General features: G+C 41.8%; 1 protein-coding gene across 1 annotated transcript; it reads left to right on the top strand.

Annotated features, from left to right (window-relative positions):
- The first annotated feature begins 12,668 nt into the window (after positions 1-12,668).
- BARX2 (BARX homeobox 2) lies at positions 12,669-60,081 on the top strand. Its single transcript, XM_066607233.1, has 4 exons — positions 12,669-13,133; positions 53,295-53,601; positions 54,806-54,890; positions 56,480-60,081. Exons 1-4 carry the CDS (start codon positions 12,947-12,949, stop codon positions 56,777-56,779), a joined length of 879 nt encoding a protein of 292 aa, XP_066463330.1. The 5' UTR covers positions 12,669-12,946; the 3' UTR covers positions 56,780-60,081.
- Positions 60,082-72,089: the final 12,008 nt, after the last annotated feature.

Below are 72,089 nucleotides of genomic sequence, written 5' to 3'. Positions count from 1 at the left end.
ATGGGACATTCCGAAGAGGCCCCCAACAACAGAGCGGTGAGTAATATACAGTAAGAATACCTCGCTGGACGTCTTCCGACATCGGAGCTGTACAACCTTCAAATAAAATGCCTTTAGACGTTAGACAGTGGATTGGAAAGGGTTAAGCGTTACCAGTTTTGTGTGCAGGACACAAGACGGATTTGTGCTACTATCTCTCACACAAGATTGTCTACAGTAATAGCAGAACTAGGTCAGCATGGGTTTTCATCATCTGACAGTGCGGGAACGGAGAGGCCGATATGTATAAAAATTACATTCCCAGGCTCAGCGAGACATATTCTATAAGTGCCATAACTTAGTTTATGGTACTTATATTTGGTCACTGGTTCCCTTTAAATAAGGACACCACGATTACTCAATAGTGACCACCAATGGTCACTGGCTCTTCTCTACGGTTGACCAAGAGATTGCTACTAAGACCTAGTTCACATCACCATTATTGGAACAGAACAATGAAAGTGGTAGCGGTGGCAGACAAGGTCATATGCCAAGCACTAGGACCACCCTGATGGACTCCAATGACTATAAAGGGCTTTCTTCCATGGTGTCCAGCATTTTACTTGAAAAAGATTGCGCTGTGCATTATATTGTTTTTTCCTGGTAAGTTTAATGCAATCTTCAGATGAAAGTTTTAACAGAACCTCCGATTCAGGTAGTGAAAGAAGCCTTCCATTATTTTTCTTAGTTTGCCTGAATTTGTGGTTGCCATGTTGAATACAATAAAATCTGTTTGTTTGTTTTAAATACAGGGACCGCAATTGCAGAATAATCACAATGAAAACAAATGAAACTTCAGATGGTTTTATGTCAACCCTACAGTTGACCCTAAGACTTGTGATTGTAGTCACCGCTGCTGGTATAGTTATGTTAGAGATCTGGCTGCCCATTGTACATGAGGGCACAGGTCAGACTTCCCACGGTCTTCGTGAATAATGATTATTATAACCGCTATTATGAAAATGCAGATAAGAAATTCTTAATATCTTGATCACCTAACATCCTCCCCATACACAAGCAGAGTGATTCCCACTGACTGCAATAAAATATTCTGCAGATTACTCAGAACCAATACAACCTGCAAGACTTCAGGGAATGGCCGATTGTTTACTTAATGATGCATGTGTTTCACCCAAAGGTTAAGAAATTGACAAAGTAAGAAGACCCCACATCTAGAGCAGGGCCAACTACTCTTGCTGCCAGCTGGTGAGCTCAATCAACCTGTTCATTAAAGTTGTTAAACCAAACAATAACTCTCATTTTCCTCTATTCCCAGAGCACAAACAATGTGACTGGCAGATACAATATGGGCTGTGAACATAAACACAACATGCAAAATATGACTAATGAGAGGTGATGAGAAGAGCTCTGCAACACAAGCTCAATGAGTAGCCCCAGCCCCTGGATAGATGCCCAGCAAACAACCCCAGCCCCTGACCACAGAGTATCAGCCATATCATATGGCAGTAAGCAGCTGGTTAAGCGCTGCACTTTTAATCGATTTATTGCTGATCAGGAAAATAATTATGAAATTTTACATTCCTAATAGACTTAGTGTGGTTTCAGACAAGCATATGTTATCTTTGTATTTGGTCTGTAATGCAGAGTTAATATAAATGTATTCGTCTATTCATGTGGCCGTATTTTTCACAGCCGTTTTTTAAAAACGCAGCATGACCTTTTTTTCGTGTTTCTTCCTCCATATTGCTAAATTTTCTATTGGGCAGATATGGATCAGTATTTAGCCAATAGAAAATAAAAACAATATGGAGGCAAATACAGATGAAATACTGATGAGATACGTTGGAAATTGGCCATTGAATCTTGTAATTAGCTTTTCAGCCATTTATGATCACACAGGCATCTAGATTCCTAACCAGACTATTGAATATTGGTCTGATTCAGCTATTTACACAGAGATATGCCTGCTACACACAAGTGTATTTGTAAATATCTGCAATACTGATACATAATATGAACACATGGTGAAACAGGATGCGATAGTATTCCATCCATATTTGTATCCATATTTGTATTCATTGGGATTATTTCCTAGGGCAGAAAAGAAAGGTTTATATATCACATCAGTTGGCCATTTATGAGGCTCCTCCATAGTAAATCTATAATGTAGCAAAACAACGGCACCAAAATATAAATGTATCACCTGGCTGATGTATCCTTCCAGGGGTAACAACCAACTACAGTACAGAGTTGTGCACTAGGTAGGACTACTGTATATGTCACTATAAGCAGCGTTTGCATTTACTGGTGATGCGGGCAGGCAATATATTTGATTTATATGGCAGAAGAACAGATCAGGATCAATAGTAAATGTTTTATTGCTGATTTTCATTAGCCAATAACTAGGATTGCTATGAAACAAGAATATTGTAACTACAATTGTCCAATGTAAACGAACCTTAAAAAGGCTGCTTTCACATCTGTGTTAGGGCTTATTCACACGAGCGTAGGCGTATTTACGTTCGCATGTCCGCGGCATATAATCGCTGGAAAGGATGTTTTCTGGTAATTGCAGCCAGAGCTAGTTAGCATATTCTCACCTGTTCATACTTTCAGAACTATCTTTTTGGCCACCATATATGCGTCAGTACGTATTTCGGGTCACGTATGTTCTATTTTCCGCAGGTTGCCATTTTTACGTGCTATATAATCACCCGTGTGAATGAATACATTAGAAACCAATGCCTCATATGGTCGCGTATATACGGTGGGGCGTAAAAACGTGCCATATATGCGCTCGTGTGAATAAGCCCTTAGGGCTCTGTTCAGGCTTTCCTTTGAAGCAGAAACCTGACAGAATGGAAGGAACCGGATGCATTTCCATTTGCTTTCCCTTTTTTTGAAATCCCATTGAAATCAATGTGGGGGAAAAAACAGATGCACTTTTTTCAGTTTTATTTCAGTTTCTCTCCTTCAGGGCTTAGTCACACAGGCGCATCCAGGCGCCCATGCACCCGTCTTCCTGCATGAAGAAGAGGGCCGCACTGCAGGTGCGGACGACTCTCCGCAGCACTGGAAGAAAGAACACATGACTGCCAACGAAGCCGGTCATGTGTTCTTTCTCCGCACCTGCAGTGCGGCCGTCTTATCCAGCAGGAAGACGGGCGCATCGATGCGCCTGTGTGACTAAGCCCTCAAAAATAGAGCAGAGAGACAGAAACCCTGACCTGAGCCCTTTTTTGTTCTGTATTCAGAGAAAATTTCTCTACTGTTGATTTTGCTCAAAATAAGGAATCAAATTCTGACACTTACTTTTAGAAGAATTTATAAATAATAAAGCCCAGGAGACACAAGACAATCACTGAGAACACTGAACCAGAGGAAAGTGAAAAACCTACCACTTTCTTTGTAGCAGTTTCAGTAAATTTATACAAAAAAAGTCCATGGATCACAGCAGATTTATTCCTGTCGCTTCACACTGTTGGTTGCAAATACAATCAAAACCGGAAAGGATCTTTTATTATTAGTATCATTAGTATAATTAACATTATTGTCAGTATTAATCCTATATTAGAAATTATTATTGTGCGTTAAATGTTTAACTCAGTTAATACCTGTACCGAGTGATAAAACCGACACCGGTCAAGGCAGAGCAAACAAAGCAATGCAAAAATTACATTTGGGTGTTGTTTGTGTGTGTGTCCAGGTCTAGAAACTTTGCGACAATGCGAACATGTACTTAGTACGGCTGCTTTCTGCAGCATCATGAATATGTTTTTGTTTAGATTGAAAGCTTCCAGACTTTTGTGTAGTGTGGTACAACCCCAGTGGTAGAAATGATGACAGGTATAGTAAGTACCCTATCCATTATCTACAGGCGTCTCACCCCCTGCGCAAGTTCAGTGTATTTATTGATTTTCTCAGTGTATGTATTTGAATATTGTGAGTATTTGGAATGAATATATCTATGATGTATGTGGCTTTGTTATGTTTATCAATTATTATTGTATTTAATACCGTTATTATATATTATCATTCGTTCTGCTGTGATGCAACCTGTTTTACATCAGTCCAGTAAAAAACAAGAGCGGCTCATTCTGCATTTCATCAGTACATATACTATATATGAGTCCCACAGAAATAACCAGGGATAGTCCCGATTTGCTATTTTTTTTTAAAGAGAATTCCCCCTTGACAGACAAGATCATTACTGTAAAAATGATTTTCCAGTAAAATGCTTGATGAGTCTACAACTGGTTTTAGAGCCTGAGGAGTCGGTACCTACCTGCACACATCTGAATTTCAGGCTCCATTTGAAGTTAGTGGCACAGATCCATGTTTTGGGGGCTCCATTACAGCTACCGAAAGCAGCATTGTGACAGAACCATTCACTTGCATTAGTGAAACAGACATCACTTTGCTGCCCATTTGACAAGATTTATGTTAGTTTTCGTTATATTTGTAGTATAGAATAGTGTAGTTTACTTTATTCTATATTCCAAAAAAGGGGAAAATGGAAACCCCATCAAACAAACACCAAAGTGGTGTCTATTTAACTAATCCAAGTGAATGGTTCCGTGCATTTCCATTTCAGGGTTCTGTCACAATGCTTTTTTTGGTAAATGTAACAGAACTCTGAGATGGAATTTTTTACTATGCTGTGGGAATGCTTCCTAAATCCTCAATGAAATAGTGCAGCATGCTGTGCTATTTTATATGATAAAATGCCAGGCAGCATGATGGAAGTCCAACAGTTTCAATTGTAGGTGATGTTCATGTCAGCTAGAGTGAGCCGCATAGGGAAAATAATAGCGCAAATGTGAAAAGGATCCGTCCCAGAGTTCGAGCTGAGTTAACGCTATTTCACCTAGGAAAATACCAGAGGAAAGAACAGATGCTGGATGGATCTGCCATACAGACTGTAAGGGCTTATTCACACAAGCGCATACACGGCACGTTTTTACGCCCGGCGGTATATACGCGACCATCTGAGGCATTAGTGTGCAATTTATTCGTATATTATACGGCACGTAAAAACGGCAACCCACTGAAAATAGAACATATGTGACCGAAATACACGCCAACGCATATACGTTGGCCAAAAAGATCGTTCTGAAAGTACGAAAAGGCAAGAATACACTAACTAGCTCGGGCTGTGATCGCTGAAAAATGTCCTTTCCGGCGATTATTTGCCGCAGACGTGCAAACGTAAATATGCCTACACTCGTGTGAATAAGCCCTTAGATGTGGCTTAATCTTCTGCTGCAGAATTTCATTCCATAACCTGCAGTGTCTATATAAAGAGTTTGATGTGAAATTGTTGGCAGATTCAAGCCATTTTAAATTGCACATCAAAATTTGCACGGAGGCTGCAGATTTTAGTGTGTAATTTTGCACGTCTTGAGGTGCATATTGTGGAAATATTTTGCTCATATGAAGAACCCTTGGTGTTCTGTTATGGTGTCATTTCATTTTTCCAGCAAAGGACATAGTCTGAGGCAGAGGCTCTAAACTAAGTAGGAGAGGAGAACAGAGCAGGTGAAAATGGTGATAACACAACTCTATTTTTGGAGAAGAGAGCCGGAATTAAAACAATGCAGAATAGTCGTTCATATCAATTCACCCTCAGGTTTCTGGGTTTTTTTAACGTAGGAAGTAGTGCAGATTGCAAGGCAATGGTTCTGTTAAAAATCGGAAACCTAACAGAATGGAAAGAAAACTGAAAGCTTTCCTAAACTTTTGCTTAATGCTTTTAAAATCACAATTGAAATCAATGGGGGGAAATTAGAACGTTTCGGTCCGTTTTAATTCCGTCTCTCTCTTCCAAAAACAGGAGACGGAAAGGTTGAACGCAGCCATCAGTTTAGGACCAGCTGCAACCGTGCAGAGCAAGAAAGCAAAAGAAAACTGACCTCATCGGAGCCGACAGAGGAGGGAGAAGAGACCGCAGGGCAGCGGAGAACACACGGGAGCCGCAGCGACCAGCACAGCGCAGCGCCCCTCTACATGCTCGGTCCCAGGGATCGTTATCGATGTCCGCTGCAAGGATCCCATATCACCGGGTGATCCATCACTGCACACAGGACCCCGGGATCCAGAGGGACCCTCTATACCCCATAATTAATGTCCATGGAGATATAAGGACCTGCGGGGAGAATCTGCGGTGGCTCCGGTGATTCTATACGGATCACCATACCGGACAGCTAGAACCGGTGCAATCTATATCTTCTGCATACAGCGCTTGTCCTGGGACCACTGTGGCTGGCAGGGTTAGCATAGAATAGAGATGAGAAGGGGGTATTCTGGAGGGGTACAGATCTACACATCAGATGGCAGAAGAACGGAGAAGATGGCAGATGGCAGAACCCAACGGAGAAAAAAGCTACAAGTGTGATCTGTAATAACAGGCTAATAATGGATGTAATGTATAATGGTGATGAGGGGATAGAGGAACCTGCAATAACTACAATCCTCATCATCCTTATTTACCAGGATGAGACATGCAGGAACTGACAGCAGTGCTGTCCGGATACATTGTTACCATCAGTGCAGACTCGATATGTGACTTGTACTATATAATGACCCTTCTTCCCAGTCTGCTCATAGAAAATAGACGGCAGAAAAAGACCATCTAGCCTCCCCTTATAGTATTTCCTTCTTAGGAAATATATATATCTTTCCTGACTATCATATATATATATATATATATATCCCAAGAGTGAAAACCTCAAATTAATTGTTGATTTTCCAACCACATCTGCTGGAAGTTGGTTCCAAGTATCTACTAGTTATTGAGAAAAACAATATTTCTTGCTGTTGCTTCTGATTTTTCCCACTAATCTCACATTGTGCCCCCTTGTTCTAGTGTTTATCTTCCTTAGGGCTTCTACAGACGAACATATGCACAAATATGCTCGCCACAATGGAGCGAATTTGCGCAAAAACTAGGTTTGGAGATGACACTAAGCAAGCGCTATGTGCGTGCCAGCGTATAGTAATTTTTATGCTCGAAATGCCAGTTCACATGCATGCGTGATATTTCCTTTCCGTGGAATAGAATGGCTATTTAAAGCCAAATTAGGGCCAGCTGTCTTTTTTCCCTCTGCGTTTCTTGCAGGGTGACACCCCCTTACCTTTTTTAACTGCGATAGACTTCTATAGCAGCTTTCTGCATGACATGCAGAAGAATAGGGCAATGAAATCAATGGCTTCGCTTCATCAAATCCTACTGGCATGATTTTCTCACACACAAAAACCTACGCAAACACGTTCATCTGTTTAAGCCCTTATTAAATACACTTCCCTCCTGAACCTTTTTTATACCTTTAATATATATGAAAGTTTCCACCATTCCCCTTCTTTCCTCCAGGCTATACAGATTAAAGACCCTTTTACATTGAACGATAATCGTTCATATTCTCACTGGAATATGGGAATCTGAATGATAATTGTTCAGTTTACATTCCAGTAGCGACTGGACGATAATCAATGATTTGGTCATCGTTCAGTTTCTGCAGACATGAAAACCAAACAACAATTGGCCTTTGTTCTTTATAGATGACCGACGGCCTGTTTACACAGAATGATGCAGCAGCGGACCAACAATGATTTTTAGGTCCGCATGAAGGATCCAATCAGCGATTTATCGCTGATTCTTCTCTTATTCCATGTGTTTACACTGCACAATTATCACAAAAACTGCTCAATCTAATAAGCAATTTACACAATAATTGTGCTGTATAAAAGGAGCTTCAGACCACTCTCACTCGTGCGTTCAGTTAAACGCTACTCAAAACGACGACACTTTACCATGATTTCAAACAGTACTTTTGAGTGCATGGTAAAACGTTTGACAGCGTTTTTTAACGCACCTCATCATTTTGATGGGTGATGGGGTGCTTAAAAAAACGCAAACCCCAGAAAAATAGAACAGACAGCTCTCGAAAATCACAGCATTAGAAATGCTGGTCTGCGAGTCCCCATTGAAATCAATGGCGGGGTTGTACTGTGGTTAGCATGGCACTCTCGATGCCACACTAATCATGGTAAAAAGCGGCGAGTTTGAGAGCAGCCAAAGTCTTTCCCAATAAGTTTTGTTCTTGAGATCTTCTACCATTCTTGTGGTCTATCTTTGGACTTGTTCTACTTTATCAATGCCTTTCTGTAGATGAGGTCTCCAGAACTGAACACAGTATTCTAGATGTGGTCTGACTAAAGGTCTATAAAGCAAGATCACAATCTCCCTCTTTCTGCTGGTTATACCTCTAGCTATGCAGCCAGACATCCTGCTTGATTCTCTGCTGTCTTAGCGCACTGTGGAATCATTTTGAGGCTGTCAGAAATCAGAATCCCTAAACGTGCATAAGTATTGTATAAGTATCCCGCACTCCACATTGATTTCCGTGTTACGGCATGGATTCGTTTTCCTCTTTCCCCTTCGTTGATTTTGATAACAATATGTAGCATTTTTACTGTAATTTAAATTAAGTGAAAAATCTGCTGCTTCCTGAGACCCAAAGGCTGACAATTTACCTGCTGCCCAACACTGCATCTCCCTTTGAACTTCAATTAAAAAAACAAGAACAATGGTGATACCATTGTTCATACTAACAGAGTTTACAACAGAAGTCATGATGCTATCGCAATGTAAATGACCCCGAATGCCTCTCTTGATTTTACACTTTTTATTGCCATAAAAAGCTAACATGCAACAATATAAATCATTGGAATTTTTCAGGATTTGTTAGGATGTGCTTCAAAAGAAATTCAATAAAGTTAACAGCTAGGACATGAAGACAGCAGTGCATCCTCACCTGGCATCTGGTCACTTTCTCATATTCATACACTACAATGAGCGCAGAATAGATGAATACTATCGTCAGTGATGGATCAGCCAACTGATAATATTCATAGGGAATCCAACATGAAGAACTGTATGCCTCTATATGAAATTGTAGGTATATACAGGCAGAGTATGACCCTATAGAAATCTCTAAATATTTTGTTACTGTTCTGTACAACTCCTACTGCCTGCATGATGGGTTTGGTCACTGTCACGTAGTGCAGATTTGGTCAAAAGCAGGAGCAGATCACAAAACAAGAAAAATGTTTAGTACCGTGTTAGACAGTAGAGCAAAGTGTGGTTGTCCTCAATAAGAGAAACCAAGTAATCTTGTAGATATGATACCTTTTAATGGCTAATTAAAGTACATGATATTATAGCGAGCTTTCAAACCTACTCTGAGCTCACTATAACATCATGTATTTTTGTAAGCCATTAAAACAAGAAGACATGTAATTTTAAAAAAATACTCTTTCTGTATATATCCTCCCCTGATTGGATGCAACATATGAACTAAACCTGCACTATATGAAATAGATCCTAAGGCCAGCTTTGCACGAGCACATGCGTATTTGTGCGAAGGAACAAACATTGCTGTTTTGCATGTGCATCAGCGTATTTTACAGTACTTTATCCACGGGCAAGGCAGCACATTTGTGCACGCAAAAAATGCACCAATGCTCCAAGCCATGATGTGTTCTTTTACCTGTGCAATTACGCAGTGTTTCATGCATCTCCTATCGTATTGCATGCACATTTGTGCATCCCCATTCTGCAGGAAAATGGAACAAGATGATTTTTGCACAACCAAAATGCGCAATAAAATATGCACATGTGAACAAACCCACTGAAATCAATAGGTTCTAGTGTCTGCGTATGGCACGCATAAATATTGAAGCTGGCCTAAGAACGCATTCACATGTCACTGATTTGCTGCAGATTTTGGTGCAGATCTAAAGCAGATTTTACCGTTCAATCCGAATTCAATTGAAATGGTGAAATCTGCTGCAGAACTGCACCAAAATCTGTGACAAAATCTGCAGCGAATTGCACTTTTAGGCTCTGTGCAAACAATACATTACATGCCCATCTAGAAGCCATATTTCTAGTGCCAAGGACAAGATCAGACCAGTAAATCTGTAGTGAAGCTCTCAAATATAATAGTCTTATTTCATATGTATAATAAATAGGTTGCAGGGCAGATCAGCTTGTGGTTGCTAAATGGGACTGTCACTATCAAGATGCCAGGGAGGCTGTGTTTCAAGCAACAAGGATCCATTTTTGTTCCCATTCCCCACAAAGTATATACAGTATACATATTCTTCTATCCACATATGTACAGTATATAAAGATTTGTAGTTCAGTGGCCTGATTCAGTTTGCCCTACTTATACTCCAATGTACTTTTCCCTAGCTGCTTCATTTCTTCTATGTCCCACTAGTTACTAATACTTTATAATTAAACCAGTGGCACTATTCCCCCACACCTTAACACCAGCAAACACCCAAACACACACATGCTTACACAAGTAAGTACATCCTGGCAGACCTCCTTCCTAGCTACAAGGTAGCCCAGCCTGCAGCAAGAATCAGGTGAGAGATACTTTCAGGGTGTTACAGTATCCTGAGTGTTTATCCACATGTATCTGCACTCTGTACAGGTGAAAACACTCAGAATACTGTATGTGATGGCTACGGAGGTAGATACACTCAGGATAATGTACCAGGGCTGTGGTCCATCTGACTTCTGCACAGGTGGATACATACAGTGTACTGTATCTGAGCTCTGTACCTATGTCAGGGTTGCCAACCTAAATATTTTGTTTTCTGGACAACTTATGCAAAAGTCACAGACAACAAATATGTTTTACAGACAGATTTGAAAATGATAAAGAATGATTGAGATTATAAGTGATACATGTCTATGGGCCTGTTGTAACAGAGCTCTGTACTGGTTGATACACTCTGGATACTGGATCTGATCTTTGTACAGATGGATACACTGAGTGTACAGTATCTGAGCTCTGTAGGTACAGTAGGTGGATACATTTAAAGGGATATTCAGGAGACTGGGCAAAATTTTCAAAATTTCCCTAGCATTTCCACTTATTGCCATTATTCCAAACGTCCATCTAAATCATAAAATTGAACTCCTGTACCTTCCTTTTGTCGACCTGCACCACTGCTGCTTTCCAGCCAGCTTCAGATTTTCACATTATTATTTAAAATGGCCATTAGGGAGTGCAAAAACTACATCTCCCACAATGCTTGATTGCCAGTTACTGATGAGTTCACATTCGCAACTGTACAAACTGTGTCGTTATTACAGAACTTGAAGGCACTGAGCATGCCTGACCAGTAAGACAGTGCAGAACACAGGTCATAACCTCTGGATGTCAATGGAGAACTAAGTGTTGGTGGGGACCACCACAGCTTTGTGAAGCAAATTATTATATTATATCGCAGAATTACATGTTATCGCCTTATGAAGCATATAACTTTCACTTTGAATTGTAGGAATACCCCTTTAAGCTACAGTATATGAGCTCTTTACTGGCAGATATATTCAGCCTATTTGCGCTCTGTATTGGTGGAAGCACAAAGAAAGATACTGTTTGATGCCTGTTTAGATGAATACACTGAGAACACTGTATCTGAGCTCTAGGTGGATATACTCAGGATACTGTATCTAAGGCCTTATTCGCATCAACGTTTTATCGTGGCTACTTTGCCTCGATAAAACATCAGCCGAAAATTGCAGCAATCTGAAGCCTTGGATTCCAATGCATTGGTTCAGATGGGCGATTTTCCAGCACGTAAAATCGTCCGGGTGGAAAAGATAGCACACATTCTGTTGATTCCGGCCGGCAGCTTTTACGCACAGCTGGAAAAGATAGGTATGGCCCTATCTTTTGGCCGTGATCAGCTGGCAGCTCCCATAGAAGCCTATGGTAGCTGCCGGCAAATGGAGGGGGAGCAACCTTAGCAGCAGCTAGCACTGCTAAACTACCTGCCACTCCCTTTTCCAGAAGCATCCCTAGGCTTCTATGGGAGCTTCTATTGCTGCGATCAGCCGGCAAAGGGAGGGTGGGGGGAAACTAAACTCATCGCTAAACCCGGATGTGTGAATGAGTGAGAAGACACAAAATTTATCTGGGACTTGGTTGTGGCTTTCTCTCATTCATGCAGCCAGAAATCACAATGCCTGGGTGAAAAAAGCCTAAGCTGTAGGTGGACATACTCAGGATGCAGTATCTAAGCTGTCGGTGGATACACTCAGTATGATGTATCTAAGCTTTAGGGGATACACTCAGGATGATGCATCTAAGCTATAGGTGGATACACTCAGGATATTATATGTAAGCTGTAGATGGATACACTCAGGATATTCTTTCTGAGCTGCAGGTGGATACACCCACTCTATATCTAGGTTGTAGATGGATACACTCAGGATACTGTATTTAAGCTGTAGGTGGATACACTCAGGATACTGTATCTAAGCTGCAGGTAGATACACTCAGATACTATATAGCAGTGTCTTTTAGAGGAGTACACTCTGTGTAAAAAAGCTATCATAGGTCTCCCTTATTACCTGGGAGCTGAGCTGTGTAGACACCTGTCCACCTCACATGTACGGTGAAGATATCATAAGGAGAGCCATTAGTAACTCATCTGCGAGGGGTTTGGAGTGATGAGGGGTAAGAACAAGAAGAGAGACAGCAACTAGAGAGCAACGGAGAAGCACATGGGCATAAGAGACACCCACTAATACAGGAGGTGTGACGGCTACATATAGACTCTGCATAGACTTATACAGGGGACTGACATACACACAAGCAGGAGGGAGTGATATGCAAAATGTGGAGCGAGCCTCAGTGACATCCAGTGAGAGGCAGTGACAGAGGTGGCAGGCAGATCGCTCCCTCCCAGCACACTCTCAGCATGCACAGCGCCGCGCTCTGATTGACAGCTGCTCTCTCCCAAAAAGGGATTGAAATGAAGTTTATATAACAGAGGAGCCGAGGAGACCCCGCACAGGACAGCAGCGCCCACCGGACACCCCGGGACCACCAGATTCCCCGAGGAGTCATTAGCCGGGCAAGACATGCACTGCCAAGCCGAGCTCAGGCTCACCTCCCCCGGACAGCTGAAAGCTGCCAGAAGGCGATACAAGTCCTTCATGATCGACGAGATCCTCTCTAAGGAGACGTGCGATTACTTTGAGAAGCTGTCGCTTTACTCGGTGTGTCCGTCCCTGCTGGTGCGACCCAAACCCCTGCACTCCTGCTCCGGTAAGAGCCGCCGGTGTACTCCCCTGCCCATATACAGAACCATGTGACCCTGCAGCACATGGAATCGTGCTCTCAGGTCGATCGATCTATTTATCGTAGGTTATTCGAGTTGATGCTGTGCCTCCTGTTGAGATAGTTATATTATTCTACCCGTGGATGATCTATTGTCTATATTAGTATTGGCTATGATTGCTATGCTGAGTTACCTTCGTTATTATTATTATCCTTATTAACTTATGAAGAAGAAGAGAATTGTTTTTCGCTTTATGTAAAAGTTCCCAACATTTGAAAGTTCATAACACGTGAAGAGTAATAAGATACAAATATAGATAAAAAGGGATTCTGGTAATTGTGAAGAGGCTTTATCATAAGTAACAGTCCCAAGTTCTTTCATCCTCTGTTTACTCCTAGTGTTGACACTTTTACTTACTGCCTCCCCTTTATACCCATAGAGCTGATACTTTGGCCTGCAGTTTTCACTCACCCTTAGAGCTGGCACTGCTTCTTGTAACCTCCATTCACCCCTAGAGCTGACATTTCTCTATGCAGCCTTCAACCTCACCAGCTGACACTTTATCCTGCAGCATCAACTCACCCCTAAAGCTAACACTTTGTCCTGCACTCTTCACTCAACCCTAAAAGCTGACACTTCTCTCTGCAGCTTCTGCTCAGCGCTAGAGCTTTCAATTTTTCTCCCTACAGCCTATGCTCACCTCTAGAGCTGACACTTCTGCCTGCATCCTCTGCTCACCCCTTGAGCTGACGCTTCACTGGCAGCTTCTGCCCACTTCACATCTAACTCCCTGCTTCTTCTTTTCACCCCCAGTTCTACACTTCTCCCTGCATCCTCTGCCCCTAGATCGACATTTTCCCGCATCTTCGGCACAGTAATGCATGGAGCAGAGGTCATGCAGGAGGTGTTAGCAGTGATTGGAGAGAATAGGGAGCACTTGGTTCTTACTGAGGAGAGAGCGTTGGAAAATAAAAATCATCAGAACACAATTGAGCTTTTGTTTGAATCTGCAACATTTGTGAGTTGTCACTTGTCTCCTGATGTAATAATGCAGCAGCCTGTCAAGAAGAGGCAGCCTCTGACCACCAGCCACGTAGACTGGATCAGGGTTCTCTGCCTCTACCCTGTACACTGGAGCAGGGTTCTCTGACTCTACCCTATACACTTCCGCAGGGTTCTCTGCCTCTATACTGTACACTGGAGCAGGGTTCTCTGCCCCTGCCCTATACACTGGAGCAGGGTTCTCTGCCTTTACCCTGTACACTGCCGCAGGGTTCTCTGCCTCTATCCTGTACACTGCCGCAGGGCTCTCTGCCTCTACCCTGTACACTGGAGCAGGGTTCTCTGCCTCTACCATGTACACTGCCGCAGGGTTTTCTGCCTGTCATGTAGGTAGAGAGATAGAAGAAACTTATGCAGTGATCTTGGTGCCTCTTAAACTATTCCTAGAATGATATAATGTGTAGTCTCCTATATATTGGCAGTAATAATGAATGAGCGGCTCCTTTGGATCTCTTTGTATAGATCCTATGTAACAGCTTATAGAACGCTGTAAATGACACATTCAGGTCGATCGACCCATGGCAGTAAATCAACCAACCAGTGAAGCTGAATTCTGCCGCTTTGTTGTTACCGAATCATTTGTTTTGTAAATATTGCTTTGGGACGATGAAATTGTGAGAAATAAACCATTAGCGATTCATTGCGATCACCAGCACGATTATTTAGTGATCTGGATTGTGAGGAAGCTTTTGTCAGTGATTCTAGTTCATTCATTGGGATTGATTCAGTTAACAATCGTTCAGTACAGAAAATCTATTATAATATAAAGACACAATATTAGAGCCGCTGAACAGAGATTGTACGAGCGACCAGATCCACCAGCTACCGAAGAGATGAAAGAAATCTCTGCATGCTATGCGCCCCCTAATATTACTGTAGAAGCGTCTCTTTCAGTAAATTGTCGGGTATCTTATTATATATGAGGCTGAGGTTACTCGGTTTCTTTGTACAATTGCTGTCATCAGCTTTTAGCTCTGTAGTTTCAGGACTCGGCAGTTTGGGGCATTTATTTTTGTGTCATTTTTAAATCTTTAATGTAGCTGATTGTATTGCAGACATGATTTATCTAATTGTCGGCTTGCATCGTTTCTCATTCAGTGTGTTAATTGTCATTGTGTTTCAGGACCCATAAATCGCAGCATAGTTTTGGATCCTGTACAAACAGATGTGTTTTTGTGCCAGTTTATAGTGCAATTAAATGAATGGGATCAGACAGTGAACTGGTGTATTAATGCATTTGCACAGGTCTGTATCGCATAGAGATGCATGGAATCTAACAAGGATTCTTTTGCTATATACAGTTTTTATTTACAATATATGTATCCAAAAAACATAAATACTAACCCAAATCTGTGACAAGACAATTCAAATACAGGAGGCACTTTCTATAGGAGCTGACCATCTCTAGTAGTGATCAGCAAGTTATGCTGCTCCTCAAGACCATATTCACTGGTTGTAATTCTTACAACAAGGACAATATTGCAGATATTTCGTGAACAGCACCCATCAGCAGGGTATAAGCACTAGCTCTTCAAATGTCTTGCTTACTTTCTTTAGTTTCTCCACTTTAACATGTCTGTATTTGGCCTACTTTACACACTTTATTGAATTGCAAGCATTTATCACAGGGTTCTTTTTTTACAAGCATTCTTCCTGGAGTTTTTTATTTTGTAACATTTGAAACACTTTTTTCTGTCATTTTTCAAGTTTTACAAAGAAGCCTATGGAGAAAACACCATAAAATATCCCCTTAAAAAGCATGCTGCATTCATGAAGATATTTCAATAATTTTCTATAGAGTTTAAAATAACATCTGGACACATTTTTTGACAAAAAGTAAAATTCTGTTAAAATTGCTAACAAAAACACAGCAAAACACAATACGTAATGCTGTGTGTGAATCCAGCCTTTTTGTTTGGTGTGGCTCACATGGAAGAAAGGGACCTTTTACACATGCAGAATATTTCTGCAAGATGCACATAAAGGCAAAGAAAATTCTGCACCAAAACTCACATGTATACATGCGAGTTATGAAGCAGAAATCTGCAGCTGCATCTTTGCGTGCGCCATTAGTTGCGTCTTGCAGAAATATTCACACAGGACGGAATAAAAAGCGCAAAGGCAGATTTTTTCAACTAGTGCAAATTATGTCGCATTTTTAACTACAGAATGCATTCTGCTGAACGTCTTGCGAAATTTATTGTATTTTTCCACAGACGGTAATTGTAGAATTACATCTTCTGTAAGTTAGAAATCAGCAAAAAAGAATTCCTTAAGGCGTCCTTAATTAAGCAGCGGAAAGCTTTTCCATTGTGGAATTTAATTTTGCAGTTTTGAAGTAAAGATGTGCAGATTTTAACAGGTTCTGAATTCAAGCTCCATAGGGATAACATTGTGGTGCATAGAAGTTCCCCTGGACTAATTCCATCCTGTGTAAAAGATACCAAAGGTTGGTGATCGCTTCTCTGGACCCATGTTTATTTTTTTTAAGATGCACAATAATGTGGCAATAAGTCATTACTAATGAGATGAAGTATTAATGGGGGATAGGAGAGAGTTTACCTTCTGTTCAGGACAGCAGTGATGTATTTATTTATGACCCCTGTTAGTTATGGGTGATTTATTGTAACAACAAAGGAGAAAAGTCGGTTCCTTAAATCGCTTCCTTTATTACAAAAATGTCATAAAACTATAAAAGGTAGGTACCATGTGACACGAAGTCTATGCACAGGTGCATTTTGAAAGACAATTCTTTCTTGATCACAGTGCTGTAATCAAAAAGAAGTGTCCTTCGAAACGCATGTGTGCGTAGACTTCGTGTCACACGGTACCTACCATTTTTTAATTTTTATGAATTTTTTTGTAATAAAAGAAAAATAAAATAAGTGTTTTTAAGGAGCCGGCTGTTCTCCTTTGTTGTTTCTATTCAAGCTGTTTGACTCACGGTCAGCCTCAGCACCTCAAAACTTTCAAGTTAAACCAGGGTGATTATTACCTACAAACCAGATGAAAAAAACCTTGTGAGGTGTGTTTTGGAATTTGTTTGTACTTTAACAGTTTCAGTCATAGAACCTGTTGTAGACCATCAGCTGTCCTCTGCAACTCATCTAAGAATCCACAATATGACTCCCACCCATCTTCTCCCAACATTACTTTTGACCTGCACCCTATAGATTATATTATTAGTTTATGTTGGCAGTTCTGCTGTATGATGGAGCTTCCCTTCTGCATCCTGATTATGACTCTAAGGCCACATACTAGTGTTTCTTGGCACTTGTTTTCTGTAGGATGCAAAATTAGTTCAGTCAAGAGTCAAATAAAAAAATCAACATGGCCTCTGTTCAAACAGGAAACATAATCCATCCACATTTTCATTGACTGCTATGGGGTTTAAGACTATTTCAGATAACAGTGAAGCATTTACATTTTAGACATTAAATAATGGCTCTATGGGTGTACTCACACGTGGCATAATTTTATACAATCGACTGTTTTGCGTGTCTGACGTGTCTGGCACGTAGACGTTCACAAAACATCCGCATCTATATCCGCATCAAAATATTTGTGGAAGATATTAAGATTTTGTGGTGGGTTTGTCTGTGACAAAAAAAAAATTATGCCACGTGTCACTCCAGCCTTACACGCCATAAACTGAGGGCCAAGTGCATTTTACGAAACTATTGTAAAGCAAACCAATTGAAAGATTTTAGTCTGAACAGGACATGTGTTGCTATTTTGGATCTTTAAACAGAATTTAGCTAAAAAAAAAATCCTAAAACAGCTTAAAATTGATCCAATTTTACATGGGTCACCCAAAAAGATGCAACAGGAAAGCATTTCCCCCTAATAAAAAAAGCTGGCAGCATGAATACACCTTGATGTCTATCTTTGTTGCTGTACAGCTGTTCAGTAATCCTCTTCTCTACAGTTACACATCACAGAATATGATGCCAACTCATACATTGTCAATAATAATAGTATTTTTAGGTCTTTCTTGGTGGAATTCCTAATAATGTTTCTTCATTGTGATATAAAATTAACCAAAATAGCAAAACCGAACATAAATGAAATGATGATGTATCATATAATAAGACTGCGGTCAGGTTTTAGGTTAGATCACTGTCTCCATTCAATAACTCAGCATTTGTTTTTCATTTCTAAGGATAAAACAAACTGTAGCCAATTATGTATCAGCAAAAGAGTAGCAAAAAAGAGAACAAACGCTACATCCGATGCTATAGTACAGTATGTGTCACTTGTCCAGTCATTTTGCATCGTTCAATAAAAAATGTAGAACTCTCTAGAAGCCTCTGTAGTGAGTTTAACCTTAGTTATATTAAAAGTTCATTAGTCTGAATATTTGTAATATACATACGGTAAATAATGATGGGATGTTTTTTAAGCTTCAAGTTTATATATCCAATTATTTAATTGCAATGTAAGAAAACTCAGTAATTAAACTTTTCTTCAGTCACACAATTTTTTTTAGTATGTTCACATTATTTTTTCTTTATATTTATTACATTTCAAAACAAAACAAAAAAGTTCTATTAATTTCTGTGAAGGAGAGAACTTTCTTTTTTTTCCCCATATCATTAATTTTTTCTCACCAATTATTTTTTGTCGATAATTAAAATAGGCTTAAAAAAAACTCTGGCGGACCTTTCACATATGCTGATTTGTCCTGAAAGATGCACCTAAGGGCTCCTTCACATGAGGAACCTAAACATTTTGTGCGCAAAAAAATGGTGGCTGACTGTGCAAAAAAATTGCGTGAATGGACGATTTTCCTAGATTAAGTCCCGAGCTTCATTAGCGTGAAGATCGCCCATTCACACGATCTGGAGCGGCGTATTGCAGAAAACAATGCATTGCTGTTCGGAATTCCCTCGGTCAGTAGAAATCCTTCTAATGTGTAAAATACAGGCACCTGTCTTCTTTTCTGAGCATTGGATGCAGCTAAACTCCCCCTCTCCCTTTTTTTCCAGTTCTCATCAGAGTCTATGGACACACTTGCGTTTTGCGCACCAATGATAGGTAAAGACCTAAATTTTACACACCTAAAAATCGCTCATCTGAATGAATATATTGGAATCCATTTCTTCGATTTTTTGACGCGACTAAATTAGCTGCGTTTATATGATCGTGTGAATAAGCCCTAAGTATCTGATGATTTGCCACTGTCAGGTCATAGAGGCAGTTGTAAACTATCACCTTTATTTCTAGCAGTGAAGCTTTCTTATTATAAAAACCTTGATCTTTTACTTTTTCAATGAAAAGCAGAGTTAGTTACAACATTAAAGGACTTTTCCAAGAAAATATTATTGATTACTTATCCTCAGGATAGGATATCAATAGTTGATTGGCCGGGGCCCACCACTCAAGACCTCAGAAGATTGGGTGCCGCTGACAGCACCAGTATACACTTGGGTTCGAGTGGGAGCCACTGCTCTGACCCCAGGTAGTTGCTGGCACTTGTGACTGCAGCTACAACACTCATTGAGATCAATGGGAGAGAAGCCGATGGGAAAACACATGAAAAGAACGCCTCAGTTAAAGCATGCTGTGTTTTGGGAACAAAAATTGCACTGACCCAGAAAATGCACCAAAACTTAGAAAACTGCCACAAAATGCATTGCTTGTTGTGTTTTTAACATTTCCTCTCTGACATACAACTAATTTCTGGCTGCATCGCTTTTGCCTAAAAAGCATTAAAAATTGCCAGGAAAAATGCAGCAAAAAATGCTTCAGTATTCCTAGGGCAAAGCCAGGAGTGAAGCCCGCTGAGAGAAAGCCTAATGCTGCCTTCAAACTGTTTCTCTGTGGTGTTTTGGGGGGTTCTAAAAATGGCATGAATTGCAGGTGTTTTTAATCATATATTTTTATATGTTTTATTCATTAGTTTTTCCACTATTTCCATAGTTTTTCCAAAGCCTTTGGCAAGTTTCACCTGCTGTGATTTGAAAAAAAAATCACTGACCCAAAAACTGCATGTATTGTTTGTATAGTGTTCTACATATTTTCTGTTAAGTTACATTAACATCGGACAACAGCAGTTTTTGAAAAGAAAAAAAAAACGCAGGAAAAAAATGCCAGGAAAAACACTGCAAAATACATTTTGGGAAAAAAAAGACGCAGTTTTTTGTGTGAAATTCCTTACTGGTTTTGCCTTACTGAGGGTAGTTTCACACGGGTGATCGGGGCAAAATCACAGTAAAATCGCGTCTTTGTTCACACGTTTTTTTGTGTCAGCACTGCTTTTCCTTGCAAAAACATCACTGCCGCTTGCGATTTTCTCACATGTTCTTTTCCATGCGCTTTTGCCACAATTTTCTCGCAAGAAAGTCAATAGGAGTTTCTTATTTTAAAAATGCATCGTATTAAAATCGCAAGTTCGTGCGTTGCAATGCGATAGAAGAGAGGCTCCATAGGGAAATATAGGAGATACAAAAAAAAATAAATCGCAAAACGCAGAAATATAGGATATGCTGTGACTTTTTTTCACTCCACATTGCATGAGAGAAAACACTCGAATGTGAAGGAAACCATTAAAAAGCATGGGTTTCAGAATTCTGCGTTTTCATGCTCTCTCGCATTTTGTGATTTTATTGCCCGTGTGAAATCGGCCTTACACTAATGCAAAATACTGAGCTTGATATTGCGGAGACTCGATAGTGTAAGGATTCTTTGACACAGCAAATATATTATTAAAACGATTGCTAGTTGCCCACTTAAGCGAGTGTTTTAGCGATCACACGTCATTGCATTCGTATGGTACAATAATCATGTTTTCTTGTAATAGCGATCATTTGTGTGATTGCCGCGTGCTGCTTCCATGATGACGGGCAGATGCCTATTTACATGAGTGGGTATACTGCTGCCAAATGATAAGCTTTACATCAGCATAAATGGAACATATGTTCGCTCTAACGATCATTGGGTGATTATCAGTCTGCGGAAAAGGTCCTTTGCAGCTAATAACAGCCAATTCTTGCTATATTTGCTACTTAATATTCTGGGGCTTCAGTGTCTTATGGGCCCAGACTGTAGTATTTGCTATCTCTTCATTGCCATATATCCGGTTACACGTTGGGGACTTGTTTCTAGAAACTGTTTTATTGTCATATTTGTTTTTTATTGCTTACCCACTGTACACAGAATCACTGCAGGTCTGTGGATGTGTACCATAGATTGGAATCCACCCAATAAAACGCATCATTTATCTCATTTGTTAGTTATGTGACATAAGTGCAATGATAATAATTACTATCCGAAAATAAAACCCGTTCTGTAAGGCGACAAAACCTGTACCTGTAAACCTATAGAACAGACATCAAGCAGACCTATATAAAATATACCAACCTGTAAGATAAACTTATTGCTACTCGTCTGATTCATTTTTATAGTGTACAGTAAAAAGTTATTAATTTAACTCTTAATTGTTTTACGGCAATTCATTTTGTATCAGTATTTAATTAACTAGAGGGAAGTTAATTTGCTGAATGTAATTATAGCACAATTGAAATTAAACGCGCTACTTTTCCATAAAACATTAATTGGATTTTCCGAACGGATACAAATTCATACAAACTGGTCTATTCAATTAGTCTGCATATCCTAAAAATAAATGGGACCTTTCTAATAATCCTTCCATGTTTGTTCATGTTTAAAAAACAACAACAACAACAAACTTGTATCAATAATTGTGAGTGTAAACACGGCCTGAATACATTCAACAGAAGAGACTGGTGATTAGTCTGGATCGGAAATCAATAAATCCATGCTTCAGGACTCAGCCAAACAGAAATTCCTGTTGCTACATTTTCTTTGAAGTCCCAAGGCAAAAAAAATTGAGTTTCCATAAGAGCATTAGGAAGCGAGCGGGCTAAAAAAAGACAAGATCTCCTTTATTTTTAGCTGTAGGAGATGGAAGCTTGGGAAGGGATGATTCTGGCTGGAGCTGAATCTTCCTAATAATCCTTCACATTCAGAAGGGGATCCTGGACTCTCTCCATTCTTAATTGTACACGTACGATTCTTATAGCTGACAAACTCAGGGCCGGCGTGGTATGGCCGCCATGACACGATCTACACAAGCTCAGCAAAATGCGCTCAAAGTGGAACACAACATCTGTGCATTCTGAGTATCAGACGATAAATTTAGAACAGCTTAATATCTGCATCGTTGTCACCTGTTCCTCTTCTTCGGGGCCGTCCCTTGTTTTGGCTCTATGGGCTACTTTACACACACATTTTTTGTCAGCATTTAAAAAAGATTATTAAAAAAACGGCTACGCATTCCATGCGCTTTTCCATGGCATTTTATTGGCCTTTTTATTTTCTATCATTTTAAAACTGTGTTTTTTTTAAGTCTTATAGAGAAGTCTTTGGGGAAAGTGCCATAGATACGCCATAAAAAAAAGATCGCCATATACCTCCCAAATTACCACAAAAATGGTATAAACAAAAACACTGTGTATGTAGACTTTATTAAAACATTAGATTTTTTACTAGAGGCAGGCAATTGAGAGCACATAATATACAACATGTTGCTTTGATTCTTCTCCAAGGATACAAATGAAGTAGGTATACATTGATTAATGTTCATATCCTTTTTTCGGTCTACAGCATTCTCAATTACTCTCCAGGGTTTTATAAGTTTCTTTATCTTTATAAACTGCCCTATCAGTAGATCATTTGGTGGTTAACATTCATGTTAATTCTGGCTTCCAACATGTAACCCTTGCAATCCAATTTTGGATTCAGGGCTTCCTAGGGGACTTTCTCTTTCTGCCATTATACAATGGCGCCATCTGCTGGCTAGAGCCAGTACTGCGGTATGGGACATGCTAGAGAGGCCCCGATAACAGAGCAGCCTGTAATATACAGTAAGAATACCCTGCCGGACATCTTCTGACATCGCAGCTGTACAGCCTTCAATCAGAATGTCTTCAGACGTCAGACAGTGGATTGGAAAGGGTTAACTTTTGTAAACTAACTTCTAACTATAATTATGTTTGAAGATTTTTAATTAATTTGCTATAGACTGTAAAATAACACATAAATGCTATATTTTTGAAGAGAAAATGCTGTTAAAAATCCAACAAATGTGCTGTGCAGGAATCCAGCCTAAGGCCTTATTAACTCATTAACCCTTTCCAATCCACTGTCTGACGTCTGAAGACATTCTGATTGAAGGCTGTACAGCTCCAATATCAGAAGACGTCCGGCAGAGTATTCTTACTGTATATTACTGGCTGCTCTGTTGTAGGGAGCCTCTCCAGCATGTCCCATACCGCAGTACTGGCTCTAGCCAGCAGATGGCACAATTGTATAATGGCAGAATGAGAAAGCTCCCTAGGAAACCCTGAATCTAAAATTGGATTGCAAAGGGTTAAAAGATAGGTCTTGCCCTGTCTTTTGCCAAAATACACAGGAAGCTCCCCTATACTTCTATGGAAGTAGGAAAAAAAGGATGGGGAGGGAGTTACTCAGCGTACAACGCTGGGGAAAGAAGACAGCTGGCTCTATTTAAGCATTCATTGTCATTCTGAGGATTTCTGCCGATCCCTGGTGTGCAACGCTTCAGCGTATTTTTTGCCTATACACAGCAGCTCCCAATATGAATGGCATGAAATACGCTAATTAAGATCGGGACTTGAGCGCGGCAGATCTCCATTCATACAATTATACGGTGTGTACGTGCAAATGTAAAAACACATAGGGTCGTGTGAAAGAGTCCTAAGGTGTTTTCTGCTGCAGGAAATGTCCTTAGTTGTCAGCTTGTACTAACTGCTCAAACACATATATAACTGAAAACAAATAACAAGTGACACCAGCGCCTCCAGGGGTGTGAGCTGCTGGTTGCATTCAACTTCTGTAAAACTGTATATAGAAAGCTAAACACACCAGTAAAATCCCACAGCTCTCTGTGCATCCACTAGACACCTAGGCAGCCCTCATACAGAGCGAGCAGATGTAAATGCTGACTGCAAAGGGTACAATTACCTCCTATTAGAAGCCCAGGGGTGCACAACCTCAGGTCTCCGGGAACCCCAACAGGTCATGTTATCAGGATATCCTATGGTAAGAACACCTGTGGCAATGTTTGAGGCACCGACAATAATTACATCACCTGTGCAATACTGAGGAAATCCTGAAAACCTGGCCTGTAAGGGAGCCCTCAATAAAATTGGACAATAGGAGAGGGAGAACGCAGAATTATGAAACCAATGATTTTCAATGGTTTCATTCACATTTGTGATGTTTTCACCCATTGGATGCGGAGTGGGAAAAAAACGCAGAATGTTCTATCTTTCTGCATTTTTTCTTCAAGTCTCCCATATTTCCCGATCGAGCATCCTATCAGTCAGAAGGTAGACATCTGTCAGATAATAAAAATCCCTAGGGAATGCTTATCCTTTTACGACGCCTTGTTACTCAAAGCTCAAAGTTCTGGTAGATGGGTCACACTCCGGCCGGTAGTGTTCCCTGTCCCCATGTGTCAAATTGCGCTCTGTTACAGTTAAAATTTATATCTACTAGGTCTGTCGAGGATTGAGGTATCAGTGGTTTGGGTAAGGTGTCTAGTGGATACGTAGCGTGAAGGGCGGCTGTTTCTGTTGTTTTTCATTTTTTTTATATGTGCTTTTTCAGGCATCGCATGCAGCCAACAGCTCACCCCCTGGAGGTGCTCGTGTTATATAGTGTCTGTTTCTGTTGTTTTTAGTTATATAATTGCATTACAAATAATAAGAGGGGATCTCCTGTATATTTAGGGAATGGAGAACTGTGCGTTCAGTAGTCCAGGAAGGGGGATGTAGTGTTCTGTGGCTCTCCGTATGACAGCTGCTTGTCTATGCCGCCCGCAATCTGTATACAAGAAAAGTGAAAGCCGGAGGAGCGTATATAAAGTTTTTGAAGAAGTTTTACGTAGAGTTTGGAAAAAAAATGTTAACAATAAGGGCGACCTCCCACAAGCATGCATTGCGCAGAAAATAGAATCCATTGTTTTCAATGAGTTCATTCTCATTTTCGCGTTTGCACGGGCATTTGGTGTGCAAAAAAAAAAAAAAAAATCCAACATACTGTAAGTCGGTGCGCACCCAATCCCCACGTGATCGCACAATTTTGTGTGGAAACTGATAAAACCGGGACTAATTAGGCTGCACATTTTTTTAAATCATGGCACAAGTGTGTCCCATTTAAACGGTCCCTGGCAGTGCAAAATGTACAGGAAAATGTGCAGAAGCATGTGCAATAGTGCGACATTCATGTCTTTGCTTGCGTTTTTTTGCATACGCATGTGTGAGGCCGCCCTAATGGCCCACATGCACCTGCTGAAGAAACAGCCGCATTCAGAAGCACTGAATAGATTTTTCTGTCGCAGAGCTTTTGCAACGGAAATTAATTCTGCGCAGCCTCTCTTCTATGGGGCGTTATTTACAGCAGGCGCTGCTTTGGGCATTCTGTATGAAGTAAACAGTAAATCAGAAGCGGCGCTCCAATGGTGTACAACGAAGTTACAAACAGGAACAATATGAAAAGAGGACTCACCGCAACTGAACCGGTCCTAGTGGAAGGAAACCGGTCAGTTCATGGGTCCACTGAGGTGTATCAAATCAATTGGGGTGGAATACGTTGGTGGTCCTAAGACATCCCCTAGGGGAGAGCAGCAGCGAGCGACTCCGAAACAATGTTGTCAAGGAGGAAAGAAATGTAAATTTTAAAGACAGAAAAACTCACTTGATGCGCTCCATCCAACTGTATCAACAAGTGAAAATCTTACTTGATGTGGGGTGCCTTGGATTCCTGGCACCCCAATATCCAAAGAAGCAGGGAAAATCCAACGATGCAGGGGTATACTTCATAAAACAATTTATTATGCACACACAAAGGTAAGTGGGTAGATATTGCAACGCGTTTCGGCTTTTTGTAAGCCTTTTTCAAGCAGCTTGAAAAAGGCTTACAAAAAGCCGAAACGCGTTGCAATATCTACCCACTTACCTTTGTGTGTGCATAATAAATTGTTTTATGAAGTATACCCCTGCATCGTTGGATTTTCCCTGCTTCTTTGGATATTGGGGTGCCAGGAATCCAAGGCACCCCACATCAAGTAAGATTTTCACTTGTTGATACAGTTGGATGGAGCGCATCAAGTGAGTTTTTCTGTCTTTAAAATTTACATTCTGTATGAAGTGTGATATAAATATGTATTTACATTCTTTTCAGTCTTATGGGCATCTCCTCCTTATTTTATGCGTAAAAGCAATTTTTTTTGCGTGCCTATGTGCGCAAATAAAATCCTGTCTATTAGAACCATTGGGTTCTTATGAAGTGTTCACAAGTCCATTTTTTAGATGCACAAAATACTCGCAACCTGCAAAAGATAGGACATGCGTGCCTAGAATGCAAGCCCGTAAGGTCCGTGCTGAGCGTAAAGACATCATGTGCTGTTACAGAGGTGACAGGGGATGAGGGGACCCCCAGAGGGTTCTGGTAATCCTTGTGGGGGAATCTCCTCATCACTGAACACTGTGACAGCACTGTGACAGTGTTCAGTGATGAGGGGTCTGCAGCAGGGACAAAAAAATTCCATGTCTCAGCTGTGGCAGAGGACCACGATGCTATCCCATTGCTTTCAATGGGGCCGGCGCTGCTGCCGCCCCATTGAACGCAATGGGAGGCAGGCAGCCCCTGCAGCAATGATTTTTTGAAATATAAGCCCTACCCCAAAAATTATCCCTAGCTGTAGGAGAAAAAAACAACTTAACTCACCTAGAAGCACTGTCCGGCTCTTCTCCCCATTCCCAGCAGTCTTCTTCTGTATTCTGGTGGCTGGGGATTGAAAATCCCCGCCCCCAGAAAACGCTGCCTCTGATTGGCTGAGCACTGTGACCAATCAGAGGCAGCGCTCAGCTGGCATTCAAAGGCTGAGCACTGTCTCTGATTGGTCACAGCACTCAGCCAATCAGAGGCAGCGCTTTCTGGAGGTGGGGATTTCTCTATCCTCGGCCACCAGAATACAGAAGAAGACTGCCGGTGACGAAAAGAAGAGCTGGACAGCACTTCTAGGTGAGTTAATTTATTTTTTTTTTAATCTAGGGATGATTTTTCGGGGTAGGGTTTATATTTCAAACCCTTTCCAGCAACCCTGCGAAAATCACTGCAGCAGGGGTTGCCTGCATCCCATTGCTTTCGAAGCAATGGGATAGCATCGAGGTCCTCTGCCATCGCTGTGACTGCAGTGGCAGTGGATTCTTTTGTGCCCATGGGGAGTCTCATCATCGCTGAACACTGTGACAGTGTTGTCACAGTGTTCAGTGATGAGGGGACCTTCGTGGAGCAAGCAGAAATCTTGAAGATGGGGAGGAATTGAAACACAAAAGGGGAGATTCACCACCTCATACCGCAGAGTTCTGACTCTATTTGTACCAAAAAGCTGGTGTACATGCCTTGCAACTAGAGATGAGCAAGTGTACTCGTTAAGGCAAATTACTCGAGCGAGTATCGCCATTTTCGAGTACATGCTTGTCCGAAAAGATTCGGGAGCTGGTGGGGGTGAGCGATGAGTTGCGGGAGTGAGCAAGGGGGAGAGAGAGAGATTTCCACCCCCTTTCTCCCCCGCTCTCCCCCGCCACCCCCGCTGGCCCCCGAATCTTTTCGGGCAAGCAGGCATGTACTCAAAATGCCCATACTCACACGAGTAATTTCCCTTAACAAGTACGCTCGCTCATCTCTACTTGCAACATAATGGTAGACACTTTTTGCACCTTGCTTGACAAGTGGGAGTAACTTAGCAGAAAAGGGGAGTGGCTTAAATGAGACAGCTTTTACTAAGGTCAGAATTTTGGCAGAAAGTAAGTCAATCAATAGGTGGTGTAAAGTTAGACAAAAGTGTCTAAAGATGTACCAAATATATCATACAGCATGAGCCACTGTTATAAATTTGGTGCATCTTTACACAGTCTCTACAAATGTTTCCATTCTTTCCCTCATTTCTATTCATAATCTCACTGGTGTGTTGTTGGTTATAGGACATGATATAAACTGCCGCCGCTCACGTACACGAAATTACATGCAACAAACATTATAACTAAGTCAATAATTAATGCCTCCTTCAGACGACCGCATGCGTTTTTACGCACCAAAAAATTGCATGGATGAAGAATAGCCACGATCTAGTCCTGATTTTAAGTAGCCTCTTCTCTGCCATTCACACTGGCGACTGCAGAATAGTAGCAAAAAATATGCAGTCTTCTTTTCGCGAGTGTGGGACGCAGGTAAACTCTCTCCACCTCACTTTTTTTTAGCTCCCATAGAAGTCTATTGGAGCTTCCAGCGTATCTCAGCAAAAGGGCAAGTCCTATCTTTTCACATGCTGTATAAAATTAGTGACCAAAAACAGTCGCGATGTGCTATTTTTCCAGGCGCGATTTTTTTCTATGCACTCGAAAATCGTTCCTCTAAATGAATACATTGCAATCCAATTCTTCAGATGGTCTCAATTTTTGGAGCAGTTAAATTAGCTGCGTATATACGGTCGTGTGAATAAGGCTTAATAGTGAGTGTAGTCGTGTGTGTACATGGATATATACATTCTATGCCCATGTTTGTGTGAATTGCCTGAGTAAAGCAGAAGTATATAGGCTACCAGTCTGCCCACAGGGGCAACCACCATTCACTTATACTGAATTATACAGTATACAATGATTAGTGAGGGTGAGTTCCCCACATTCACTGGCAATGAGTGGTATGTTGGAATGTAATTGGCATCAGGGTCGGGTATGGGGTTCCACTAGGGCTCTTTTTGCCAAGTGAATTCTCCCTATGTACGTGCCGGAAGATAACTGGCTACCTACATGTCCATGCACTTATGGTAATGTCAGAAATGCAACTATGATAAATGAGTGTTTTGTCCTGACTTCAGTCTCATGTCTGACTTATAGGTCCTCAATATTAGATTGGTAGGAACACCCATTATGGAATTTTTCCCCCCAAATGGGCTAAATTGGCTTCCGCCACATTGGGTTTGTTTTTGCCTTCCTCTGGATCAACAAGGTGGGGGTGGGGGGTGGTAGAAACAGGCTGAACTAGATGGACATTGTGTCCTTTCAGCCTAACATACTATGTTACCCACCAATCAGCTGTTTGAAGAGGCTGTGGTGCTCATATGAGCACAGCAGCCTCTTCTCACATATGTGATGTTCATCATTCACATGGTCTGAGAGTGGCTTAGTCCCATTCAAGTCTGGGGATCAGCTGCTACATCACACCCAGCTGATATACAATGTATGGCGCCTTGTCTTGTAATCACTGAAAGGGCTGTGACACTCATGCAGCTATCACTTCAAAAAGCAGAGGGTCCTGAGTGGCAGACTCCTACCAGTCTGATATTGATGACCTGTCCTGAGGATAGGTCATCAATATCTTAATCTCGTAAAACCCCTTTAAGCTTTTTTTTTTTGTGAGTGAAGAACTTCCTTAGAATTCTGTCCTGGTACCAGAGAGTGGGTATATTGTCTATAGGTTATCTTCTTGGTGGTCTCTCTCTCCAGGTGCTTTTTTAGATGGCCAACTTGATGCTGCAGTCTTTAGACTACCTAATCACACAGTGCATTGTTTAGTATGGGGACTACCAATGTACTATACCTGCTCAGTGACTGGTCACCTCTGCTCACATGATCAGCACTGGCCAATCACAGAGCACTGCATAGATTAGTTAGAAAATGGCAGTGGCCATCTTGGCCATCCAAAAATGGCACGCAGAAGCAACCGAGATCATCTACAGCTGAAGTATCCCCTTCATCCTCTAGTCCTAGGAGAGAATTTTGTCATGAAGCTGCAGGGTCATTTTAAGCTTTACTTTTATGAAACTAGAAAATCAATCAGGTGAATCTACGGCCAGCATGAGAAACTTTCAGCTGTCAGAATACTTGGGGGTCTACTTGGTCTTTATTGTCACCTGTCAGTCACATGAACATCTAATATTGCAGCGCTGTTATCGAGCTCTGCAAGCCAAAACTCTACAGTTTAATGTTGCTGTGTCAATCTCTCTGACGGGCAGGTGTAATTATCATGGATGGTCATTTCTTAAGTAACTTGGACACACACAGAAATGCTAATTGAAGATTTCAGCCTCTGTGAAAGGTCTGGGACTGGCAGTACTGGAGATATAGGAGCAGGTGTCAGTGTCAGCACATCTATATACAGATAATGAAACATAACTAGAACAAAAGTTATCGATGGGAAAAGAAAGTGAATGTGAATTCAGCAGCCTCCCTCAATGTCATGTTCACACCACAGGGCAAAGGCCCGGAACATACAGTAAGACTTGGTCACATAGCAAGGACAGATCCAGATAATGTGAACACAATTCAACAGTGTTAAATATAGGAGACAGATGGTTGATAAATGATAGCAGAATTCTACAGCAGTAGTCTCCAACCTGTGTAGCTACAATGCCCAGTGTCACAGGTGATGGTATTGCAATGCTGATTTAGGATACGATGCAGCAGAAGGAGTTACAAAAATATGCAATATTTATTTGTAAAAAAAGAAGGAATGAAAATGAGTAATGTTGTAATAACAAGCAAGCGGTTATCATTTACCATAGGTTTGCCTATCACTTGCTATGGCTAACTAGACCCTAGAATAATAATACATTATGCAAATGACAGAATAATACAAACAGAATTTTTTCAACAATACTATGCAAGGATTAATCTCGTTGAATAGGATATAAACAGAAATGAACTGTGATCGGAGTTGGAATGTTCACTAGTGACTTTGGGTATAGCAGGCCTACTGTCAATTTGTTTTGCAGTGGTGGGCCCACTTGGCGACTTTACTGAGGCTGACCTCACAAGTCATTGCAGTGGATTTCTCAGGTCTCCACTTTCTGTGTCCTGAACACCATTGGTCAGTTCCTCCCCTTTTAGAGCCATGGAATTTTTCTCCGAGGATAGTCCAGTGTCCAGATCAGCTTAAGTTTCCTGTTGCTTGGCTGGACTCACGATAGCAGTTTCTTCCCTATCTGTAGCACTCCTTCACTGCCACCGTGATGCCGCACTGTACCCTTTATATGGTACCTGGGGCACCTAGAAAGTTTGGACTGATTCTCTGAATTTTGGGTGTGGAGCTTAGCAGGGTGACATTACTTGGGGTGGGGCTTAGTGGCAGTGCCTGGTCTGCTCATCTCTAGTAAAAGGGGAGTAGGGCAGCAAGCCCTGGCAGCCTGAAACTGTCAGGATATGCTAGGAGTTTTAGGGCTCAGTCACCCGGGCGCATCGGTGGCCGTGTTACTGCAGGTAGCAGACGGCCGTACCTGAAGATGGACGTCTCTCTGCAGCGCCGGAGGAAAGAACATGTGACCGGCCTCATTGCCGGTCATGTGTTCTTTCATCAGCGCTGCAGAGAGACGTCTGTCTTCAGGTACGGCCGTCTTCTTTCTGCAGTAACGGCTCAGTCACACGGGCACATCGGCGCCGATGTACGGGTGCCGATGCAGCCCATGTGACTGAGCCTTTATAGTTTTCCAAGAGCTGGAGAGCCACAGGTTGGAGATCACTGGTATATGGCAAAAAGGATATGTCTCTGTGGGTCCGACTAAAATAAATATCAACCGTGAATATTTAAACCTCCTTCCCTTCATATTTTAATGTAGAAATTAAGTAGATGATGTGATAATGTGTAAAATGAAGAGTCGGGGAAGCTTTTATTAGAAAAAGATGTAAAATATGAAATATTGTATCATGAAAATTCTTCCTAAAGGACCAGACACTTTTTAAGGATTTCACCTATGTGGTGGTTTTACTGCCCTATATTTTTTTTTTATTTGGTTACCACAATTATTTTTAATATATATTTTTTCACTTAAATTTTTTCCCGCTTTTTAGTTTTAATAGAGATAAAAAGCTACAAAAACCTATTTTTAAAAATTTATAGTTTATTTTTAAAATTAGTATATCTACGCTAAAATAAAGTACATCATTTTGTTTAGGACGTTTTGATAGATAATTTGTATAGTTTCGGATTACAGGGCGCATATGGCGACAGTTTAGGTTGGCATTGGCGGTGGGTGGTTTCTTTTTTATATTTTTTTAATTTTATTCTGTCATTTTTTAACTTATTGTTGTAACTATTTTTTTAACATCTATGTCCTCCATGATGTCATATAAGACCTCTGGGGGTCATTCATATTGTCTTTTTTTTTTCTTCACAATGTTCCGCTGTAGCTGGTGCATTTATAGGAGCAGCATCCATAGGCGCCTCAGTTACAGGGAAACATCCCCCAGTAGTGACAATAGCCACTGGCAGAGCTGGTCTTGATTTACTAAGACCCTTCAGCTCTCCTGTGGCAGGGGGCACCTGACAGTCATGTAATCCCTGTGTTGAATAGTGGAAGTGACACTTCCGCTTTTTCTCTTCACTACATAGCGCATTTTTTGGCTGTGACCAACAGCTGAGAACCTTACCTACTGCTGCTGGATTGGAGGAGCAAGAGTTTTAGGCCTCATGTCCACTGGTTAATTCTATTTACAAAATCCGCGTGGGTGTCCCGCACGCGTGATCCGCGCCCGTAGGGATGCATTGGACACCCGCAGGTAAGTAAATACCTGCGGATGTCCTTTTTCCCTGCCGTGCGGATCGCACATGCGGGAAATCACCTGCAGCATGCTTTTCTGTGGGTTTCCCGTATGGACGGTTCCCGCAGGCTTCCATTGAAGCCTATGGAAGCCATCCGTATCCGCGGCAAACCCGCAGCTAAATTTTTGCTCTGCCACGGGGCAGCGGGAAAGCAGGGATTCAAAAAAGAAAAAGAGTGCACAGCGCATGCGCGTGGCATGCTGCCGGTGTGCCGAGCACATCCGCCGGGCGGAAGGAAAGAAGATCCGTCCGCGACAGATGGGAACCCGCAGCGTCCGGACAGGTGAGTAATATCAATTTATAGGCCTCATGTCTGCGGGAAAGGAGAGACCAGCTGCGGGATTCTGCATGGAGAATCCGCGCGGGCCTGAATTTTCTAGTGGCCACGAGGCCTAAATCTTGCGCTGTATTTTTACCATCATCCGGGATTAAAGCTCAGGACTAAGTGCCGTAAATTTACGGTGCTTGGTCCTTAAGGAGTTAACTAATCTTAAACCATTCAAAAGCTATTATTACCTTACCTTACCACAACATCATCTTTGTAAAGCAATTGAAAGGATAAACAAACTGACAGAAATTTATCAAATTACTGTAAAAGTCAAATTAAACTTTGCTACATCTGTACATGCTTAAATCTTAGCTAACATCGTATCCCTTCACTATATTTGTGAGATGGGGGGTATAACTGAGCTGTTTGCAGTGGGATGAGACCCCTGTTGCAGTTATGAGCTGTAGGACACATGTAATGCTGCTGACGGATCAGTGTATTCTGTGTATTAAGTGCGGACGAGCGGCTGCTTTAATCTCCTCATGAAGGATCGTTCCCAGAGGCTGCAGGCTGGACACAGAAGCCCAATGTGAACTCAGAACAACTGCGGAATTCTCCCACAGTTCATCAAGTATGTGCCAGGGAGAGAACACTATGCACCGTTTACAGGAGGCAGGAATATTCTGGGATTTCTCTCTGGTGTAAATGATCTATTAGGAAACCAATCTATTCAAATCAATTTATATATAGTACAAATAATATCATTTATCTGTGTGATGGCCTGATCAGGAGATTTACAATGTCAGAATAAAGTTAAGACATTGGCTAGCATCATGCCACTTTCAATACACTTGGGCATTTGTGTCCTATTGAAAAATATGAATGATCCCAAAATGAGCAACAAAATGATACAAAGTATAAAACGTGATGAGGGATGTCACATGTAGTGTAGCATTGTAAGATCTTGAGGTTCTCATATAACTATAATGTGAGCAGATGGAAGTGAAACATTTTAAAGGGATTTTACAGTTTTTGGTAATTATAGCTTAATCACTGTATAAGTGAAAAGTTCTACAACTTTCAAATGTCTTTGGAAGGCAAAGTTAATAAACTGTCTAAAAGAAAAACTGTAAGACACACCAAATTGATTAGGTGTTGCATGCCTTAAAGCCTTTAATAAACTTCCCCCTATTGTCTAATAGAAAGTTGTACAAATTTTCATTTATGTAGTGATTAAGCTGTATTTGTAGAAAACTAGAAGACGCCCTTTACAGCTCGGTTCACTCATCACTAATGTTAAGCAAACTCAACCCTGTTGCAAGTCAAACTTAGCTAAAACTTTGGCTCAGCACGAACCTGAACCTAGCTTTTAGTAATGTTCTACCTGAAATAAGGTTCTTCTGGTTTGGTTCTCTCACCACTGGTCCTAATTGAACACTGGTGTTTAACACTGTCTTTTATGGCTCTTAGACAGTGGTATACCAGTTTTAGGGGTTTTGCTGAACTTCCAGTTCTATTTGAAGTCATCCAGACTGAATCAAACTTTCTGTAAAAGTTTGGCGAAACGGCTGAACCTAACTTTTCAAAACTTCAATCATTGCTACTTCTCTCATACATGTTTCAGAACTTTAGTTGCAGAATCCACAATGAAAATGTGCAAAATGCAGATTCTGCTGTAGATTTTCAGGCTCGTTGTAGACTATATTTGTGTGTATTTCTGTGAATATGCTATGGATGCAGATCAAGTTAATGGGGAGAGTTATAACCCAAATCTAACAGAAGGAAGGAAGGAGTAATGTAAAGGCGGTCATACTTACAAGAAAGGTGTCAGACCAGGAACATAGCTAAAGTCTTATGGGCCTTGTTATAAAAGTCCAACTTTTCCCCCCTTCACTTCTGCAGCCCAATTGTAACTTTCAGCTGCATGGCTGGATTTCTTAAGTGACCTATCGTTTCAGCACTAGCAGCTAGAGGTGTTGCCAGGGTATAAAAGATTTATGGCAGGAGCCCCAAGATGTACATTTTGCCACCCCACCCGCCAAAAAAAATGATATATATCATAGACAGCATATCTATAAGACAACTTTAAGAATACAACAGGCTTAGATACAGGGGCTCAGCTCTATGTATGGTACTGTACCTCTAAATAATGCAGTGGTCAGATATCACTTCTACACAGTGTCCTACACAGCAATTTTGACTCCCCACTGAGCCGCACACTGTACTAGTGTGTGCTTTTGTGCCCTACTAAATATTAGTGATCCAGTAGTAATAATTTCAGCAGTGTGTGCACCACAAAATAATAATGACTCCTTCATTACCCCCAAAAATGGTGCCCTCAGTCGTGCCCCACATAGTAGTAATACCCCCTTTATAACACCATAAAGTGATAGCTGCCCTTTTTGTGCTCCTTCAAAGTAATAACTCCCCCTGTATTCTCTAAAGTGCTCTTCTGGGTACCCCTGGACAGTAATAATACCCGCTTTGCGCTCTTTATAGTAATAACACCCCTTTGTGTACCCACAAGGTAATAGAGCCCACCTCTCTCCCCAAACTAATTATACCTCCTCCTTTTCTGACAGTATTTTTTAGTGCAGTCTTGTCTTCTCAACGTGGGGCAGCACTGACAGTACTCATATTTTTTAAATGTCTCTGTCCTTGTAACAGCTTTTGTTCTTCCTGCATTCTCTTCCACTGTTTCCTCCACTCTGGAACCTCTAAACGTCAGAAGAACAAAAAACAGAAGACAAGGGAGGAGAATTCAGGATGCACACACTGCTGCATGAAGCACTCTTTAAGGATGGTGAAAGGCGTAACTTGAAGCTTCTGGGCCCCAATGGAAAACCTGTAACAGGGCCCCCAACTAAAATGCTTTATTCATCGTACTGGGCTTTCTATATGGAGAAGAGAGGCTTAATGGGCCCCCTAAGGCTCCTGCGCCCAGATGCAACTGCATCCTCTGCCTACCCTATAGTTACGCCCCTGGATGTTGAAATGAGACATTAAAAAATACTATCAGCCTTAGTGGGACGAGGGGGTCTATGAGCCCTCTTGTCTTAGGGGCCTTGAAGAAACTGCTGTGTCAGACAAATTATTGTTTGGAGGTTCCCAAAAATGTTCACCTTGCGTATGAGGAGAAGAAGGGGCAGCAACTGCTAGACTTCTAGAATATGTCTTCTCCCATGAAATGGTGATTAAATCCAACATAGCTTCTAATTTTCGGGGTTGGATTTCCTTATACCTGGTCCTTCACATCTAAAATCTGAGGATTGAAAAATGCTTTAAGAAAAGTAACATTACTGACAACGCTTCTCAAGGAGAACCCGCACCAGTTTATAGCCCTGATAATGCTGCGATGATATCGTCTTTCACAGATATAGGCATTAAAGTGCTGGTTATTAAAAATGTATCATTTTGAAAATTTCTGCAACTTTCTAATAGACTTGCAGTAACATTTACTATTAGATGTATGCCGATTTTCTGCTATTAAAAAGTTGCAATTTTTGGTGCAAATGACATAATTTTCCAATTTGTGATGCTATACTCTCTCTATTTTCCTAAAACTGTGTGGGGTTAGTTGGAAAGGAAGGATTACTGATGGTCAAATTTATTGTAATTTATCTCAGAAACTGCTATAAATTATAGCTCAAACCTTCGCCTCCTCTTAGCGGGAGTAGATTTAAAATTTTGGCACAGAGACCGGCAAAGATGAGCCAAATTAATTGAGAGACACGCACATTTGGTGCTTCTTACTCCAACGCACTCCAGATTAGACCAGTGTATGGAATGCCAGTCTTAATAAATTCCCTCTTTTGTGTTTCCTGTGAATGGGAACTTTCTCGCTCTAGAATCTATCGTTTGACTCTTGTCAGTCGTTCCATGTAAAAATCAATCATTCATAACAATAGTTCTAAAAGAGCTAAGATTAAAGTGTAAATGCATGGGGTAATGAATGGAGACTTAATAATGAAGGTAATACGCAGAAGAGATACTACAGGTAGTAAAAATACATTCCTGCCATACTGCTTTGTTCCCATCCTCCACTTCTGCAAGTGCTGTGACATTCAACGCTCACTGAAGAACATCAGGCAGAAACTCCCACGCAAAAGAAAGGATGGCAACATGAGATTACGGACATCACCACAGCAAATAATAGATGTAACGATAGCCGCCCTCAGAGGCAGAAGAGATGTTAATAGATTTTCTGGGAGTTCCTGGCACACTTCAGTGCCAGGACAAATTAATGAGAGGCAGGTACAGTGAATAACTAATGCAGCTAAAGACCCATTTACATGGAGCGCAGAATACAATGACTTGTGACAGACAGCTGTGAGATGTTCACAGCTTCACTGCTATCAGCACTCTCCTTCACTTATTACATCACCGCAGTGATACACTAACAATTATGTTGTTGTTAGTGTTGTGCTTAGTTCAGAGCGGACTGTTTACACTGATACATTGTAGCAAGGTCAATATGCTGAGGGTTTGAAACACAAGTTCCATTTACTGAACTTTTCAGCAGATAAGTATTGTAACCCTTTTGTGTGATATTCGTTTCCTGGGATATCTATCTCATCAGATATGTGACTGACTGATACTACATCACATTAGATTCCTGCCAAATAGCATAAGGCCACTTTCAGATGGGCATATATTTGGTCACTGTTTTGTGGACTATCATACAGAGTTAATACATAATTGTATCTTTCAAGGCCTTTTTTTTAATGAAGCATGGCGTATTTATTCTTTTTGCCTTCCTATTACCATTATTTTGTATTCGTTAAATAGAAATCAGTGTTTGCCAAGTAGATAATAAAATATCTGGAGGCAAATACTGCTGAAATAGTGATGAAATGCTGATGACATATGGTTGTAATGTTATCTGTGACACATCCGTATTATGGATGTGTTACAATCCACTCGTCTGAACCTGGCCTAAAATTGGTGAGGTACAAATCTATGGCCACCTGTGCTCCCTTCTCCTTTCTTCTCCGCTTTCATCATTTTCCTTGTCAAGTGTCCTGAAAATAAATAGTAAAGTACGCACACTATATGTGAGAAATAAGCTCCTGCGACTAGGATGATGAAGTGATACCTAATGTGCGAGAAACAGAGAATAGATCATAAGTAGAGATGAGCGAGCATACTCGCTAAGGGCAATTACTCAATCGACTATTGTCCTTAGCAAGTACCTGCCCACTCGGAAGAAAAGATTCGGCAGCCGGCGGCGGGCGGGGAGCGGCGGGGGAGACCGGGGCGGGGAACAGAGGGGAGATCTCTCTTTCCCTCTCTCCCCCCCCGCTCCCCCCTGCTCACTCCTGCAACTCACCGCTCACCCGTGCCGGCAGCCGAACCTTTTCTTCCGAGCGGGCAGGTACTCGTTAAGGACAATGCTCGATCAAGTAATTGTCCTTAGCGAGTATGCTCGATCATCTCTAATCATAAGTTCTTGGGGATGAGGATGATGGGAGTGATACATTTTGTGTCATGTAGCGAGGATAGATTGTAAAGGCTCTGAAAGATCATTGTAGGACAGGCATGCGACGAGCGGAGAAGTAGCGATTGTATATTGTCTGCGTGCCATGCATTTACACTGAACAATTATGATTTAACGTTCATTGGATCACAATCATGACTCTAGTCAACCTTTCGCCACCCTTTTCTAATAAGCAAATTATGACGATGCTTATTTATATGAAGAGTTGCTGTAGATGAACACCTGCCTGTTTAAATGGACCGACAGTTGCTTGGTTTTTTAGGTGAGAGGTAAACCAAGCAATTCCGACAAGTGAGCAATTCTTGCTCCTTTGCCCTCTTGATTCCTGTGTTCTCCCGGGATGATAATCGCCCATAATGGCTCTTTTGAGCGATGGCTCCAGTGACTGTCCGCCCGTGAAAAAGTGCCTAACAGTTATTGAGGATAACACTTTGAACTAATGATGATTGTGTCATGTAAAAGGGATTTAAGTTCCTGGATTCGGGGATGATTCGTCTTACGTAGCATAAGGAGATTGGATTTCGAGTCTAGGGATGATAGAAGTGATATCTATCCTAAGATAAAAATAAAAAGGACTGGATGGACCATGTGGCCTTTCTCTGCCGTCTGTCTTTCACGTTTCTATAATATTGTCATGTTGTGATAATTTGTGCTGCTGGGTCTTGTAGTACTATTATTTGCAGGAGCACATCTCCGCAGGTCTGGTTGATTTGGATGGCTGGTTATGTGGATTGCCCCAGCCAACCAGTCACTGGGGATCTATGCACATAAATATCAGCCCCTCCCACTAGAGGGTGCTGCTCATTATTCATCTTTACATCTCCTAATCTATCCAGGTGGCAGGATGCATGTTTTGCAGATCTTTGTGGGTTTGGGTTTTGTTGTGTCTGTCTGCTTTGTGGTCTGCATGCGTTTCTGTTTGGTTTGTGTCTGAATTCCCCTCCTTCTATAGGAGCGTAGACGTATAGTCTGAACTAAGCTCTACTTGGCTCATGTCTGAATCCCCACTGTCTGTAGGTATGTGGACGCCAAAGCATGAACTATGTCCTTTCTGTAGAATGCTGTGTCTGGAGCTGCTCTGACCCTGTCTGGTGTGCCCTGCCTCTTTCCCTAATTCCACCTAGGGCAGGTATGGTTTATCCTAGGCTCAGGGACGTAACTATAGGGAATGCAGGGGATGCGGTTGCACCCGGGCCCAGGAGCCTCAGGGGGCCCATAAGGCCTCTTTTCTCCATATAGAGAGCGCAGAACTATGAATAAAGCATTATAGTTGGGGCGCTGTTACAGGTTTTCATTGGGGCCCAGGAGCTTCACGTTACGCCTCTGCCTAGGTTCCTGTTTTGGGTCATCCTTATTGGGATGCTTGCCCCATTTTTGGGCAGGGTATCTCTTACTTCTGTTGTGTAGGCTCAGACTTGCCCTTTTCCCTTACTTTGTTCTTGTTTGATCTCTATGTCCAGTCTTGAGTGTATATTCATCCCTCTAGCCATAAGTATATTACAATAGTGTAAGTCGCTGGTCACATGCCCTGCATGAACATACCACATATATGCTGGTTTTAGATGAGCAGACATCTGTCTCAGCCTGACCACGGTGTTTACCGACCCGAATTTGGAGCATCATAGGGCCCTATGCAGAAATGCCCCCATAATACGCTCATTTGAAACTGGCCATACTATGTATTTGATAGTAAGGATACATTGCAAATTCCTGTGTCAGGGATGATGGTAGTGATACGTTATGTGCGACGGATAGGAAGATTGGATTGTGAGCTCCTGGAGACATGGATGATAAGAGGGATACAACTATTCCTCATATCACATAAAGAGTGTACAATAAATTCCTTGGAGCAGGGATGATGGGAGAGATTATATACTGTACAGCATTGTAAAATCTATTATTATAGGATCTTTCACACGGGATTGAATTAGTCTGCGTGGACATTTCTATGTCACAATGTTAACCCTATGGGGCTTGAATGTCGCACCTATGAAAATCTGCGTCTCTTCTTCAAAACCGCAAGATTAAATTCTGCAACAAAAAAAGTTTTCTGCTGTGCAATTAAGGACATCTTGTGGTATCGTTGTAGCAGATTTCTAACATACAGGAGATATAATTCATAATTAAAGTCTGCAGAAAAAAAAAACACCAAAAATGTTGTATTCAGCAGTTAAAACCGCAACACAATCGCAATGACTGCCCGTATCCACATCTACGCTGTGTCCTGCGGACAATTCCGTTCCGTATGAAGGGTCCCTAAAGAAGACTGTGGGACATAATCCTCTTTTGCTGATGAGCCCTATGGAAACCAGATGTGTTCCTTAAGGAAACAGCGGCCGAGAGTTCACCTGTGCTGCCTCCATGACTCAGTGCTAACAGTTTTTTTTCACTGCTGCTTACTTTATGACAAGTTTATTATATTCAATCATGAAAATCTAATTATATGTTTACCATATTTAATTACGAAAATCCAGCTGCGCATGTATTATAATTTAATGATGACAAGCTGCAGGAAGGAATCATTAGCATTGAAGCAGCATTTTTCATCCATAAGGAATCGCTTAGGCTGCAGGTGCGGACATGCCACCCAGATTGGGCTGAGAATCTTGTGTACGCTTCTGATACACAGCATGGACAGATAATAATTATCACAAGGAGAGTAGGATATGCAAGATGAAATATGGTTTAAAGAGTCAGATAAAAGTACGGAGGCTTCACTAATCTACAGCGCAATTCATCCAGTATGAACAGATCTGACAGGTTATCAGATATACCGAATTATTGAACTGTCAAAGAAAAGTATAAATGTCACAAAAAGACATGAAAAACCTGCTGATCCAAAAATCTTCTTCTGTCTTGACTTGTTTTATAACTTTAGAAGTTCTGCCCTCCCACCCCCACAAAGGAACAGATCTGTCGGCATCCCCACTGATTTCACTGGACTGTAATGGATGATAAAACGCTAATTTCGTCTTTGGTTTGCAGCTGTTGTTGTTTCTTTCTTGTATTTTTTGGTTGCATTACAGTCAGATGTATGGAAACTACTGAAGATCCTGCAAGAAGGAGGCCAGGAGACCAGTCTGTAAGAAATATCCGCTTTAAGGCTGGCTTCACACGGGCGTATTCGCGTGCGCAAAATTTTGGTTGTGCAAGCAAAAGGTGCATGTTCTATTTTTCTGCATATTTGCACACCAAAGGTCACCACAGAAGTCAATGGGGGTGCGCAAATGCGGTCGCAGAACGCAAGGAGATGTGTAAAATACTGCGTAATTCCATTGGAAATAGAACACATCTGGAGCTAATTAGCTACGGGTATTTCAATCATTGTGTAGTTTGCTTGCTGCACACAAATGAACATGCCTTGTGGGCAGAAAATGTATAGTAAAATACGACGACGTGCACAAAAATGCCTTACTCATAAAGCAAAAGGGTTGCGCAATTGTGCATACACTCGTGTGAGGCCAGCCTTATGCGTGACCACACAACCGCAGCTGTAAACAAGTAGATATTTACCTGCAGAAGCTACACCACAATAGCACAAATCTCTCTCCGGATTCCAAGTTCTTTTTTACACTGACACATTGTAACAAACCCTTAGCTGTAAGCCGAACATTCTCAGGTTGGGTGAATGGCCCATACTGGTAATGCAGGCTGAGTGCTATTCACTTCAATAGGACTGAGCCTACGGTACTAACGGAGGCCACTGTGCCATGTGAATTGCGCCCTAAAATATGTGAAAAATATGCATCAAAATCCACACCAAATAGTGCCGGTTTGATGCAAACTTTCAGCTGCAGAATGTTCGCTGCAGACATTGAACATGTTAACATGCCCTAAAAATGCCATAAACCAATATTTGTTACTATTTTATACCACAAAACAGGCGCAAGCCGCTTTACATTTCCCCCGTTGTGTGTCTTGCAGGTGTAGATGTTCCCACTATGATTATTTAAACCTGTATTTATACATATCTGACATTCCTGTCGTTATAATTATCACATTTAGGGCTTATTCAGGGCTTATATCGGCTGCTGTCTTCATAGCCGGCCGATATATGCTACCATGTGATGCATTAGATTCCAATGCATCAGATCACACAGGCATATTCCCCCGACGTAAGAGGACCCAATTGGAACTATCTTCCTGGTCAGACTACGGCCCCTACCATAGACTCCTATGGGAGCCTATGACAGTGGCTGGAGAAGGGAGGTGGGTGGGAGTTTAGCAGCGTGACTGCTAAACATCTTCCCCCTTCTCTCCTCCTGTCTGGTGGGACGGGGCGGAGCTAATCTCCCCACACCTCCCTTTGCTGCCTGTAGACAAGGGACGGGGAGGGGTGGGAGCTTAGCTCCGCCCCCTCCTATTGCAAACAGCCGGAGGGGAGGAGAGAGGAGGTGAGCCGGTGAGGGGGAAGGAAGGGGGAGTCAGCTTAGCAGAGCTAAGCTTTCTCCCTCCACCTGACGGCATATACTCTGAACCCGTGCATCACATGGTAGCGTATATAGGCCGGCTGTGAAAACGGCAGCCCATATACGCTCATGTGAATATGTCCTTAAGTTGCCATTTTGCAAAACAAGTTTGATCATTGCAGCATAAAGTATGCCCTGTAGACGTCGAGCGAACAATATTTACCAAAACTTTTATGAATAATGAGCAGCTTAATGTTGGCACAATCAAAAGTGAATAATGATAACTGTGATGATAGTGAAAAATGATAGCTTGGAAGTTCATTTTTTGTTAATTTGAACTGTATAATTGCTATGATCACTTGGAAATGGAACTAGTCATAATGACTATTGCTATGTGTAATCCAGCCTCAGGCTTGATTCCCACAGCTGTGTATGAGTTGTGCCTAAGAAATTAGGACACAGCTCTTATTAGACCTCACATGGTCAACTGGTCATGGAATACACAGTCAGCACACAGCCCGAAAATATAGCCCCGCTAATTGGTCCTTAATGAGATCAGAGCACAGAGCCGCCATCTCTGGCCGGTGACTTCTGAATTTATATATATTGTACTCAGTAAATGGACAATGATCTTAAGAGGATCCTCACTGAATTGTGTTGAGGATCTGTTATATTTTCAGTTGTCAATTAATTCTAATAGTAACAGCAACAACAATATTAACGAATTCTAATAATAATAGTAATCACAAGAATAATATTCCTAGTAATAAACATAAAAAGATAGTGGTAATAACAGAAATGATATTACTACATGTTAATCTTATAGTGAGCCTCCAGTCCTGGACAAACAGAGCTGGCCGCACCACTTCGATGACTACCTGATGCACACTGTATATTAGGACATATCAGTAGTCTGAGTCATTACACCTGCCTTTATTAACCAGTGCTGTCCCCATGAGTGGCACTGGCCACTCAGCATTGAGTGTCTTAGACTGCCAAGGCATACTAGTGGTATAATATGAGAAAGGCAACAAACATCTGTCAATGCCCATTTATAACAATTATGAAAATAATAATTCCTTATTTTTTCTGTGGTTCGGATTCTACTTTGTTTCCTTCTATGTGACTCATCCTCACAGATGTAGTTTAACTTGGCAATTAACACATTAAGAAAAGGTTCTGTGCCATAGTTTATTTGCCATGCAATAGATTTTCAATGGCACATGGTATGACTTCATAACAACTGCTTTTCAATAGCTTAAAGGGGTTGTCCCGCGCCGAAACGGTTTTGTTTTTTTTTCAATAGCCCCCCCGTTCGGCGCGAGACAAACCCGATGCAGGGATAAAAAAGAAAACCGGATAGTGCTTACCTGAATCCCCACGCTCCGGTGACTTCTTACTTACCTGGTGAAGATGGCCGCCGGGATCTTCACCCTCGGTGGACCGCAGGCCTTCTGTGCGGTCCATTGCCGATTCCAGCCTCCTGATTGGCTGGAATCGGCACGTGACGGGGCGGAGCTACCAGGAGCAGCTCTCCGGCACGAGCGGCCCCATTCATAAAAGAAGAAGACCGGACTGCGCGAGCGCGTCTAATCCGGCGATTAGACGCTGAAAATTAGACGGCACCATGGAGACGAGGACGCCAGCAACGGAACAGGTAAGTGAATAACTTCTGTATGGCTCATAATTAATGCACGATGTACATTACAAAGTGCATTAATATGGCCATACAGAAGTGTATAACCCCACTTGCTTTCGCGGGACAACCCCTTTAGGATTGGAAAACTTGTTGCAGAAAGTTATCACAGTCTTGACTGCTAAACATCTGTAGGAGGAGTCATAGAGTTGTATAATATATATAATACCTTATGTTATATACCAGTGACTATTCCAGCGATAGAGAGAGAGAGAGAGAGAGAGAGAAAAGCTCGGCACCCGGCGTCCCACATACAAAAATGCCCGAGTCTCCCATTGTAGTCAATAGGGTTTATATTCGAGTAGAGCTCTCGAATTTTACGAAAAGCTTGACTCGAATAACGTGGACCCGAGCATTTGGGTGCTCGCTCATCTCTAAACAGGATCAATTGTACTTGAAGCATGAAAGGGAAGGATGAAAGAAGGAAGGAAAAAGGCAAAAGGGACCATTCACATGGGACAGAATATTCCACAACAGGCTTGCAGAATATGCCGTCTCTGAATTCTGCACTGCTAAGGGCTCAGTCAGACGGGCGATTATTCGCGCATTAACAAAGAGCGCACCATATAGAACCAATGCTTTTCAATGGCAGTGGTCACATGTGCGAATTTTACATTCGCATAAAATTTGCACGTACAAAAGAAAGAACATATGGGTGGCAATGGACGTGGTCTCACTTTTTTTTAACGCGCGCAATGCAATCTTTTTTACGTGCGAATAAACGTGCGTAAAAACGCCGGCGTGACTGAGCCCTAACTGCAAATTTTGATACACAATTGCTGACCAGATTCTGCTATTTTCAATTCTGCACCCAGGTTCGTGCATTAACAGTGTGGATTTTGGTGCTGAATATTCCGCAGGAGGGCACTTTCCACGACTCTGTTGTGGAATATTCCATCCTGTGTAAAAGGGTTCAAAGGAGTTTTCCAGCATTTTTTTAACATTGGTGGCAGTGGGGAGGGGGTGGGAGGGATGAGGTGTGTGTAAAATAAAAAATATACATGGTCACCACCCGCTGCACGCTGCTCCTTTGCCTCCACTCGCTGCTGCTCCGGTCATCTATTTACATTGGCGGCAGCGGTCATGTAAATTGTTTACCCATGTTACTGCAGCAGGCAATAGAAGCTTGGGGCTTCTACATTAAGGCCCATTTAGACACAACGATTATCACTCAAAATTCGCTCAAAAGCCATCTTTTGAGCGATAATCGCTGTGTCTAAACAAACGGCCATCGTGCACTTTTCATGCACTATTCATTTATCGCTGACTTCAAGCCAGCTTGAAAATCATCCTGAGGTCTTATCAGACCACACGCTGAGTTCTCCGCGGGATAGCACTAATAATATTCTTTCAGCTGCTATCCCACTCAAAAAAATGGAGCTGAATGCAGATAACAGACCTCCAGCTGTTATCTGCATTCAGCTAAAGGCCTCATTTGCACACTAATAAGCTACTAAGTAGCTAAGCAGCTACTTAGTAGTTTATGCAAAATGATGGCTCAAAACTGCCGTTCAAGTTATCTTTTAAACGAATTTTGAGCGATCACCTTTCCGGGCCTTTACTAGAGATGAGCGAGGATACTCGGATAAGTCAGTTACTCGAGCGAGCATCACTTGTCTTGAGTAACTGCATACTTGTCCGAGCATATGCTCGGGGACGGCGGGCGGCAAGGGGGGGGGGGGAGCGGGGAGGAGTGGGGAGGAGTGGGGAGGAGAGTGAGAGAGATCCCTCTCTCTCTCTTCCCCCGCTCCCACCCGCTCGCCACCGCTCACCCCGCCGCCCTAGAGCATATGCTCAGACAAGTATGCAGTTACTCAAGACGAGCGATGCCCGCTTGAGTAACTGACTTATCCGAGTATGCTCGCTCATCTCTAGCCTTTACCTGTCATATGCTGTATAGCTGGATTGCCGAAACAGTCATCTAATTCTGTGGTAAGTATATTTCTTTTCTATAGTTTGGGGCACGGGGAGCCCAAAACTATATAAAATAAATATCTCATAAAACCCCTTTAAAGACAAGAAAAGTTAAGAAATCATCACTAACATTATGGATAAATCAGTACATAACATCTACAATATAATATCTAATAACGTAAAGTGATGCGGGGATACACATTTATATTCCCATAAGAGCTCCAAGTGCCAAAATGTGTTCAACGAAATATGTTTCAGAGTGTTGGCTCTTAACAGTTCAGAGAAACTTATGTTATACAGTTGTATTATGCTGTTTATTGTGGGTATTTTAGACTGTTTCCACATTTTGGCAATAACAATATGACAGTTTAAAGTTATATGTATAAACAGAATTAAGATTACAGACAGGATAAAATACATACCCATCAGGAGCCAGACAACACAAGGATCCGAAGGAAGCAGAAACTCAAGAGTTATACAAGGCCAGTTTCAGATGAACGTATTGTAACACTTCCGTAAAATAGATCCGTAATACGGAAGACATTCCAACTGTATCTCATCAGTATTCCATCACTCTTTGATCTGTATTTGCCTATGTGTTTGCTGTCATTGGCTTTATTTTCTATTGGGCAAGTTCTGATCTGTATTAGCCCAATAGAAAGTACTGCTAATGAATACAAATAAGGAGGCAAAAACGGGCAAAAATAGGTCATGTTGCATTTTTAAAGCAGGGCTATGAGAAATATAGTTGTGTGAATAGATCCATAGATTAACATTAGCTCTGTATTATGGTCTGCAAAACACGGACTAAATACAGAGCTAAAATACCCCAGCCTGACAAACAGGCCTGAATCAGATGTCTCACCATCTCCCAGAATAATCTAATTTTACTATAAGGCTTAGAGTTGAGCGAACATACTCTGTCGAGCTTGATGCTCGTTCGAGTATTAGCGTACTCGATGGTGCTCGTTACCCGAACGTGCATCATGCCGTGTTCGACCCCGGCCCAGTTTTTGGCTCCTCCTCGCTGTGATGTGCCTGTTTTGACCCCTCCCCGACGCAGCGCGAGCGTCAATGGCAAATTTTTGGGCTGGCAGGCAGGGGGAGAGAGAGATAGAGAGAACACACGAACCAAGAAAAAAAAAAAGCTCGGGACCCGGCGTCCCACATACAAAAATGCCCGACTCTCCCATTGTAGTCAATGGGGTTCGTTACTCGAGTAGAGCTCTCGAATTTTACGAAAAGCTTGACTCGAATAACGCGGACTCGAGCATTTGGGTGCTCGCTCATCTCTAATAAGGGTGCATTCCCATATAACAGAAACCAGAAACCACTGGCGTCCGAGACCCCCCAGCTGCGGTAGCCGAGGGAAGCACGATTCTATGGATAGGTTTGGTAAGATGATGTGACTATTAGCAGAGTCTCAGCCGCAAGCGGGTTCTCTGACATAGTAACGCACCCTTAAACCACCACACAGGTTTTAGGGTTTTATATCCCCAGCACTCTTTGGTTACATTTTATTTGCCCCTATCACTTATGAGGCTAACTTTGAGCTGTATGATATCTTCTTGTAATTTCTAAGTCTTTGGCATTTTTAGACACTAAATGTACCAGATTTAATGAAGTTTGCCATTGCTTCACTGCAAATTCCCTGTTTAAAGCCTTTCCCCATTCCCTACAAATTGTAGGAGCCTCTAATATACCTCATTGATTTTTTTTGCTGAGTTATCAAAAATCTATAAGCATAGAGATTTTTTGATAATCAATGAAGTATTGAAGTTATACTTTTTAAATTCCATATCCCTTTTAATATTCTCAAAACTCCTTAGTACTTATTCCCATCTTTCTCTATATTTAAAGATTTAGATCAGGAATCTTTAGTTCCAGAGTCTCCTTTGTAAATGTTCTCAATGGAAATCTCGACCGTCTCATTTATAAGAAGCTCATGCCAAGAAATTAATTCATTTACACGGCACAGTGTATTTTTTCATTCATTCCCTGTAGGAATTAATACATTTATTTCAATACGTAAAATTTACGTCAAAATTGTGCAATTGAAAATGCTATCCGTCATAGGGTTACTTCGATGGAAAAATAAAAGTGAAGGCTCTTTGAAGGCAGGAATGAAAAAGCAAAAAAATAATTAAAAATCGCTGTGACATAAAGGTCAATGTGATCTGCATTATGATATAGAATAGAATATGATTGTCGTCCACAGTAATGCTACAACCTGTTACTCGGGTGATGTTGTCACTGTGATATTGGGTAGATGTTTGAATGATATAGGCAATGATGAGGTTGGTGTCACCAACTGGTACTTCTATACAAGTGCTGGTAAAGTTCTGTATTGTTTGGAGCCTGGAATGCTGTGTGGAGATTTCTCACTCAGTGCCCTGTCGGTGGTCAGATGTACACGGCACAACTATGGTCCGAATTCGCCGTTTCCAGCAATTTTTGGGGCAATGATCCCCCTGTGTAAAGGTGCCTTAAAGGGCTTGTCAAGGGTTAGAAAAATATGTCTGCTTTCTGTGGGTTTTGTGTGGTATTGCAACTCGGCTCCCATTCACTTCAATGAAACTAAGCTGCAATATCATGCACAATCTTACGGACAGGGGCGGCGCTGTGTTTACAAGGAAGCAACCATGTTTTTCTAACCCTGGAAACCCCTTTAACACATACTATATTATCTGTACTATAAGTTATCACTTTGTGTTATCTGTGGTGTCCTATGGGATTGCAGGTAATGTCTACTATATTATCTGCATTTAGCGGACATGCGGTTTACAGTACTGCTGACCTATTGGTAAAATCTCGCCATTTGTAATATCTCATCCACTACACTGCTACTGTTAATGTTGCAGATCTTTTACACACAAATCCAAGGTGGAAAATCTACAGTGTTTACACCCCGTTTAAACATACCCCCGTAGAGGATGAAACTCAAGTCCTGTATAGGATAATGTACACAGTGACTCCACCAGTAGAAGAGTGAGTGCAGCTCTGGAGTATGTAACTCAGGAGCAATAAAGGAGAAGTAATGTAATGTATGCACACAGTGATTTCACCAGCAGAATAGTGAGTGCAGCTCTGGAGTATAATGCAAGATGTAACTTAGGAGTAGTGCAGGATAATTGATGTATGTACAATATGACTCCATTGTATATATAAACTGTAATATATTTGTATTAGGGGTAGCTGTATGTTCACAGTGTGGAATTTTGCTGCGGATTTGATATAGAGTCCATGCAGGAACCATGCCAATTCAGTGGCAAATCCACATCCCATTACTTTCAATGAGAATCTATGCCACAGTCTATTTTAAATCTTTTTTTAAAAAGAGGTAGAAAAATCTACATCCTCATACCCTAATGCACCTTTCACACGGAATGGAATTGTCCGCAGTACGCAGTCATGGATTTTGTCAATTAGTGCAGATTTTAACAATATCCTGTACGTTAAAAATCTGCAACAACAATTCCGCAAGACATTCTAAAGTCTGAGCGGGAAAGCCTTTCTGCTGCCGAATTACATTTTTTAGTTAAAGATGCACGGATTTTAACAGGTGCAGAATTCAAGCCCCATAGAGATAACATTGTGACGCAGAAATGTCCGCACGGACTAATTCCGTCTCATGTGAAAGGTCCATAAGGCTTCCTTCACACACTTTTTGTTGCTTTATTTATCTTTGAAAAATATATCTAAAAAAGCCATCTTTTTTTAAATGTCCCATGCTTTTTTTCCAAGTTTGCGGGGTAGTTTTAAAAGTTTTTATTCACATATTTCTATGATGGTTTTTTTTTTCTGGTGTTTTTCATGTCCTATAGAGAAGCCAATGAGATACACCAGAAAATAAATACCAAACCAACATTCTATGATGACTGTAAAAACAACTACAATGACCCCAAAGCAGAATAGATTCCATAAAGACCCACACACTGGTTGTAGAGGGTGTATAGTATTTCCCAATTGACTTCCAGCACCAAAGAAAAAAGGAAGGAACCAGACTTCAGACTTTGTATTTAAGGAGTACATTTTATTTACCTTATCACTGGTTTTGTACAAATTGTATCTGGAGAAACTTTTTGAACAGTCGCTCCTTCTTCATTTTTTTGTGGAAATAAGGGGGCCACAGCAGAGACCCTGTTGAATTTCCATTCAATTCTGCCCAGATCAGTGGCAAAAAATACCGGTAAACATACCACTGAAATATGGCATATTTTTCCTAAATGTTTGAAACCACTCTGAATACTGTATGATTGGAACTGAGGTATTAATGAAATGATTATGTCTTATATATGGAGGGAGATTCTTGCAGGTACAGTTTGGATCAATTTTTTTGAGTACTTCTTCAACTATGAGGCTCGGCTGGAGAGGTAGTTTTGACAGAAGTAATCATAAGCTGCAACACTTTCTGTCAATGCACAGCTCTTTGCTTTAGGAACAAAATTTACTCCTTTTGTGCTTTTTTTAAATGTTTTATCGGGTCCAGTAGAAATATTTTAAAGTAAATATTGATTAGTTTTGGGACAATATCCTGTTTTAGGACAGGAGAAGAGGGCGAGGATATTACACCAGCAGGTATCCCACAGATCCAGCGCTTCCGCCATCCTAGTAATGGCCAATGCAATCTTTAGACTACCTAATCCCTACAGTGCATTGTAATCTTGTAGATATGATACCTTTTAATGGCTAACAAAAATACATGATGTAATAATAGCGAGCTTGCGAACCTCTTGGGATCTTCTTAGCCTGAAGAAGAACCCGAGAGGTTTACAAGCTCGCTATAACATCTTGTATTTTTGTTAGCCATTAAAAGGTATCATATCTCCAGGATTACTTGGTTTCTCTTGCTGGGAACAATCACATTTTGCTCTATTGGCTAACACGGTACCAAACCTTTGTTTTCATTATACAGTCCATTGGTAATGTTAGACTTCCAATGCATTCTACATGCTCTCTGATAGCCCGAGCTGCTCATGTGATCAACACTGGCCTATTAGTAAGCAGTACACAATGTGCATTAGGTATTTAGAAAAATGTTGGACAGCCGAAAACAGGGCCCAGAAGTGTTGGATTGGAGGGGCTGCAGAGAAGAACAACTACAGGTAATATAACCTCCAGTCCTGAAATAGGAGGGTCACTTTATATCAAATTAAGGAACCTTTTACAATTTTTGGCATGGGCTATGACCAATGGTAAACAAGATTCTTTCCCAGGACCAGGGTGCAGGGGGGTTACATCATCTGCAGCTCTTCTCTGCCATTCCTTTGATATGCTGGTTCTGGGTTTTGTTTCTGCCCGTCAGTCCCAGGACAGAACTTTGTCCCAAAACTTTTGGATTGCTTTAAAATAAACTGAGTAACTTGTAACATGGATACGACTAATAGGGGGACCAGTGGTAAAAAGATTGGTAAGCCGTGGTGTTAATATTGCAGCATTGTATCAGATAACGTGTATGGCCATGTAGCTGCCTGCACACTACTCTACAGACTACTTTCCCATCGGATTGGTCTGTGAAATGTGCATACATCGTTTTGGCTTCTTGCAGAATCAATCTGCCAAGTAATGACATCTATTAATCTTCTATATTCACCCCGTTGACTTCCAAAACAGAACAGGTTGTATTTGCCCAGAAGGAAAGTTTTGGCAGATTAACCCCTTCAGTGCTGGAGGGTTGATAGGAGCCTTACACAAAATCATTCTCCATCGATACAAACACAAGGAAGACGTTAATGTTTCTTGTTTGGCCTTGAAGATCTGCAGCGCTGAAGCCTGGAGGTTCTTGCACCGAGCCAACTGTAAACAACTGCGGTGAACAATTCAGTTCAAGCCCATTATTAATTAAAGCAGCTGTTAATTTATCAAAGCGGTAGAGCTGACACAATTATTAGTGGCTTTTTAATTATAAGGGGAGAAGTGATGATGCCGAGGGAAGTGTTTCTAAACATGAGTAATCTCCATGGTGAACTCACAACACTGAAGGCTTTGCATTATAAGAAGCTACTTACTACATATCATTGTAGCTACTGCATGTCATATGTAAATCCAATGCTACTGTTCATATGGGTTGTATATACATATGGGTACAATGCTGAGTTCTGAAAGAATCTAATATACTTTGTTTTTCCATTTCTCACCATTTTCAAGATCTCTGCTTGCTGTTAGGGAATAGGAATGCTTAGAGCCATAGGCTGACTAACCTATCCTGACTTATTCCAGCTTACAGCTGCTCCGTACAAGTAAAATGTTTAACTCGTAGATGATTTTCTAGATTAAGGACCCATTCTCACACACATATACAAAAATGCTTGCAACATGCACATACGCATGCAGTGAAATCGGGCCATTTTGCATTGATCAAAATTGCACAGGCCCGTGTGAATGAGCCATAGTGCATTGGAACAAACCTTTGTTGTGAGAACCTCTTAGTCTGTACATTGACAACAAGCAGATTTCTTGGAAATAATGAAGAATTCATACTAAAAGTTGATGACAAAGTTGTAGAACTTTGAAACACTAAACTTAAAACAGAAGAGGAAAACCTATTTTCCATTCAGTTACCATTGTTACAGTCAAACTGAGTTTCCTAGGCTGTTTTATGAAGTCATTGTAACTGCCCCATGATAGACTCTTGTATCCTGTGTTTATTGACAGGCTCAGCACCGCTTCGATCATACCCTCTTTTCTCAGTCATCAGCCGCCAGCCCGGTGTCCTCAACCACATTGTCCCCTCGACGTCGTCTTCACCTATTCAGGTTCTGTCTCCCACACACCTCTCGCCCCCATGTGCGCGCTCTGAGACACCGGCCAGCGAAGCTCCACAAAGCAGCGAATCAGAACTTGAACAGACAGCTCCTCGTGTGAAAAAGCCGCGCCGAAGCAGAACCATATTCACAGAGATTCAACTCATGGGGCTAGAAAAAAAGTTCCAGAAACAGAAATATTTGTCCACTCCTGACCGGTGAGTACATATGTAGCCTGAGGTTCCTTGGCCCCTGTGCACAGTCTGTACCAGGACCCCCAACTGCCATGTACTATTTGCAGGGGCTTCAGACTGTGCAGTGTCTATACCCATTATGACAAAAAAAGGTTAATTTGCATAAATAATTCATTGCAAATTATTACTGTGCAATTATGAAAAATCTTATCACACCTCTTGACTACCCTTGTATTATATGGGGCACATGAGCTTTTCAGGAACTAGGGCCAAAGGGCAACTGCACCCATTGAATCCTCAATACCTGCACCTTGCTGGGCTATGGTCACTACCCCAAAGTGCTCAGAGGTTATAGCTTTTACATTTTAGCATTTTGAAATGTAATGTTCTAACATATAAACATTGACTAGATACAATTATACAAGACTGTGCAGAAGTTCATGGGCTTCTCCTACCAGATGAGTAGTTGTGCAATTCTATGTGCTTGAATGTCAGCACTTGAAAACCAGGACCATCATCTTTCCTGAGCAGCAGGCACCCTGTGAGAATAAATGCATCTATTCACTTTCATTTCAGACTGTTTTAAGAAACACAATTTCTTTGGTCTGTCCGCAATCCTTGCCAACCTAACTATACTCCAGCTGTTTGTGGCTTAAACGGTTCCCCAGCTGCACGGTGATGTCAGCCCGCAGCATGGCCAAATCCCATATACAGCTCTGGCATCTGAGTTGGCACAAGTACTCAGTATAGAAGATCAATCGGTCTGTCTGTTACCCACATGCCCAAGATCAGAAGCTTTTGCACAAATAGAGACTTTTATTATGGTGAATTTCAAGCTCCCGTACAGTGAAATGTCAGAGCAGATCTTCTGCTAACAGTAAACCCACTCAGATCCAAGAACTATGTAATCACAGATATGTATTGTCCTCAGCTCAGGGAAATGATTTTTAGCTTTTGTCACTTTGTGCCATATGGTGCTCATATAATACTACCAGACAGTTCGGGGAGTTGTAGCTTTACAAGAGCTGGAGAGGTAATAGTGCCATAGAGTGAATACATAACAATTCCATACAGTGTAGAGGTAGCAGTGCTCACACAGTAATGTTATACAATTCCCAATGAGGACCCCTTCTTTATGAAGTAGGAGCTAGTAAAGTATGGAAGTAATCTGCTTCATAATGATTCATCCTGTTTGCCTTCGGTACTGACTGATTCACTTAATTTGCAGGTTAGATCTGGCACAGACCTTGGGATTGACGCAGCTACAGGTCAAGACGTGGTATCAGAATCGAAGAATGAAATGGAAAAAAATTGTAAGTCTAATCTATTGGAATTCATACAGCTGCTAATAGTAACTCCCATAGTTTTCATATGATGCCACCAATAATTGTCACACCATAGGACCAAAAACATTCATTGAAATCTTTTGAGTAATCATTTTCATGTGATTGAGCATTGGACGCACTCGTAGTAGGTTCTTCTCTGGACCCTAATGGAAAGTCTGTAATACGGCCTTCTCACATTTGCACCATTTGCAACATTGGTGCCTTATGTTGGGATTTGTGTTCCATCAGGGTCCGACTGTGATTGGTTCCTCTGCACCCAACTTTACTTAAAGGGGTTGTCCAGGGTTAGAATAATATGGCTGATGTCTGTCAAAAACAGCACCACCTATCTACAGGCTGTGTGATATGGCAGCTCAGCCACATTCACTGAGGTACATTACCAGAGAAGACCCACAGACACTTGTGGCACTATTTCTCAAAGAAAGCAGCCATGTTTTTCTAATTCTTGACAACCCAAGTTCTCCAGTATGAGATATGGAGAGTCCAGTTTAAAATTCTTGCCTTCAGTTCAGAGGCAATTCTACACTATCCTACCAAAAGCAATTGGACACCTAAACAAGAAACAAAAGTAATATTTATTTACATATGTTAATACCTAGTTGGGCTTCCTTTGGCCCTAATGACATTAGATACTTTCTACGAATGCCTGATACGATTGGAGCTGGTGTTTCCCTCCATTCATCCTGCAAATATCTGGTGAGTTTTCTCAAAGAAGATGGACACTGCTCAGACTTCCTCACCCAATGTTTCAGTTAGTCTAAGGATCTTCAATAGGGTTCAGTTTGAGACTCTGTGCAAGCGAGTCCAATCATGGAACACCCATATTCTCAAACCAACTTAAACCATCATGGATTTGTAACATGGTGCGTTGTCCTGTTGGAAGTATTGCTGCCCATTTCCAGAGTATTGCCACATTGTGGACAGCACATTATTATCTAGAATGCCCACCCGTATCACATCTTGTATCCAAGCTAGAGGCGTTACAACAGGGTACTAGAGCCTCTATGCTTGCCGTATCACATCCTGTATCCAAGCTAGAGGTGGTACAACAGGGTACTAGAGCATCCATGCCTGCCTGTATCACATCTTGTATCCAAGCTAGACGCAGTACGACAGTGTACTAGAGCCTCCATGCCTGCCTGTATCACATCATGTATCCAAGCTAGAGGTGGTACAACAGGGTACTAGAGCCTCCCTTCAAGGGTTCAGTTTTCTGCAATAAATTATCCTATTGTTCGGATATTGTAATCACTTACTTATATCAACGTTACAATCACACAGAGAAAGTTTCATTTGATTCTAACAACTCCTTCTGGGTACTTGATTGTTTGTTTTTTTTACAATGAGTGTACTTTTAGTAGAATAGTGGACCTGATCTGGGAAATCTGAGACACAGTGGTGGCTAGGAAAGTGCTTCCTTACAACCCCACTGAAGAGATTGTCTGACATAACTTGATTAAATTAGGTGCAGAAGCTCTTTAATTATCACAGTTTGATGAAAAAAGCAAGATATCCTATGAATGAACTCCATGAACTCATCATTTGCTTTCCCACAGGTCCTCAAGGGTGGACAGGAGGCACCTACCAAGCCGAAAGGGCGTCCAAAGAAAAATTCTATCCCAACTTCAGAGGAAATCGAGGCTGAAGAGAAGTTGAATAGACTTGCCCGAGAGGCTCAGCTTGAGGCCGAAAAAGAACAAGAGGAGCAGGAAAAGCCACCTGTAGAAGATCAAGACAAACAAACACTGGAAGGAAACGAAAAAGAGGAAGACAAAAAGCCAGAGGCAGGGTCACCTCCTGACACATCCACATCACAGCTAAACATCTCAACAAATGACAGAGGCTCATCCAGCTAAAAACCAAAAGACATCATGTGTTCATCAAGAATGTGTGCCAAGCTGCACCCACAGTCTCTGGGGGTTACCCAGAATGTGCTCTAGATGTGCAGACCCCGACCCTTAAGGGAATCTTCTCTCCAAGTCCTTTTATGTAGAAGGGAAAAGGTTAAAGCCACATGGAGGAGGGAAGAGAATGGAGGATCTCCGTGACTAATGGGGTCTGTACAGACAAGACTGGGAATTTTTGCTGTGTTTGGAAAACAATTGGACAGTGTATATATAGTGTCCTTTATTATTGTGCCAGAAACTGCAGTGGAAAGGGTGAAAAAAGCCAAAGCAAAAGGGAAAGAAGCTGTTTTCCCAGTGTAACTTACTTGAGAATGCTTTCACATTAAGTGCCTTTTTGCATGTAAAACAATCTTTATGTGTTAATTCATGACTGCAGCCCTTTAATCTCTTCTCTATTCACAACTGGGGCTTAAATTCCATAAAACGGGCAATAAGAGACTGCCTTCAGTCAGTGCACGGAGCAGACGTCCTAGGATTCAGTTTATGGCATTCAGGTCTCAGTATTACTTGGAGTCATAGCAGGTCATGAAAGCAGCAAGGCTCTCTACAATTCTGCCACCGAAGGTTACATTCTGTCTTTCTCTAGTATTGAAGAGGATATTGTTGTAGAGATCATTTATATAAAGTATACAATGTACTAGATGCTCCAAATATGATACAAGTGGCTTTAACCAAAGACTCAATGTAAACTGTAATGTAGGCAAAGTTACTTCAATAGGCTGTTCTGCAAGTTAAAGAGGTTTTCTGGGACTCTAATACTGTTGACTTATCCTTAGGCTAGGCCATCATTATCTGATTGGTGGGGGTCTAATGCTCAGGACCCCTGCAGATCCACTATTTGAATAGACAGCACTATGGCCTCTTCACTGCATGCCAGGCACAGCATCGTACATTTCATAGTGGTTGTGTCTGGTATTGCTGCTCAGTCCCATTCACTTGAACAGGACATGTGACAAATTAATGTCATATTACTGGCGTGAGAAGTGGTGGAGCACCGTGGCTCTTTAATCGGCTGAATAGCAGGGTCCCAAGTGTCAGACCTCCACTAATCTGATATGATGGTCCACGCAGATGATAGATTGTCAATATTTGAGTCTCGGCAAACTCCTTCAAGCTGCAATCAATGCACAATACATAGCTAAATGTCTGATAGATGCGAGACCCACCACTTAAAAGTTGGCCCCCAATTCTGCTGTGCTGCACTCTTTATATAAGTCCCATTCACTTCTATGGGAGTTTCGGAAATGACGTAGAGTAGCCTGTTCAGCTGTTTTTCGTAATCTCGGCCCCCACTGACCATTGTGTATAATGGGTGAATAAGATGAGAATATTCCTTTAAAGTAGATAAAAAGTCACTTTGGAGGAAAAACTTGGATAAAGGAAATACCATGTAATTTCATTACCAAACATTACCAGGTAACATGCATAGAACATAAATTGGAATTGTCAGTACCGTGTTATGTGCATAAAGCTTAATCGTCATATCACAAAGAGTTCTGCAACTTTCTAACAAAACAAATTATGTAGGTTTATGAAAACTGTCCAATAGAAAAAGTGCCTCTGTTACCCATAGCAACCAATCACAACTCAGCTTCCATTTTTCAAAAACACTATTAGAAATGAAAGTTTGCTGTGATTCGTCGATATGGGCAACAAATACAGTTTTTCCTTTTATGAATTTTTACAATTTTCCCCGAAATGAATTCAAAATACTTTCTGCCAATGACAGGGATAGTTTCTGTTTACATCCAGAGCTGGGAAATATGGGCAGACCTTATACAGTTGCAAGAAAAAGTTCTTCTGAAGGTTGTTTGCATGTAGGTATGGTTCACACTAGCCAATCTTTCTTGAGAAGAACAGATTTGACAGTAACCAGACCTTGTGTACCTGTATTTAGTGGGCAAAGCAAAACAAGTGAAACACACACTTCCAATCACATCTTATTAATTGTACAACCTTTAGCCAATTAGGTCTTGGAGAAATCATTAACATAGAGGTTCACTTATTTTTTCCCCCTGCACTGTGGATGTTTATTGAATGTGCTCAATAAAAGACATGAAGGGTACAACTGTTTGTGTGTTATTAGTTTAGAATTATTTCAGTTGTGACTTGGATAACAATCAGATCGCATTTCATTAATAATGCGGAAATCCAGGTAATTACAAAGGGTTCACTTACTTTTTCTTGCAACTGTACTTCTCATAGCTAAAGGTTTGTTGTATTGTATACAGTGTAGAGACTCCTTGGTGAGATAAGCAGCCTGGATTAAAGGTGGCCTCAAGGCTTTAACAAACCCTCAGGGCAAATAATGTTTACAGAGGATTGCCTTACCGGATACAATTGTAACAAAACCTCAGTTATGAGAAGTGTTCGACCACATTCAACTCTTGTGGATCTGGCAAGAAATATAGACAAAATAATGTACCATGCTGCACTATTTAATTTTAGCTGGCATGCCGGAAGCCATCGGACAACAATATGGTCATTGGGGTCAGCCTGAGGTTGTTTGGGTCTGGCATGTGCCAGTCCCAACACTTCTGCTATTTTTGTTGTTCAGCTGCTATAACAGTTGAACCATAGAAATAATACCAAAGTATTAAAATGAGTTTTCCTGTAAAAATATTGTTTCTAGTTAGATCCAGCCCATAATTAAAACATTTTGGTATTTAAATTTATTTTAAAATGTTTCTGTCCCCAGATATTCCAGGAATAATGTTAGAATAGCGCCACCTGCTGTCTCTATTCGGTGTCTACCTCTGTAATTGTTCCAGTGTGGTCACACATGCTCAGTCTTGCTTCCCTCTCTGCTTCACTGGGTATGTAGAAGGATCCCTGGTGTGGTGAGTGGCTGCTTCTGAAGTTGCAGCATCTTCTCTGATGTCAGAAGAGATGCTGAGCAAGTGATAAGAGAGGAGGCAGCGTTAGTGCAGAGAAGCAAGACTGAGTAGGTGGGACCATCTTGGAACATTACTGAGGTGGCCCGGACACAGAAAGTCTCTTCAATAGAAGCAGTAGGTGGCGCTATTCTAACATAATTGCTGGAATATCTGGGGATAGAAACATTTTCTTTATAAATATTTTTTGTATTTACATTTATTAATCATGGAATTCTTGATTTACCTAGAAACAATATTTTTTGTGAGACAATCCCTTTAAAGGAAACGTCTCACTAGGTTCATTCTGCCTGAACCATGGGCAGTATGAATGCAGGATAGATATGTACTGCCCCCCCCCCCCCCCCATGTAAGTCTTAGTCTGAAATGCCATGACATTTCAAAATAAACACAGTTTGAAGTTTGCTAGTTTGACTCTTGAGTGAAAGAGGTGGCCCGTGCTGGGCTCTATCCCACCTTCAGCATGTTAACCGACAGCTCTCTCCCTGTACACGAACAGGTAGAGGAGCTGTCAGTCTACATGCTGTGGGTGGGAAGAGCCCAGCGTAGTCCACCTTTTTGACTCAAGAGCTGCATTCCCTAGTCAAACAGGCAAGCTTCTAAATGTGTGATTGCTTTGAAATGCCGCAAGATTAATGACATGAGGTCATATTCACAGCTCCTTTAAAGGGAAACCTGTCACCGGGTTCGGGCAGCATACTGAATTTTTCATTACACAGTGTTCTAGGGACTCTGTCAGCTCCTATGAGACCCCCTAAGCCGGAGGGAGCTGACATGCTGAATTGGGGGTGTGAGTCTTTTACCTATGTCCCCTACTGTTGCCCCAATGTGGATTGTCAAGGCCACCTATGAATGCCTCCAGCGGACTACTTGGTATGCACATCGAATATGAAAACTAGTTCTCTCATTTTATGTGCATCCTATGTTGTCTGCGGCATGTGTTGCAGCCATGGCTTTAACAGCACACAGCAGGGGTTCGTCAGGGAACATAAGTATGAGTGTGGTTTCACATCTTCGCCGGAACCTTCGACGGGAAGTTCCATCACAGATGCAGCTGAAAATATCGGAAGAAAAACCGTTGCATGCAGCACCTTTTCTTCCGGTAACATTTTCAGGACATTCATATTTTTGTATACCATGTAGGAGTATTGGCTTTCCAGATTTATAACTACATTGAAAAGTTCTTCAATTTTATAATGTACTTTGTATTTCAATTCCTCATCTTTTCCTAGACCTCTGCTTACTGTTGGTGAACAAGAATATCGAAACATATGTATTATGTTGTGAACACCAGATTTCTGGTGTACAAAAGTTGCAATTCTAGTGCATGGGGCAAAACTGCTAATTTTTGTGGTTTTCCATTGGTTTTCCTAGCATAGGGTGGCATGGCCATATCAGGTTTACCATACGTTACACAAGAAACTGCCGTAAATTAAAGGTCAAACCTATACTAGTTTTTAATTGGCACACATTTCAGCCTGGCGTACGAAGGTGCTGTCAGAAGGAATAAATGCATTCGGGGCTAGCGCCTCTTAATACATTTGTCGCACTGACGCTGGCACATAATTTACTTAAACTGGCATATGAAACGCCAGTCTTAGTAAAATATCTTCCATTTTTTTTACATCCACAAGATGAAGAGCTCACATGGCTGCAGAGCAGGTCACAAGAAAGAGCTCTGATACGGTATAAGGGTACGTTCACAAGTAGCAGAATTGGTGCCAAAAATCTGCACGAAAACTGAAGCGAATTCTGCATAAAAATCCACTTCAAAATCAAATTTTGCCGCAGATCCACAGCAGACTTCACCTGTTCAATTGGAAGGGTGAAATCTGTTGCAGATCTGCAACAAAATCCACATAAAATTCCGCAGGGCAAAATATACTGCGGGTTTTGATGCAGAGCCGTATCCCTGTGAATGCACCATATGGTCTATACACTTCATTCAAACATTGTCAGGAAGTTGTAGAAGTTTGATTATATAATGATATGATTGAATCTGGAAAATCTCCACAGAATTCCATGCAAGCAATTTTTGTTCGCATACTTTAACATGCGTCTTTATCAGGCAATTTTTTTTCCTCCCCAAAAAGTGTATGGAAAGACACCTGAAAAATAAGCCATGCCTAGACCATGCTATATTTTGTAAAAAAAAAAAAATGGACCCCAAAAATGCAACAAAATGAATGAAAAACACAACAAAAAACCTGCTTGTAGTGCCTTACAGAGTTGCCCTATTGCTTTACAGCGAACAACTGGCCAAAGAGTTTTTTGCTGAAAAAAACACAGTCAAACACCCAGAAAACACAATTTTTCATAAAAACGCTAAGTGAAGTCACCTTTATACTTATATTAGGCCAGCATCGCATGAGCATATTGTGGCCGCATTTCTGCGTCTGTAATACAGACATGTATGCCAGCCTGACAGGTAACGTGAATAAACCCCGGGGGACATACATCTGTCATGGTGACAGGGTCTGGGTACCCTGCAGTCAGCGAAGAGACCCTGGGCATCGGGGAAGTCACCCCTACATAGACAATGGATGTGCATGATGAAATTCTAGCGGTTTTCTTGAGATAAAAATCTAAAACTCTCCGTAGGTCATTATGTGTCGCAAGAGGCAATTACTGGCCAACAACTGGGACAGTCAGAATCATACATTTCAGGCAGCAACGATCTTCAGTCCTGGACTGGCAGACAAAATGCCATTTCCTGAGCTGCAGTATTAGACCATCAAAAATCTTCCCTCTAAGGGCGCCTACCCACTTGCGTTGCCGATTTTCGCGCGTGAAAAACACGGCGTTTTCGCGCGTTTTTCGCGGTGTTTTTTGCAACCCTCCATTGACAATCATGGGTGAATTAAGAGAAAAATAAGGAGACATATGCAACTGACAGTTCCTATGTGAAAAAACCCCACGAAACGGAAAAAAAACCCAGATGGACAAGAACACATTCTATACTAATTGCTCTTGAGAAAAAATGCAAAACATCGCAGGAAAAAAAATTGCAAGTGGGTAGGCACCCTTAATCCAGTGTACTAAAGATTTTCATTTCCCTCTCCTCTTTGGTAAACTGCCTTCTTAATAAAGACATTTTAGAGACGCGCCTCACTGGGGCGCATGCCTGATGGTGGAGTCATAGGCACAGACCACTGGAACCCTATAGCACCAGTGTGAATGGAGTTGTGCAGAATTCACTGTACGTGAGAGTCCAGTTTTGTAACTCCGGTGTAACACTGACTTGGAATAAGATTTATAATAAAGCATCTATTTTTAAAGAAAATCTGGAAGTGACATGAAAATATTTGTTGTGTTTTTTTCCACTCTGGATGTAGAGCACATTGGTTTCAATAAATGAGAGATAAAGATTATAAACTATATATTAAAGGGGTTTTCCATCTCAGGCAGTAACTGGCTGAGTTGACAAAACCGCGGCTGGTTTTCTGACCACCTCTCGTGTTTCACAGCACAATGTGCTACGCTCATAGGTTCACAGGGCTTGAAATGGCGACTGGGCCCCTGCGGTGAGGGGGCCCAGAGGCCGCCCTCTTCCATTTTCATATGCACAATCACCGATCATGCTTCTGTCAGTGTGACTAGCCGGAGAGGAAGCAGAGAAGAGGAGGAGGGAGGTAGCCGTATGGCCCGACATGGGGTGGAGCAAGTGATGATGTCATCATCTTGCCGCTCCTGCCATACGGTGGCTGCATCTGCCTGCCCTGCTGCTCTCCTCACACGGAGAAGTGGTCTGGCCATTTGTATGTATGTATGTGTGTGTGTATGTGTCTGTCTGTCTATCTATCTATCTATCTATCTATCTATCTATCTATCTATCTATCTATCTATCTAGTGTATGCAATTTCTTAAAAATGTATGTAGTCTTTGAATACCAAATGCAGTTTTTAAATGTATTTATCTTTATTGTAGTTCAAAAGTACAACAAAAAACATGAACATACCCTAAGGCCACTCTCACACCTGCGTTCAGAAAACGCTGCTCGATATCGCTGCATTTTTACTGCAATTTCGAGCGGTGGTTTTGAACACATGCTACAGCGCTTTTTAATGCACCCCATCATTGTGATGGGTGAGGACGTGCGTTAAAAATGCAAAAATTGAAAAAATGGCTCTCAAAAATCGTGGCATTAGAAATATCGCATTCGCGCTCAGGTTTGAGTAACCCCAATAAAATCAATGGGAGTGTTGTTATGTGGTTAGCACGGCACTCAGGACGCCGCTTTAATAGTGGTAAAAAGCATTGTGTGTGAGAGTGACCTAAGGGGCTACAAACAAATTTTCATGTAGTGCAGGAAATGCGTCATGTTTGGAAAGATTACACCCAGGGACTAGATCATGAATGGAAATTCATTTTGCAGCTGTATGCAGCACGATTTAAGTATAGGGGGAGGTTGGGCCCGAACTGAACTTTTGCACCCGGGCCCCTGAGCCTTTAGACATACCCCTGGCTACACTGTTTTCTAAACACCTATTTATATCAACAGGAAGTATGGAAACAACTGAAGCCTGCCATCTTGGCTCTTTTCATAACACCCGGTAAGGTGGTTGGAAAACCAGCCAAGGGTTTCTCATGTTAGCCAGGAAGTGCCAAGATAGAAAGACATTATTATTATTCCTGAATGCCAATTACAGTTGAAGCAGAAGAAAGTGATGCCTCCATGCTATGTTTCTGGAGAACAGTGTTTTCGAGGCAGATTGCAATATTACTTATTCTGTACTGATCCTGTGTTATATCCTGTATTATATCCCAGAGCTGCACTCACTATTCTGCTGGTAGAGTTCCTGTGAATGTGCATTACATTACATATACTGTGCTGATTCTCAGAGCTGCACTCACTATTCTGTTGGTGGAGTCACTGTCTACATACATTACACTACTTATCCTGTACTGACAGAAGGGGAAATAAAAAATTAAAAACAATCACAGAAAATGGCCGTTACTTACTGAGTGAGGAGTGCATATAATAATAATAATAATAATCTAATAATAATAATCTTTATTTGTATAGCGCCAACCTATTCTGCAGCGCTTGTAGATATAGATGCATCCTCCTCTCACCATGCAGGTAGCTGACTACCAAATGGAGGAGCCAATAACACCTGTGAGGGCACCGATAAGACAACCCCTTCTGTGATGCCTTTATATTAGTGTACGGACCCACTACAATGCAAGGAACCGTGAATTGGTTAGTGGGCTCATGTATCTTGGCCAACATCCAACCAATGCCTTGCATTTATTATCTATCATTCACATGCAGTGTGGCATTAAGACTCCAGGGGGAGCCCAGGGTGGCAGTACCAATGTGGTTCACTGATAGAAATGCAGGGCAACCCGCTGAATTATCATGGCATCATTAATAGGTTGCTGGTCTGCATGGTGAACTACATATATCAGAATGGTCTGGCCCCCTGTATCCACCATGTGTGGGAGTGTACACCAAGCATCCACCCCCCTCATTATCAGGAGGCAGTGTGAGTGGTTGTTTTATCGGTGTCCTACACAGGTGTTATTGGCTCCTCCATTTGGTAGTCAGCTACCTGCATGGTGAGAGGAGGATGCATCTATATGCACTCCTCAGTCAGTAAGTAACGGCCATTTTCTGTGACTGTATTATACTCCAAAGCTGCACTCACTATTCTGCTGATAGTGCCACTGTGTATGTACACATTACTTATCCTGTACTTATCCTGAGTTACGCGGAACACCAAAAGCAAGTGAACTGCGTACTGGACTCACGGTCAGACATAATGCAAGGACTGACAAATGACCCCAAACACTCACCTAGCATACCTACACACACACAGATGGATTAGATTAGGTATGAGGTATTAATTCATGTTTTGACCAAAACACTTAAGTCCATGAGCCCGCGACAAGGGTCCTTGTTGTCTCACGGGTCCCTACTCTAACAAGATAACTAACCCAAGGAAACCTGCCTGCAAGCGGGACAATCGTCCCAATGGGGTCGGCCACATGCTGGAACTTAGGGACCTACCTCACCCTAGATGGTAAACATTCCAACCAGCACATGACACAGTTCACACCAACACACCAGGGATTGCATCCTACACAGAACACCATTTAAACTTAACAGGACTGTTCACCTCCCATGTCTGGCCACCTGCACAGACACTCAGAAAACGTTACTCTACACACCTACACAACAGCATCCTTTAATACAAACTCCAGGGTAGTGGAAAACCAGCATCCTCTAGACAAAGGGGCTGCTATATATCTGCAGCAGACCAGTGGGGATTGGCTGGCTAGAGAACAACACACTCAACCAGCTCAATTATAGCACACCCATGGAACTACAGGTCCCGTCAGCACAACCTGACAGCTATTTAGTATTGAAATAACACAACATCTCCCCCCCCCCCGATATTTGGTATAGATACATGACTAACACTGTTAAAAAAAAGACAATTCGAAAACCGCTGATTTTGATGATCATGCCTCTCAAAAAAATTAAGCAAAAAGCATTCAGAGTTGTATGCACCACAAAATTATAAATTAAAACATCAACTCATCCTGCAAAAATGAAAGCCTCATGGAGCTCTGTAGATGGAAAATAAATACAGCAATGCAAAAAATGTTTTTCTCTATGAAAAATGCTTTCATTGTCCCAAAATACAATAGTAAAATCTAAAAGAAAAACAATATAAATGAGTTATCATTGGAATGAGCCACAAATAAAGATAACATATTAATTATATCACACAGTCAACGGCATAAAAAAATAAAATAAAAAACAATGTCAGAGTTGTGTTTTTTTTTTGTACAATTCATCTCCTCAAACATGCAATAAAAAAAAATAATCAAAAAGTCATATGCACCCCAAAATGCTACCAATGAGCATGTCAAGTCGTTCCGCAAAAAACAAGCCCTCAAGCAGCTCAGCAGATAAACAAAAAAATGACATCAATTATATGGTATCGCCACAACTGCAATCACCTGCAGCAAAGGATAACATATCACTTAGGGTTCCTTCACACGAACCTATGCTTTTTTACGTTCTCTCGGACACTCCGTAAATTCGCATGAATGGACAATTTTTAGCGATCAAGACCCGAGCTTAATTAGAGTTTTCTCGTCCATCAATACGGCCGGGTGCGATGTATTGGCAAAAAAAAATATGTCGCACCCTGGAAAAACCTTGCTCTGCATAAATCTTCGGAATGACCTCAAATGCCTACATAGAGGCACCTGTAAGCATAGGCGTGCCGTCAAGGTTTGCTGGGCGTAACTAAAGGCTCAGGGGCCCAGGTGCAAAAGTTCAGCTGGGCCCCCACTTCCTCCATCTGTACTCATACCCAGAGCCGTAATTTGAAAATTCAGGGCCCCAATGCAAAATCTGTAACAGGGCCCCCAAACTATAATGCTTTATTTATAGTACTGGGCTCCCTACATGGAGAAGATAGGCCTTATGAGCCCCCTAAGGGTCCTGGGCCCGGGTGCAACCGCATCCCCTGCATCCCCTATAGTTACGCCCCTAGGGGGGAGAGAGATCTCTCTCACTCTCCCCCCCGCCACCCCCTGCCCGCCGCCCCCTTGAATCTGCTCGGACCAGTATGCAGTTACTCGAGAAGAGCGATGCTCGCTCGAGTAACTGCCTTAACCGAGCGTGCTCGCTCATCTCTATTTATTAAGTATTTTGCAAAGTATGACTATCTGTTTTTCAAGTAGGAAAATTCAAATTTGAAAATTGCTAATTTTTGTAAAATTTCTGTAGGTTTATTATTTTAGCAAAACGTATCAACCAAAATTCACCACTAACATAAAGTACAATGTGTCACAAAAAAAACCTGTCTCCGAATCACTTGGGTAAGTAGAAGCATTCCAAAGTTATTACCACTTAAAGGGACACATGTCTGATTTGAAAAATGGTGCACTGTTCAGGAAGGTCAAAACTAGCTGCAGGGGGAAGTGGCACTAGCTTTTCAAACAACTTATGCTCATCTACTAGCTTGTGTTAGGCCGTTTTCACACGGCCGAGAAAATCGCAGCATGTCCTATCTCTGGGCGTGCCTTTGTATCCCTCATTTTCTTTAATGGGGCCGGCAAAGTATGGCACCACGTGCTAGGTGCACATGAGTGCGTTGTAAGGTTTCCCATTAAAAACAATAGGAAACACTCTGCAATCCTCAGCTGCGGCTATCAGCTGTGCCAGATGATTGCTACTTCCCGGAAGTGAATCAAGACATTTTTGATACAAAAATGCCTCGCATCCACGGGAAAATCGCATGCTGGCGAGAGCGATATCGGGCTGAGTTTCACGGCCCAACATCACACTTGCCTTTGTGAAATTAACCCATTTCTGTAATATACTTGCATAAAAAACTTAACTTTTTCACTACTGTATGGCCGCCTGCAGACGGCCGAGTTGGAAAATTCTCGCAGCGGGACCCGCCCCGAGCCCCTGCAGGGACCAGTGCGGCGCTCACCTCTCCCGTGGCTCCGGCTCTGCGAGCCCCGAACAGAAATAGAGCGTGCCGCAATTTTTTTTCCGCGTGCATTTTCACGCAGACAAATTGCAGCCGTCTGAATAGGATTGCGTATTGTAATGCCATGCTATGCAGGCGGGCAGGGGTGGAAATTCTGCGGGAAATCCCGCCACAGAATTTCTGCCTGTGTGCAGGGGGCCTATGTCATGTTTGAAGTGGCTTCCACTAGGGGTCTCCCTTCCAGCTTCCCTGTAATCCACTCACTGTCACTAGGTACAGAGCTTCTGTAGTAACAAAGACACAGGGACGTTCCCATAGTAACAGGGGGAGGGGCTATCTTCACAGGCGGATCCCATGCACTCAGAGGCTGCAGACTGACAGATCTGTAGACACTGTGATAATGATCTACAATCTCTGGCTCTCCTGCTGTTACAGCTTTGGCTGCTCCTCTAATTTGCTATTAGAGTGCATTCACACATAGCTGATTTGGTGCAAATTTTGTCATGGATTGTAAAGGCACACTCCAGTGTTTATTTTTTCTTTATTCACTGATTATGTAGCTATCTCCCAAGTATATATAAGTTGGCTAGTGTTACCTTGCTTAGTTATTTCTTTCTGTCTGAATCTCTCTTTTTCTTTATGTGATTTAAGTTGACCAGCTCAGATTTATTTGGGGTTATGAATTCAGTTTATAGTCAGTTTCTCAGTTTGGGTGATGCTGTTACATGGATCTACCACAGAAACTGTGTTAAGGGCAGACAGGCACTCCTGTCACAGTTACTGATGATCCCAGTGCTCCTGTCACACAGTTATAATAGAGGAGATCACAGCTCATACTTCTGACTGTATACTTATGGGCTGTAGCTTATTTGTGTGACTATGACTATAGAAGGTAATATAATTAAACTGTCTCCTCCAGCAGGCAGAATGGTACAACCTTAGCTAATGCTGTGCTAAGGCATCTTGGGATTGAAAAAATCTCAGCCTCCAGATGGTGCCTCATAAGCATCAGAGAGGTGGCTGCACTGCAGGGAAGTGGCTGCAATACACAGAGGAGGCCTCTAGGGTGTAACAGCCAATCAAGTGTGGGGTGGGGGTGGGTGGGATGCAGTGAGGGAAAAATGTGTTTTTGCTCGAGTTGGCCTTTAATTGAATACATATAGAAATGGTGAAATCTGTTGTAGATCTGCACTAAATCCAAGCAAATCAGCTACATATGAAAAAACAAAAGAACACACATTTTTCCCTCTTACTGAAATATTAACAAAAAAACACATATAAGGTATCATCACGTTCATAAAAATATCCTGTCTGTTATCCCGTACGGCGACTGGCATTACAAAATACAAACAATGCCAGAATTGCTATTCATTCGTCTCCCAAAAAAGTGATCAAAAAGTCGCATGTACCCAAAAATGGTACCAATGGAAGCTGCAATTCATCGCGCAATGACCAAGATCTCCCGCAGCTCCGTTGGCAGAAAAAATAAAATGTTATGTATCTTGAAATGTGGCAATACAAATACAATTATTTTGTTTTAAAAAGGGTTTTTATTGTAGAATAGTAGTAACTAGAGATGAGCGAGCATACTCGTCCGAGCTTGATGCTCGTTCGAGTATTAGGGTGCTCGAGATGCTCGTTACTTGAGACGAGCACCACGCGGTACTCGTCTTGATTAAACGAGCACTGACCATTGAATTCAATGGAGCCGGCAATACAGTCGGCTCCATTGAAAGCAATGGGCTGCCGGCGAGCGACCCCCCCCCCCCCCCACCGCACTGTGAGCATAAAGATCGTTCTCCTCTGCCACAGCTGTAACAGAAAGGTGAGTATATATATATTTTTTATTTTTACACATTTCAGGATATATATTTAACCCCTTCATCCCGCGATCGCCCGCAGCGCATTGCTTTCAATGGAGCCGGCTGTATTGCCGGCTCCATTGAATTCAATGGGCTAACATCGTTCTTCGCTGCCACAGCTGTTACAGCTGTGGCAGAGCAGAACGATCTTTATGCTCACAGTGCGGGGGGGGGGGGGGGTTCTCACTCCCGCGCTCGCCGGCAACCCATTGCTTTCAATGGAGCCGGCTGTATTGCCGGCTCCATTGAATTCAATGGGCTAACATCATTCTTTATGCTGACAGTGCGGGGGGGGGGGGGGGGGGGCGCTCTTGCCGCTATTGTGGCTTAATAGTGGGACCTGGGAACTTGAGATGCAGCCCAACATGTAGCCCCTCGCCTGCCCAATCCGTTTCTGTGTCGTTCCCATCACTTTTGTGAATTTCCCAGATTTTCACAAATGAAAACCTTAGCGAGCATCGGTGATATACAAAAATGCTCGAGTCGCCCATTGACTTTAATGGGGTTCGTTACTCGAAACGAACCCTCGAGCATCGCGGGAAGTTCGACTCGAGTAATGAGCACTTGAGCATTTTGGTGCTCGCTCATCTCTAGTAGTAACACAAAAAACTGTATAAATTTGGTATTGTCGTAACCATATTAAATGCAGAGTAAAAGCAACATGTCGTTTTTACCGTCAGGTGAACAATGTAAAAATTGGCAGAATCTCTTGGTTTTTTTTCATCCCCACTTCAAAAAAATGTATAAAAGTAAAACAATACATTATATTGTATGTACCCCAAAGCAGTGGCATTAAAAAAGTACAACTGTCTAAGCCACAAACTCCGCAGATGTAGGAATTAGCAGAAGACGTCATGAAGGTTTGAAGCAGATGGGGAAGAACTGTAAGGAGTCCAGAGGACGTCACCTGTGTGTCACTCAGTGTCATTGTGTATTCTGTCTGTGATTGCGTCCCATCAACATTGTATTCACATGTAAGGTCTGCAGCATTCTAGTTTGTGAAACTACAACTCTTAGCATATCCTCACCATTGTCCAGGTCATTATGACAGCTATAGGGTACTGTTTAGAGATGAGCGAACGTACTCGTCCGAGCTTGATACTCGTTTGAGTATTAGCGTGTTCGAGATGCTCGTTACTCGTAACGAGTACCACGCGATGTTCGGGTTACTTTCACTTTCATCTCTGAGACGTTAGCGCGCTTTTCTGGCCAATTGAAAGACAGGGAAGGCTTTACAACTTCCCCCTGCGACTTTCAAGCCCTATACCACCCCCCTGCAGTGAGTGGCTGGCGAGATCAGGTGTCACCCGAGTATAAAAATCGGCCCCTCCCGCGGCTCGCCACAGATGCATTCTGACATAGCTGAGGGAAAGTGCTATCGTGTTGGAGCTGCTATAGGGAGAGTGTTAGGAGTTATTGTAGGCTTCAAGAACCCCAACGGTCCTTTTTAGGGCCACATCTGACCGTGTGCAGTACTGTGGAGGCTGCTTTTTGCAGTGTTGCACATTTTTTTTTTTTTGCTATATCGGCCGTGCAGAGCATTGCACCCTGCAGTAATACTCCAGGGACAGAAGTGCTTAGGCAGGGAGAGCGTTAGGAGTATTTTAGGCTTCAAGAACCCCAGCGGTCCTTCTTAGGGCCACATCTAACCGTGTGCAGTACTGTGGAGGCTGCTTTTTGCAGTGTTGCACATTTTTTTTTTTTTGGTATATCGGCCGTGCAGAGCATTGCGCCCTGCAGTAATACTCCAGGGACAGAAGTGCGTAGGCAGGGACAGAAGACATATTAATATTATTGATTGAATATAGGCAGTGGGCCTTTGCTAAAAAAATTTGGGCAAAAAATCTATTTGGCCTGCCTGTCACTGTGCTCAGTGTTCTGGGTCTGTCTGTGCTGGGTGTAGTAGTTCTACAAAATCATACGCAGCCAGCTAAGTGTTACAGCAGGCTTGCGCCAAATTATTTCCTGGCGTTCCGTAAATGAAGTCAGCCTCCAACCACAGGCCAATAAGCGGCACATTTAATTACAGCGTTCTGTTTCT

This window comes from Eleutherodactylus coqui, chromosome 6 (assembly GCF_035609145.1).
Source record: "Eleutherodactylus coqui strain aEleCoq1 chromosome 6, aEleCoq1.hap1, whole genome shotgun sequence".
Classification (NCBI taxonomy): domain Eukaryota; kingdom Metazoa; phylum Chordata; class Amphibia; order Anura; family Eleutherodactylidae; genus Eleutherodactylus; species Eleutherodactylus coqui.
The sequence above is the reverse complement of the archived record's forward strand: the minus strand, read 5'-3'. Positions and strand labels throughout refer to the sequence as shown.

Bases quoted from the DNA above. Each gene is read 5' to 3' on its own strand.
- BARX2 (XM_066607233.1), top strand. From the start codon at position 12,947: ATGCACTGCCAAGCCGAGCTCAGGCTCACCTCCCCCGGACAGCTGAAA. The intron at 13,134-53,294 runs GTAAGAGCCGCC...GTTTATTGACAG, and splicing joins ACCCCTGCACTCCTGCTCCG to GCTCAGCACCGCTTCGATCA. The intron at 53,602-54,805 runs GTGAGTACATAT...CTTAATTTGCAG, and splicing joins TATTTGTCCACTCCTGACCG to GTTAGATCTGGCACAGACCT.